Raw genomic sequence first — 72,089 nt, forward strand, 5'->3', positions numbered from 1 at the left:
CGATTTTTATGAAGTTTGATTCACCACTCAATAATATATGGCCGGGCCACCAAAAATGCTGGTGGGCCGTTAAAAAAAAGAAAAAAAAGTGTGACCCCTGTCGTGTAATATTGTTGAAACATTCTCCATGTCTAGGCGCTCCGATGTAGAAAGTTTTTGTCAATCGCTCAAACGGTTGCAGATAAAACAAATTTAAAAGTAAGGGCCGAAGGGGAAAAAAAATGGTGAGGGTCTCAGCCGACGTTCCACAACATTGTGAAGGGTGGTTGTGGTCACCTCTTACTAGTTTATGAAGCCACCTCGCTCTTGGCCACAAGTGACTGTGAAATTACGTCACAGGCATTACAGCCAATCATAGCATCTAATGACACGTGCTGGTGCCAAAATGAGGTGGAAAAACTTTTAACCAAAAGGTTTATTCAACAAAACAAGTTCCAGCCATGCATTTTGAATAATCTTAAACTGTATCGATTAAACGACTGGCGAATTATTAAATAAACTATCTCTCGCTCTCTCTCTCATATCGGATTTTGTATTAGTAACCCAATCCACTGGGATGCCCCATCTCACAGATGAGCAGGTGTAGAATGTCGTTCTGGTTCTTGTCCAGCAGTGGCCTGAAAAACCGAGAGTTTAGAGAGTTTAACCTTCAATCAAAACCATGGCGATAAAAATGGTTTCGGGTTCGTGTATAAAATCACGCTGTACTGTTGTTATTAATCACAAACATGGGCTGATACATGGCACGCACGCAACAAGTCAGCACGATCATCATTATCATAATGAAACGTGCTCCATACAGAGCGTCGGTGATGCTGAATCAGTTTCTATGGCTAGAATTACAATTGTGGACGGGTCACCGCTCTGACACAGGACGATAGGCCTGTAATTTGTTTGGTGTGCCGGCGATAGCTTCACCTACTCTTCGTGAAGGACACCGTGTGATCTTTAACATACTCAAACTAACACCGACAGACGGGACACCCAGTTTAACGTCCATCCGAGGGACGGCACACGCATTGACTGCCTGTGAAACACCGGGACGACAGTTTATGGTTGGGTCGGGATTCAAACCCAGGCTAAACACCTGAGAGGTGAGTCTGTGTACCTCTCCGACTCCGGTGTATTTTACGAAGAGTCAGTGAGTCGTCGCCGGCACACCAAAGAAATTACAAATTTCTGTTCCAGCTCACAAGCGGAAGGTAATGGTAAACCATCCAGTGTAATTTCCTCATGGTTCAGTACAAATTGATAGATCTTTGTAAAATGACAATGCCGAGCGGAATTTCGACCTCTCGGATTTATTCCTCCATTGCCGCCGACCCACAGGAGGAATTGGGTGCATTGGGGAAGTCCCCTCCAGTGGACATTGTTGGTTAATATGAAATAAACTTTTATGGAAAACCACGTGCTGGTGTCGACGTTACCATGTTCATGACGTCACTCATACAGGCAACAGCCATATATGATGTCGATGTTATTGGACGTGATTCCCAATCAGCTGGAAGCAGAATATGTTACATACATTATTGTGACCGCAATTAAATCAATCATGTAGGCAACGTTCATGATGTAATGGGGAATCTCCACCAAGTTGTGCTGCAAATCTGTCAAAATTGGGGAAATTTTAATATTGATTTGTCCAAAAAAAATTGATTTTGCTTTGCGGGTCCTCAAGAGACTTGTACCAATCGGCTTCCATTTTGATTGTGGTACGAAATGGAGAAAACTTTACAAAACATTAACAGTAACATCTATTTGGCTACTTGGGAGACTTGAAAGTATCTCGTATGTTTGGAATTCATTCCTGTGTTTTTCAGAGTTAACGGATTAGGAGACATTACGAGGACGAGTGAGAAACCAGAACTATGCTTTTTAAATCCCTTGAAATTGAGGCAGGACAGCGTAGGCCGCATCTTACCATAGCTCCTTCTGTAGTACACGCAGCGCTTCCACATCCTTTTCTTGGCAAGCCATCTATGCACACGCACACCACGTTGCAGGTTACGCCCTCCAGGCATTAAGCTGGCCGTCTTGTGTGCTGGCATCATGCACTTGTGGACAGAAATGATTCCGTCGAACCTTTCAAACAAGTCACCGACTGTGAGTGTTACCATGTGAGCCAAATTTAAATTCCTTTTCACCTGGGGATACAAAATTAAACCGCTGAATAACCACATATACATCACCGAAAGACAAACAAGAGGAGGAAAAAAAAAAAAAAAAGAATGAGTGGTTAAAAATCCGACCAGGTGTCCCCGAGATAGATCATCACGACATCTCTTTTGTTTGCTCCGGCACGCCGGTAATGATGCAACAAGCAGGCCGGATTTGGCCTCGAATGCCGGTCCAATAGTCTTCCCCAAAATTAATGGCAAAGTACTGTTCAGGTTGTATCATACCATGCCCTTCAAGACCCGGCGAGGTCATGTCCAATTATATTACATTTTAAATACTCGATGTTCCCTATGTCTCATAAGCCAGGTGCTTTTTCACCCGATTATACCTCGGAACCGGATATTATTTATAGCAGAAAGTAACAAGACCTACGGACCACTCTGAATACATCCAAGCAATTCCAACAGGCCTAAATATCGTTTAACCAAGCATTAAAAATTTGCATCCATCACATTTGGCTGAAAGGATGACCTAGAGGTACGCACGCACCTTGGCCTCTGAATTGTCTAGCCTGGAATTGAATGTCGGCCTAGCTTTAAACTACTATCCTGGTGTTTCGCACTGTGTCAGGGTGACAAACCCATCCAGGATTGTAGCTCCAGCCAAGAAACCTCATTGGCAGAACCGTCGCTCTGCAAAGAGCGTGGTACATAAATGAATGAATCCATCCTATTCGGTATTCACCATAACCGAAGAACTTTATTTACGACGGAATATGGCAATGTTAATGTTGAGAATGCGAAGTTCGTCCATTGCATTCACTAGCAAATTGCCCATGGCCGCAAGCGGTTCCAAACAGGGTGGAGATAGAGGAGGCAAGAATGCAAATGCCATCTTCCTGTCATCAAGCTGGCAAGCTAGGAGCAACAATTCACATTTATTGCCACATCTATTGCTCAGGACAGCCAGGAAGCACTATCTCTCCACTCTCAAACCTGTCTCCCTCCTCCAAATCCTGGTGGCGTCTGGTTAAATCTGTTTCTGATGTTTGGTCCCCCTCCATCCCCTCCGTCACCTCAAACGGCGACATAGCTGACCGCACGTGACAAATCCGAATGCCTCAACTCTGTGTTTGCCTCTAAATCCTGTGTCCCAAACCCATCTCTCTCTGTACCCACCGTACCCAGTCGTACCCAGCTGCTCCTGGACTCTGTGTCCTTCTCTCCTGACAAAGTGGAGAAGTTTCTGTCAAACCTCGACTCTGCTTCTGCAACTAGACCAGACAGCATCAGCCCATGGGTCGTAAAATCCTGCTCTGCCGCTCTTTCACTCCCTCTCTCTGTTCTCTTCACCCTCTCTTTTGCTCAAGGTCATCTGACATCAGCTTGGAAATCAGCCAACATCACCGCTTTACACAAAAAGATGCAAAAACAGATCCTTGCAACTACAGACCAATCAGCCTGCTCCCAATAATCAGCAAGGTCATCAATCATCGCTTCGGATATCAAATCATTCCTCTTCTCCAATGGCTTGATTTCTGATCATCAATTTGGATTTAGACAAGGTCACTCTACTCTGGACATGCTGCTTCTGCCATCTCAACAATGGATGGAGGTCTCAATGCCGAACAGGAAATCAGAGCGGTCTCCCTTGACATATCAAGTGCCTTCGATACGGTCTGGCACCTCGCCCTGCTCACCAAACTCTCCTCATATGGTATCCATGGAAACCTCCACGTATAGCTTGCAGACTTCCTCTCTGGTCATAGTCAACGTGTGGCCCTGAATGGAATTCTCTCTTCTCCCCTTCCTGTTCAGGCTGGAGTTCCTCAAGGCAGTGTTCAGGGTCCTGTGCTTTTTCTGGTCTTCATTAATGATCTTTCCGACTCTGGAAAATCCTCTATATCTCTTTGCTGATGACTCCACTCTCTGCCATTCCATATACCAACCCTCAGATCGGCAGGCAGCAGCCTCTTCACTCTCTGCAAACCTGGACAATATCACAAACTGGTCAAACAAGTGCAACATGTCTTTCAATCCTGACAAATCTCACACTCTCATGATGTCTCTCCGAAAAGACCGTCCGGACAACCCTCACATCTACTTCCTGCACAATCCTCTTGAAGAATTTCTGTCACTCAAGCTTTTGGGTCTCGCTATCTGCCATGATCTTTCCTGGGAAGCACATTTCCAAGCTGGCCTCCAAAGCCAGCCGCCGACTGGGCATCCTCCGTCGTGCGACGTCCTTTCTGGGCACTTCTGAGCTCCTCACCACATACAATGCTTTCATCCGCAGCTCAATGGAATATTGCTCTCCCCTCTGGGCTGGTGCTTCTGCCTCACACCTAGCTCGGCTTCACGCGGTTGAAACCAAAGCTTTCAGAATCATTGGAATCTCCCACGATGAAGCTGATTCTGAGGGCCTTTCTCTCTCACCGTAGGCAGCTAGGTGGTCTTTCTGTCTTCAACCGACTCCTCTCCGGCGTTGCTCCCCCTGTTCTGTCTGTGCTCTGTCCCCCAAATATTCCTGCAGTATGCACAATATCTGACATTAACCCTCTTCTGGTGAAACTGCCAAAATGAAGACTCTCTGCTCACCTTCACTCCTTCATTCCTCTTTTCTCCCACCTCTGGAACAAACTCCCACACTCTCTTCAATCCCACTCCTCCCTCCAGGTCTTTAAAACAGCTGTTCACCACCATCTCTTATCTTCCGCCATCCAAAACCTTGATCTTTTCTACCCATGTTAAAACATGCCAAATCCGCCTCTTTAAATCCCCAACTTCTTTCCTGAAATTCCTATAAGTGTTAATTTGTTTTCCACCGTGTACCCCTCCCTCCTCCCCCAGCCCTCCCCCTTCCACAGATCTACCGACGTCCCTGTTCTCTTCTGTTGTTGCGCTTGTGTACTTCCCTCTCTCCCCCTCTTGCCTCCCGCTCCCTTTATTGTATGTTTTATGTGTCTGTGCATGTTTTCACGTTCAATGTGTTAGCTCTTACACGAGCCTCGATTCTGTATATTTTTAAAAAATAAAATTAAAATCTGATGCAATGTAAATGTTTGGACATACGGAGAATGGCGGAGACATGCTCCATTTGAAACGTTTGGACATACTTTTCAGCTTTTTGATGCCAATGGTCAATAATAAAAATTGTAATAACGTCAAAGCCAGTGACCAATAGCAAATTAATAGTAGGATTATATAACAGCAAAGCAACAGGGTTTTTACCTCCACCACCTAAGGTGGGCGGAGGTTATGTTTTCACCCCTGTATGTTTGTCTGTCTCTGAACAGGATATCTCAAGCAGTTGTGGACCAATTTCGACGAAACGTGGTGGACAGGTTGGGTGTGTGACCCAACTGTTGGCTGGCGGAGATTCAATCCCAGGCTAGATAGTTCATAAGCAAGCGTGTGCGGACATCTAGGCCATCCTGCCACCTCTGCTGCTTCAGTATCTAAATAGAAAAAAATGCAACTGCTGCATGTTGTCCCAATAAGGTGTTTTGTCAAAACAGGCCATTTTACTCACCACCACAGACTGCAGAAGGATGAACAGTTCCTCAGGCAGGCACTGCGCTGTGGAAAACACGTGAATACGCCGCGTTATTACATCACTTGTGTTTCGACCCATTAAAATCAGCACCTCAAAGAGAATGTGTTCAGCACAAACGTCCATTTTAAATGATCACCTCCGCCACCTAAGGTGGACGGAAGTTATGTTTTCACCCATGTCTGTTTGTCTGTGAGCAGGATATCTCAAGGAGTTGTGGATGGCTTTGGATGAAACGTGGTGGACAGGTTGGGTGTGTGACGAGGACTAAATTATTCCATTTTGGTGAAGATCTGGAACTGGATATGAGAATTTATTTTTTATAATTTTTCTAAAGTGATTCGTCACCATTGAGAGATTAGGCCAAAAATAATATATTATGGGATATTTCAAAAAGTTATGGACGGTTTATGACAAAACTTTGTGTATGAGTTAGGGAGCTGATGAGAACAAGTTAAAGATTTTGGTTAAGGTCCACATCCAGATCCGGCCTATCAGTGGGATACAAAACATAAACCGTTCAACGTCTATGAATTGCTTTCAGTCAGCCGTTGCTTCTTCGCGTGCACAGCACCTATAACTGCCATTTTGAACTTCTCAACTGTCCTCCAGTGGATTATAGCAAAACTTACACAGCCTGGTGTTGGCTTAGCGGTTAGGGTGCTGGCTTGGGATCCTAGGATCCTGGGTTCGAATCCCGATCGATCGCTGAATTAACGCCAGGGGGGTTGACTCACTGACTCAGCCTGTCGGAGGTCGGAAAATTGAGTACCAGCATGCTGGGATGAATGATCAGTGATCACGGTGTGTACCCCGGTTTAGAATAGGTACACCGTATCCCTGCGCATCGTAAGAGGCGACCAAGGGTTGGCGTCAGGAAGGGCATCCGGCCATAAAAACATTGCCTCAAACAGGGAACCATGATTGTCATGGGGCCCGCAAGGCTAACCCCCGCCCTGGTGGGGAAAATGGCCTTAAAACGATCATTCATTCATATTCATATTACACAGCACCGGCAGGAAAAATATTAAAATTGCAACAAGTTTTTTTTTTTTTTAATCTTTCTTCTACCGACTTGCCGTAGATAATTTCCAAGAAGGAAAACGTACTCCACTGCATATGCTACTAACTCCAACTGAACAGAAGTAACAGCAACCAGGGGAAGTAGGTGAAGACTAAAGGGGAGGGCTTGAGCAATATGTAGACGTAGACTAAATGGGGCAGCCGCCAATCCCCCCCCCCCCCTCACCCCCTACCATTTCCTTGGGAAAGCTATAATAAGCAGCAAGCAATGGTTTCTATGTATCTTTCTGAGTATATCTAATTGCCGTGTATATGAGGAGGGACTAATGAGTCCGTCCGTGGGAAGTTGAAAAGTTGGCGTCTATGCCAGGATATGGATACTCTGGCCTATCATTACCTCCGCCACCAAAGGTGGATGGAGGTTATGTTTTCACCCCTGTCTGTCTCTGTTTGTTTGTGAACAAGATATCTCAAAAGGTTGTGGACGGATTTGGACGAAACTTGGTGGACAGTTTGTGTGTGTGACAAGGAAGAATCGATTCCATGTTGGTGAAGATCCAGATCTGGATCTGGCTGGTAGAATTTTTAAAGTTATTCTTCACCATTGGGAGATGGAGCCAAAAACGATACAAAGCAGGATATCTCAAAAAGTTGTGGACGGATGATTTTGATTAAATGTGATTTTCTGGTCTACTCTGGGATACAAAACGTAAACTGTTCACCTGGCGGAGGTATGCTCTCTACTGAGTGCCATTCTAGTTTGCACTGTTATGAACGTGTGATTGAATAATGAAAAGAATCAAAGTTCCTTTCACACACGTTTTCGATTATTTTAAATCTTAATACTCTTTATTTGGGTCTTAAACAGCAGGAAGATATGAAAAGGAAACTTTAAAACAACTGGAAGAATATTATCCGCTTATGCAGTTGCAATTTAAGAGTTTCTACTCACAGCGAGCGTGACCCGGGCTGTCGAGCGCGCTCCACGCGTAATTTTCCAGTGTTCGGGCATGTTCTGGAGCCAGGTGTTGAGGAGGAGGCTGGAGAAGTGAACCCAACAACCCAATCATCTCAAAAGCTAAGCACGTCCAGATAATTATATTCCAGCCCTGGTTTACTGTCTTCACGTGCTGGGGTACACAAATTAGATCAGGTGTTCAAGTGTCAAATGGAATAACTCGTGAATGCTTACCTGTACCAACATTAACAACAGCACTCGGGAAATTTCGTTGCTTGCGATGATGTCCTGAAAAGCACCTGCGTGAGGAGAAAAATGACGTTGCATTGGCTAAACTCATCGAATGATCAATACAGCCAAGTCAAGACACAAGTTCTCAGTAGTTAGTCAAAGTTTCTGTTTTTTAAGATTATTATTCTTTGATCCAATATGGCTGCGAGACCACGTGACCAATTACATCATGCGTTAACATTCACTAATTTAATAATTGCGTAGATCACACTCAATAAATTTAAAACTTATTGGACTAAGCGTTGTACTTGTCGAATTATGACGTCATTATTAAGGCACCAATGACATAATTAACACTTATTCCCCATGTGGAGTTCTTTACAATGAGCCATGTTTAATTTTTTTCCATGGAGCAGTTTTGGTGATATGGAGGTGCAACGTTTTTCCAAGATGGCGCCTGCACCACATGACCTATTACATCATAATTAGAATTTAAAAATGATACAGGAGGAGGCGCGCTCCTCTGGTGAAAATGTTGTGTCCATCGGACTAAAAGTTGCAGAGAAAAATCTAAATTTCATACTGATTGGATCAAGCGCTGTACTTGTAGAATTATGACGTCATAATGAAGGCACAGATGACATCATCATTGACATATATTATTCCCCATGGGGGTATTTCACAATGAACAATGTTTCAATTTTTTCCATCGAGCGGTTTCAGAGATAAAGGTTCAAGGTTTTTTCCAAGATGGCGTCCATTTAACATGACCTATGACATAATTATAACTAAAAATACAGGAGGAGGTGCTCCTATGGTGCAAAGTTTTGTGTCAATCGGACCAACGCTTGCTGAGAAAATGAATTTTTTTAATGCAGCCACACGCACACATGCAACCGATCGCTGCACCCCGTTTTCGCTTCACGAGCGTACGGGGTATTGCGAACGAGTGGGCAGTTTATTTCTGACTTATAAACAGGGGATGGAGGGCAGAAATCATTTGGTCTCTCAGCATCATCAGGACACTCGACTGCCACTCCAAAGTTCAAATACAGCTGAAGGCAGCGGCACTAAGAATTTGGATTGTAAGCTTCGGGAAAACGAGCCAGACTCAGGTTACAATTGTCATGAAAAGATTGTTGGCAATAAAAACCCAGCTGGCTCACAAATGGCTTCCAGGGGAGGGTTTAATGTGCCTGCTACACTTTATCTGGCCTATAGGTGTAAATGATCAGTTCACACTTCCTGGATGATTCTTGATGCCCTCAAGGCAACATGAGATGAGCCAAAAAATAATAATAAGAGCGAGAATTGCTTTGCAATACATGTCCTCTACCGGTGCCAATGGATGTTGTTTTAAATTTTAACCCAAGTTTAAAAAAAAAAGATAAAACTCCCTGAAAGGTGAACTTGTTCTGTAAATTATCATGATAAGGCCATGTACCAAGTTTCAGTTGAATATGTTAAAGGGTATGGGAAAAAGTCTGGAAACCACAGGTGGGACGGACAGAGAGACAGAGGGAGAGCAAACCTATCGTCCCCTCTGGGTAGGGGATTAATAAAATGACTGCCGCAAGTTGCCTGCGACGCCTCGGATTAAAACGACTGATCGAAACGTCAGGCATGAGCATTGCTAAGGAGATTGCTAAAGTTAGTGGTGCGTTCACTCTCCAATAAAAACTTCACTCTGTGCATTGGAAAGAAGAGGCCACCAACCGGTACAAAATAGTTTGATTGCAAATCGATTAGACAAAGGATGTTACAATTTTGTCATTAGTAAGAAATTATTTATTTATCTTTAAAAAAAAAAAACCGGGGGACAAACCCAAAAAAGGCATCACATATTTCACGCGTCCCACAATGTTGATTGCACACACAAAGTTTAATTTAAAAATGTTTTAAAATGTGTCCGTAATTGCATTTTTGGTGTTTGACCTTTTGCCACCGCCCCAGAGGGCGGGGCCAAAAACGACCTTTTTGCAACTTCTCTCTTTTTTTTTTCTTCTTTTTTTTTGTATACAAGATCGAGGCTCGTGTAAGAGCTAACATCATTCACAAAAAAAAAAAAACGACACACAAAACATGCAATAAAGGGAGCGGGAGACAAGATGGGGAGAGAGAGGGAAGCACACAAGTACAACAGCAGAGAACAGGGACAACGGAAGATCTGTGGGAGGGAGAGGGCTTGGGGGGGGGGGGGGGGGGGGAGGGAGGAGTTCCAGGAAAGTTCCAGGAAAGAAAGAAGTCGGTATTTGGAAGAAAAAAAAAGTGGATTTGGGATGAATTAACGGCGGTAGAAGAGATCAAGGTTTTGGATGGGGGAAGATGAGAGATGGTGGTGAACAGCTGTTTTAAAGACCTGAAGGGAGGAGTGGGATTGAAGAGAGTGAGGGAGTTTGTTCCAGAGGTGGGAGTAAAGAGGAATGAAGGAGTGAAGGTGAGCAAAGAGTCTTGATTTTGGCAAATTCACCAGAAGATGGTTACTGGCAGATCTTGTACGACCTATAGGAATATTTGCGGGAGAGAGCACAGATAGAGCTGGGGGAGCTAGGCCGGATAGGAGTCGGTAGAAGACAGAAAGACCACCAAGCTGCCTGCGGTGAGAGAGAAAGGCCCTCAGAATCAGCTTCATCGTGGGAGATTCCAATGATTCTGAAAGCTTTGGTTTCAACAGCGTGAAGACGAGCTAGGTGTGAGGCAGGAGCACCAGCCCAGAAGGGAGAGCAGTACTCCATTGAGCTGCGGATGAAAGCCTTGTATGTGGTGTGGAGCTTAGGTGATGCCAAGGAAGGACTTCGCACGATGGAGGATGCCCAGTCGGCAACTGGCTTTGGAGGCCAGCTTGGAAATGTGGTTTTCCCAGGAAAGATCATGGCAGATAAAAAAAAACACCTTTAGAGGCCATTTTTCCCCGCAAGCGGGGGTTTGCCTTTTTCGGGAACTGTGGTTGTTGTTGTTTTTCGGTCCCCTTTTTGAAGCAATGTTTTACGGCCGGATGCCCTTCCTGACGCCAACCCTTTTTGCCGCAGAGCACAGATAGTGAGATAGTGAGATAGTGAGATGAGTGAGATGAGTGAGATGAGATGAAAGTGAGATAGTGAGATAGTGAGATGGCAGATAGTGAGACCCAAAAGCTTGAGTGACAGAACTTCTTGGAGAGGATTGTTCAGAAAGTAGATGGGAGGGTTGTCCAGTCGGTCTTTTCGGAGAGACATACTAAGAATGTGAGATTTGTCAGGATTGAAAGGCATGTTCCACTTGTTTGACCAGTCTGTGATTTTGTCCAGGTCTGCAAAGAGTGACGAGGCTGCAGACTGCCGATCTGAGATATGAGGAATGGAGCGGCAGAGTGTGGAGTCATCAGCAAAGAGATAGAGAGGATTTTCAAGAGTCAGAGAGATCATTGATAAAGACCAGAAAAAGCACAGGGCCCAGAACACTGCCTTGAGGAACTCCAGCCTGAACGGGAGGGGGAGATGAGAGAAACCCATTCAGGGCCACACGTTGACTATGACCAGAGATAAAGTCCGCAAGCCATGCGTGGAGATTTCCATGGATACCAGAGGAGGAGAGTTTGGTGAGCAGAGCGTGGTGCCAGACCGTATCGAAGGCACATGATATGTCAAGGGAGACAGCTCTAATTTCCTGTTTGGCATTGAGGACCTCTATCCATTGTTGAGACAGCAGAAGCAGCATGTCCAGAGTAGAGTGACCTGGTCTGAAACCAAATTGATGATCAGAGATCAAGCCATTGGAGAAGAGGAAAGATTTGATATCCAAAGCAATGATGGATTCCATGACTTTGCTGATAATTGGGAGAAGGCTGATTGGTCTGTTGTTGCAAGGATCTGTTTTTGCACCTTTTTGTGTAAAGCGGTAATGTTGGCTAATTTTCAAGCTCATGGCAGATGACCTTGAGCAAAAGAGAGGGTGAAGAGAACAGAGAGAGGGGGAGATAGAGCGGCAGAGCAGGATTTTAGGACCCCTTTTTCGTCTTATTTCGTCTTATTATCTTATTTCTTCGTCTTATTTTGTCTTTCGTCTTATATTTCGTCTTATTATCATTCGTCTTATTATCATTCTTATTTCGTCTATCTTATATCTTATCTTATCTTATCTTATCTTATATCGTATATCTTATTTCGTCTTATTATCATTAAACAGCTGATGCCGTCTGGTCCAGTTGCAGAATCATCGTCGAGGATTGACAGAAACTTATCCACCTTGTCAGAAGAGAAGGACACAGAGTCCAGGAGCAGCTGGATACGACTGGGTACGGTGGGTACAGAGAGGGACGGGTTTGGGACACAATATTTTGAGGCAAACACAGAGTTGTGGCATTCAGCTTTTTCACGTGCGGAGTCAGCTGTGTAGCCGTTTGAGGTAAGGGAGGGAAGGGGAACAAACACCAGAAACAGATTTGACCAGACACCAGACGATTTGACCAGACGACTCTTGCACCTTTTCTTGCACCTTCGTGCAATGTGATGCTCATAACTACCAAGTTTGTGATTTTCCAATTAACTGTTCAGGAGGAGATGGCGGGATGGACAGACAGATGGAGCCGATTATAATATACCCATTTTTTTTCAAATTGGGAATAATTAGTGATCACGGGGCTGACAGGAGAGGTAGCACACCTGTCTCTGAGCTTTCTCGTCTAGGTTCAATTCCCAACCCAAGTTTGTATAAAGTGTCATCTTGGCAGGGTGGTACATCATTGAGTACGCATACTTCAGACTGGATGTTAAGTCAGCTGTCCTGTCTGGTAACATATGCCTGTGGATGCTAAACATCCCAAAGTACCTTTCAAAATGAGTGGGCCATCATGTGTTGATGGTAGCTAAATACCAAATTTCTGCCCTGGTTGAGGGCAACTTCAGCACCACTCCACATGGGAGAAGTGACCTGTCCTGGGTGAATTCTCCACTAAGGAAATGCTCACAACCGAAGGTCATGGACACTCACACTCCCAAAGGGTGTGTCGAGCAACAAGGGCAAATTGGTGGTGGCGGCATCCAGCTCACAGTGCAACCTCTACAAACGCCATGACGAGTATGAAGCAATTCGTACCAACAGGGGCGTTGTTGCCAGGGAGCCGTGGAGCCTTCTCCTCAGCCACCTGCTGCATGGTCGTGTACAGGGTCAAAGCACCTTCGTAATCATCTGCACAGCATTTGTCGGATAAATGTACATGACTCTCAACATGATGACAGGAAATTGATGAATGAAAATGGAAAGGGGGCAGTCGTCGTACGTGTGAGCAGACAGCATGATGCCGCCTGTCCCAGTGAGTGCAGGCTGGCAAAGGGCGTCTCGTATTGCAGTTCGGCAGCACGGCGGAAGAACACGCAAGCCTCCCCGTCCTTACCCATCAACTGGAAACAGCAAAAAAATGATTCAGCACATTCAATGTCTACTCCACACCCTTAATTTTCTCATCAGGCAAAATTATGCAGATATCAGGCAATTCAGGGCAAGTTGGTTTGACTGTTTTGCATTGAACTTAGCTTATGGAAGGCCTAAGGGTCATAACTCTTACCTTCAAGGATTGCGCAAGATCGAGACAGAGGCTCGCGGCCATGGTAGTCTGTCTTAGTTCCGTGTAAACCTGCACAAGTTACACAGAATGGAAAGTTTCATTTGGCCCTTCAACGTTTTAAATCTTGAATATCTCGCAACCACTGCGGACAAGACAAAGAGGCATCCAACTTGTTCATCAGCAGCTTTGCGCACTTCCTAACACTCCACAAGCAACGTGGATTTTAGAGATTCAATTCAGGGCCGAGCTCTTCCAGATCATCGGCACTGCCAAAGCAGTCTCTCTGCCGAGAATACACTGGATGCTTTGCCATTATTCTACCAAGTGGTAATCAGGGTAGGAAGTTGGTAAGGATATGACGCACAATGGGCCATGGCCTACTCTTAAGAAGTTACAGTGGGATCTTTAAAATTTGCAGGCGAATGCTGGCAGACAGGGCACCCAGCTTAGCATCCTTCCAAATGCTTATTACCCTGCACTCGTGAAGCAAAAAGCAGGGTTAGGCATTTGGTTACGTACATGTCTGCATTTTAAAAATTCATTTTCTCGCAACTGTTGGACCGATTGACACAAACTTTTACCATAGGAGCACCTCCGCCTGCAGAATTTTTTATCCATTACGGACGCCATCTTGGAAAAGCGTTACACATCTATATCTCCGAAACTGCTCAATGGAAAACATTGAAACAAGGCTCATTGTCAAGTACTCCCCATGGGGAATAAGATATGTTAATGATGATGTCATCGGTGCCTTCATTATGACATCATATTTCGACAAGTACAATGCTTGATCTGATCAGTCTGAAAAAAAAATTCTCTGCAACTGTTAGTCCGATGGGCACGAAATTTTGACCATAGGAGAGCCTTTTCCTGTAGAATATTTTAATGACTAGTGAGGTACCTGTGCTACACACGGGTGGGAGACCAGAATCAAACAAACAATGCAGAAACGGCGAATGCTAAGGCATGAAACCAATAAATTCCACATTACTGTAGCACCTTCAGTCACACATCAGACATGGACAGCAAGTTCGTGAAGGACTTCCATGAAAAACGTACCCGTTCGCAAACAAACGGGTACGTTTGTTTCATACCCAGTCAATGGCGAATATGCGCCATTGCGAATTTCACGTTTAGAAAGTAGAAACCGTCACGGCATTTCGTCATTCACTTGAACTCGATATCTCTTTTTTCATTCCAAACAGCATAACTCCAATCACAAATTAAATAGCATTAATATAAAAAATAAACTTTTAACAACATTCGTGACATAAACAAATATTTAAATCCTGATGTGAAGTTCCGTACGGTTGGGTGAATACAATTACGAATTCAAAATCGTAATTCTATTCACTCAATTCCAATCATCAATTGATACTTTAACAAAATACTGCTTTAAATGACGGTTGTATTGGGATATTATCAAACCAGCTCAATGCCATAATCTGTCCACTTCCGCATTCGCAGCAGGTTCGTAATTCATCAGGATTTTCCTCAATTCCGCAATGAAATGTTCATGAAATACTGTTCAGCCGTTTTTTATTTTCATGTCATGTTCTTTTGGTGAATTATCGTAGGATTTTACTGCAAAGGTTCCAGGAAATCGTTGCGATCGGTGCAGCCGTTTTTGCGGTACCCGGGACAATAACGTTATGCGGAAGTTCAAACCTGAAAATGCTGGAGACCAAAGCTGAAATTGGAAAAACAATAAAGCCTATTTTACTCCAGGGGGTCCGAGGATTACCCACCCAAAATATCATTGCGATCGGTTCAGCCGTTTTTGCGGTACCTGGGAACGGACGGACAGACGGACAGACAGACATTTGGTGAATTCTAGTACGATAATTATGACGTCACGTGGTACAGGCGACGTCTTGGAAAAAAATCGAAAAACATTGCACCTTTATATCTCCGAAACCACTCAATGGAAAAAATTGAAACATGGCTCATTGTAAAGAACTCCGAATGGGGAATAAGTGTTGTTAACGATGACGTCATTGTTGCCTTAATTATGATGACATAATTCGACAGGGACAATGCTTAGTCTGATCAGTTTGAAATTTATTGAGTGTGATATACACAACAATTATATCAGACAATGTAAATTAATGATGTCATCGCTCACCTGGCCTGGCAGCCATATTGGATCATAGAAAAAAACCCTTCAACAACAGAAGAGTTGACTCGCACCACGTTGACAGCGCAGGTTAAGTATTTTATGAATACCATCTAGTTGAAAGTATGCCTGATTATAGAGGTAGAAATGAAGCGAGTTGAATGCACTCTGTGCAACCATGTGACTTTTACCTTGATGGCACAGTTGAATGCATTGCAGGAAGACTGCAGGGCTTCCTGTAGACTAGGCAGGTGCAATGTCCAATTGTCCACCTCAGCACGCAGAAGTAGACGAGCTGCTTCCGTTAATGTCTCTGCTTCCCCAAGACCATTCATCACCGCCTGTTCACACCTGCCGCAGTCCAGAGTTTTTCTCAAATAATTGCAACGATACTCACAATTATATTTCTCTCAAATCATATTATCCAAGATAAAAATGGCCAATTGCAAAGAGTTATTATAGTCAATAATATCATCAAAGATCAAGCAGTTTTTTGAAACCCTTGGAATTCAATGCAACTGCACCCAACTCTGAGATGCACCCATTCATTCAACGATTCATTCTCCCAATTGAACTCCACATGAGTTTATAATGGGGCTTCATTCACAAAATACAACGCTTGATCTGCTTCGAATGATGAATTTCACCAAACTGCTCTCCTCAACCTAGCATGGGTTAAGGACTTCCCTTGCGACGTCTGCCTGAAGGCTGTGACAGTATAAGTCAAGTGGCTCGTCTATCACCACACATACACTGCCACACGTATTTAGCTCATTGGAGTTGAGCCTGGATACCAAGAGCCGAGACTGCAAGAAATCTACAAAGGATCAATGATATCTGCCATCTGCCATGATATCTGACAATGATCTACAAAGGATCACTATCTGCCATGATCTTTCTTGGGAAAACCACATTTCCAAGCTGGCCTCCAAAGCCAGTCGCCGACTGGGCATCCTCCGTCGTGCGAAGTCCTTCCTTGGCACACCTGAGCTCCTCACCACATACAAGGCTTTCATCCGCAGCTCAATGGAATACTGTTCCCCCCTCTGGGCTGGTGCTCCTGCCTCACACCTTGCTCGGCTTCACGCTGTTGAGGCCAAAGCTTTCAGAATCATTGGAATCTCCTGCGATGTAGTCAACGCCGAGGGCCTTTCACTCACTCACCGCAGGCAGGTTGGTGGTCTTTCTGTCTTCTACCGACTCCTCTCCGGCCTTGCTCCCCCAGCTCTCTCTGTGCTCTGTCCCCCCAATATTCCTTCAGGTCGCACAAGATCTGCCTGCAACCCTCTTATGGTTAAACTGCCAAAGTCTAGGCTCTCTGCTCACCTTCACTCTTTCATTCCCCTTTTCTCCCGCCTCTGGAACAAACTCCCCCACTCCCTTCAATCCCACTCCTCCCTCCAGGTCTTTAAAACAGCTGTTCACCACCATCTCTTATCTTCCCCCATCGAAAACCTTGATCTTTTCTACCCCCGGTAATTCACCCCAGAGTCCTTGCAGTGTTCATGTTTTAATCCTCTCCCACCTCCCCCCCAAGTCCTCCCGATGTCCCTGCTCTCAAATGTTGTGTTTGTGTCCTTCCCCCTCTTCCCCCTCTCTTTTGTGTCCTTCCCCCTCTCTCCCCATCTTGTCTGCCGCTCCCCTTGTTTTTTGTGTGTCGGTTTGTCTTTTTGTGTGATTAATGTTAGCTCTTTCACGAGCCTCGATCTTGTATACAAAAAAAATAAAAAATGATATGAACTGGGTGAAAAGTCAAATACAGTCGGACCCCGACACTCACGGTGGACACGTTCCTGGAAAATGCCACGAATGTCGGAAACCGCAAATGTGGGGGCATTGTTTCAATGGGAAAATAGGGAATAGGTTCCTGGCAGTTCCTGATTCATGGAAAATCCCACTATCGAGGAAAATCCCTCGAATGTCAAGGAAAATCGTGCTAATGTCGAGGAAAATCCTGCAAATTTCGAGGAAAATCCCACAAATGTCGAGGAAAATCCCACGAATGTCGAAGAAAATCACTCAAATGTCAAGAAAAATCATGCTAGTGTCGAGGAAAATCATGCTAGTATCAAGGAAAATCACACGAATGTTGAGGAAAATCATGCTAGTGTCGAGGAAAATCCCTCGAATGTCAAGGAAAATCCCACGAATGTCAAGGAAAATCCCACGAATGTCAAGGAAAATCCCACGAATGTTGAGGAAAATCCCTCGAATGTCGAGGAAAATCCCATGAATGCCAAGGAAAATCCTGCGAATGATGAGAAAAATCACGCGAATGTTGAGGAAAATCATGCTAATGTCGAGGAAAATACCACGAATATCAAGCAAAATCATGCGAATGTCGAGGAAAATCCTGCAAATGTTGAGGGAAAGCCCTTGAATGAAGGAAAATCCTCCCAATTATCAGCAAAGTCGTGGAATCCATCATTGCTTCGGATATCAAATCCGCTGCTTCTGCTGTCTCAACAATGGATGGAGGTCCTCAATGCCAAACAGGAAATCAGAGCCGTCTCCCTTGACATATCACGTGCCTTCGATACGGTCTGGCACCCAGCTCTGCTCACCAAACTCTCCTCCTATGGTATCCATGGAAATCTCCATGCATGGCTTGCAGACTTCCTCTCTGGTCGTAGACAACGTGTGGCCCTGAATGGATTTCTCTCATCTCCCCTTCCTGTTCAGGCTGGAGTTCCCCAAGGCAGTGTTCTGGGCTCTGTGCTTTTTCTGGTCTTTATCAATTATCTCTCCGACTCTCTGGAAAATCCTCTCTATCTCTTTGCTGATGACTCCACTCTCTGCCGCTCCATTCCTCTTCCCTCAGATCAGCAGTCTGCAGCCTCCTCACTCTCTGACGACCTGGACAAAATCACAGACTGGTCAAACAAGTGGAACATGTCTTTCAATCCTGACAAATCTCACACTCTTACTATGTCTCTCCGAAAAGATCGACTGGACAACCCTCCCATCTACTTTCTCAACAATCCTCTCCAAGAAGTTCTGTCGCTCAAGCTTTTGGGTCTCACTATCTGCCATGATCTTTCTTGGGAAAACCACATTTCCAAGCTGGCCTCCAAAGCCAGTCGCCGACTGGGCATCCTCCGTCGTGTGAAGTCCTTCCTCTGCACACCTGAGCTCCTCACCACATACAAGGCTTTCATCCGCAGCTCAATGGAATACTGTTCTCCCCTATGGGCCGGTGCTCCTGACTCACACCTAGCTCGGCTTCACGCTGTTGAAACCAAAGCTTTCAGAATCATTGGAATCTCCCGTGATGAAGCTATCTCCGACGGCCTTTCACTCACTCACCACAGACAGGTAGGTGGTCTTTCTGTCTTCTACCGACTCCTCTCCGGCCTTGCTCCCCCAGCTCTCTCTGTGCTTTGTCCCCCAAATATTCCTACAGGTCACACAAGATCTGCCAGCAACCCTCTGATGGTTAAACTGCCGAAATCTCGGCTCTCTGCTCACCTTCACTCTTTCATTCCTCTTTTCTCCCGCCTCTGGAACAAACTCCCACACTCCCTTCAATCCCACTCCTCCCTCCAGGTCTTTAAAACAGCTGTTCACCACCATCTCTTATCTTTCCCCATCCAAAACCTTGATCTTTTCTACCCCCACTAATTCACCCCAGATCCACCTTGTTTGAAATTCCAACTTCTTTCCTGGAAGTCCCGGCAGTGTCCATATGTTTTATACCTCTCCCACCCCCCCCCCCCTTCCCATGCCTCCCCCCCCCCAAAGCCCTCCCCCTCCCACAGATCTCTCGATGTCCCTGCTCTCAGATGTTGTGTTTGTGTTCCTCCCCTTCTCGCCCCATCTTGTCTACCGCTCCCCATGTTATATGTTTTATGTGTCGGTTTGTCTTTCTGTGTGATTAATGTTAGCTCTTTCACGAGCCTCGATCTTGTATACAAAAAAAAAAATCCCTCGAATGAAGGAAAATCCCATGAATGTCGAGGAAAATCATGCTAATTGTCGTGAAATTGTGCCTAAGTTTGAACCCAGGTGTGTGCGGCTTTTGTCCACTGCGCGGCAGTTATAAGAACTCAGACAGACAGCGCTACGATCATTCCTGTGACATTTATCGTGTGTAATGTTGTGCATACTTAGATGGTGCGTATGATTCCTTTGTTCCAGGCTTGCTTGTGCTAGTTGCAAATCCATTACTGATTCCTATGAATGCTGAATATAGATGTGTTGCTTGTTGGTTTTCTTAACAGGTATTGCTAGAGATCGATTCAGAATTAAACTCACAATCTGAGACAATGTTGTAACTCTGGTTTTTACAACAATTAATTCTGAATCTGAGAATGTGCACACCTCTGTGCACACTGCAGTCCCTCTGTGCACACCTTGCACTTGAATGTAGCTGCCACACTGGTTAATGACCCTCTCGAACCACTACATTTTTGATGAACCCACTCAGCGCACATTGTACATTGAATGGAGTTCACTCCGACACCCTTCCTGCACACAGCACACGGCCACTTCCCAGTTCATTCCATCTCACCACATGCTTTACCACTTGCCATCACCTTCGTTTTTCCGATATTCACCTTCAGACCTTTTGTCTCCATACATTCCTTCCACTTGTTCATCTTCTCCTTCAGTCCATCCATACTTTCTGCAATCAACACCAGATCATCTGCATACGACTCCCACGGTAAACCCTCCTTTACGTTCCAAGCCAGCACCTCCATCACAGCTACAAATAGTAGTGGACTTAGTACCGACCCCTGATGCACTCACACCTTCACCTCAAACTCACCACTGTTCCCGTCCTTCGTCCTTACAGCTGTGCGCGCTCTTTTGTACATTGCCATCACTACTCTGATCAACCATTCCTCCACTCCTAACTTCCTCAATGCCCATGTCACTACTTCACGTGGAACCTGATCGAATGCTTTCTCCAGATCAACAAACCCAAGAAACAACTTCTTCCTTTTCTCCATGTACTTCTCTTGCAACTGCCTCACAATAAAAAGCGCATCTGTCGTTCCTCTTCCTGGCATAAATCCAAACTGCATTTCGTCAATCTTCACTTTCTTCCTTATCCTCCTCTCCAACACCCTTTCCAATACCTTCATTCCATGCTCCAATAACTTTATCGCTCGGTACGAGCCACACTCTAGAGGGTCACCTTTCCCCTTGTATAGCGGGACGAGGGTACTCAGTTCCCAATCCACTGGAATGCGGCCTTCTTTCACCACAAGATTGCAGATCTCTGTCATTCTCTTCACACCCCAATTTCCCGCTGCCTTCAACATATTTCCCACAACTCACGTCGGCCCTCCCGCTTTTCTACTCTTCATTGCTTTTATCGCTTCCTCAACTTCCTTCTCAGTTATCTTCTCTGCCGATTCTAAAACTGGGTTACTCTCTATGTTGCCGTCCCATTCATTCTCTGTATTCAACAGCGTTTCCATATATCTTTTCCATCTTCCTTTAATTCCATCTGGGTCGACAACGATTTGTTCCACTTCATCCTTCAAGCAACTCACCCCCATCACATCACACCTCTCTTTCGCTATCTGCTTTTCAATCCTGAATACCGCTCTCTGACCCTCTTCCAAATCCAAGCGTTCTCCGAACATTTTCCTGCATGCCTCCTGCGCCTTTGCTACCTCTTTCTTTGCAGCCTTCTTGGCTGCCTTATAACTTTCATGCTCTGCCTTTTCTGCCCCCATACCCTTCGCCTTCTGCCACTCCTTGAACTTCTTCCTCTTCTCGTCAATCTTCTTTCCAACTTCATCATCCCACCACCATGTTTCCGAGTGCCTCGGTGGTCCTTTTGTCCATCCACATACCTCACCAACGGCTCCCAACAGACTACCTTTTGTTGACATCCAACCATTTTCAAGCTCAACCACATCATCCTCTACCCTACTCAGCCTCTCTTTTAATGCCTCCCTCACTGTCACCTCTTTCAACCTCCACACCTTCATACCTTCATTCTCAGTTGGTACTTCACCCGCCGAGCTCTCCTCGCACCTTTCACCCTGATGTCGCAGACAACCTAGTGGTGCTGTGAAACAGCCTCCTCCCCCGGGATCACCTTTGTGTCCCGGAGGTGCCCCCTATCTCGTCTACGCACCAGCAGATAGTCAAAACGGTTGTCTTCGACCCACCTGACGTGTATGTAACAAGCTTATTATCCTCTTTCTGGAACTGAGTATTACAAATCAACAAATCAGCTCCATCAGCAAACTCCAAAATCCTTTCACCTTCTCCATTTCTCACACCATATCCGTAACCCCCATGAACTCCCTCAAAGCCGTCCATTCTCCTTCCCACATGTCCATTTAGGTCTCCTCCTACCACAACAACTTCCTCATCTTTCACGTTTTCCATCAGCTTCTCTATCGCACACCAGAACTTGTCCTTCTCTGATCGGCATGGCCTCCACAATTTAACATGAGCAACCTGTTCTCATGTTGTATCCCAAATTTGGTAGCATTCTGACTGGTGGGTCTGGAGAATAAGATTTTTGAAGGAATTTACTAAGTAAGCCATTTTGAGCTACTTAAAATCACATGACCGAAACGAGCTTTGCAATACCTGTTAACAATCAGGAGCGGAACCTTGCTGCCAAATTTCAGCTGGATTGGCCCAGCGGTTGGGCCAGAGAACTCAAAATAGGAGACGGACGGACGTTGCACCTTGACAATACCTTATCTGGAATTCCAGAAAAGCTAATAAATCATGGTCCCAGTAGTTGCCTCACGGTGCAGTTCCAGATACAAATTACAGGCTTAAATTCCAGGAACAAATTACACTTTTCCACCGAGCCCAAATATTTTCGTCCTTCACCCAATGTATGCATGTACAAGCTCTTCCGTGACTGTTAGACACAAAGTTCACGCCAATGTCGAAAACCATACAGGTATAACTAAAGCAATGACCGATCAGGCTAGGACAACAGCTGTTCACCACCATCCTTCAATGGTATAAGAATACAAATAATATCTACCAAAGTACAAACTCGGAACAAAATTTGTGACAGTTTTCCAGCTTTGTTCGTTTCCAAAGGTGAACCAGTGCCCTTTTACAGAAGTAATATATTTCTGTAAATTAATAACTTTTCAAGATTATCGAAATCTCCCTCGATGAAGCTGAGTCTATGGACCTATCGGTTTTCATCGCAGACAGGTCGTTGGTCTCTCTGTCTTCTTTCTTGTCTTGTACCTACTGCTCTTTCTGTGCTTTGGCCCACCCAGGTTTCTGCATGGTGTACGCAGTCCACCATAAACTCCCTTCTGATGAAACTACCTAAAACTAGGATCACTGCTCACCTCCACTCATTCATTCCTCTTTTTCCCACCTGTGAAATCAACTTCCACATCCTCTTCAATCACATTTTTCCCTCCCAAGTCTTCAAAACAGCTGTTCACCACCATCCCAGATTTTTTACCCTCATTAACCATTCCCCCCCCCCCCCACCCCCACCCTTATGGCCTCCAAGCTCACCTCCTTCCAAATTTACAGTTTTCTCTTCCTGAAAGTTTGTCTCTGTATCCATCTTGTCCTCCCCTACCTTTCATTCCTCCCCACACCAATTATTTGTCCGTCTCCCTCTTTTTTGTCTTTCAGCCTTTCTCCACTCTTCTTTTTATTCTGTTGCGTCCTGATCCATCCAGTGTTAGAGCTCTCCCACGAGCCTTGACCCTCTGTATTAAAAAAAATAAAATACAAGACCCTCCATATTTCCTTACCGTCCCAATAATATTGGAAATACGGTGTATGTTTAAACTCGACATGCAGAACGAGCGATATGAAGGCTCCGACATCGTTTGGCTCACCGGGCCTGGGCGAGGCTGCAAAATCCTGCATATTGTAGGCAGTCTTGTTGTTTTAGCTCTTTGGATAGATGCCCTGAAAAAAAAAAACCACAAAATCACACAAAACACAAATGTGAATCTTCATTTCCGTGTGAAACTGCGATTCGACCTCACACGCACTGTACACTTCCCGCAAATTGATTAAACTAGGGCATGCCCGTACTATATCTATATCTAAAATTATATCCCCCCCTCTATTTACATGAAATGGTTTGGTTCATGAAATGTTTTGGTTCATTCGCAACGCCAAAGCGAACGGCGAACGCTTTACATGAAATGGTTTGGTTCATGAAATGTGTTGGTCCATTCGCAACGCCAAAGCGAACGGCGAACGGCTTGCGAGTACAGTGACAATCCCCCCCCCCCCCCCCCCTCTATTTAGATGAAATGGTTTTTATTAGTTTTAAAACATAGTTTAACGCCAACATAGCGCCAACATAGTTTGCAAACGTGAAATAAATGAATACGCTCTCAAATGTGCCATCCGAGGCAGAGTGTGTCCGCCACGTTCGGCACACGCGATAGCTCGCTGCTCTCTGATTGGTTGAATCGTTTTTTGGACATAGCTCGGTAAGTACTTGTCCGATTAATATGAAACCTTGAAAAGGCACATCCTCGGGTCCCCAGCAATATACCTGGCAAGTTTAAAGTATATCGGACCCGTGGTTGTCGAGAAACAGCGGTCACAGACAAACAAACGTACAAACGTACAAACAAACACACAGAGATTACTGGAATTATAGATAGATAACTTGCAGTTTGTCAACAATCTCTCTGATGCAAGCAAGGTCAGACCTATGAAAGCCAAAGACACTGCGTCTTCACCATATTGGTGCCGTACCTACATGCTGGAGCATCTTGCCTCATCAATGGAACCGGAAACCATCAGGCACTGGCTTCACAAACCAGCTGGTTAGGACCGCTAAGACATCATTAAAAAAAAAAAAAAAAAAAAAAAAACAAACCGCTAAGACATCATTGCCGCAGCGTAATCACATGCATGTGCACGTAATCATGTGCAGGAACTTCAACGTAGGAGAAAGCCATTAAAGGCCCATCAAGCATGTGCAATGGTTGCCAACCGATGGTTGTTTGTCAGCACTCCATCCTTATTAAATGCTGAGCATCAAGCAAGGAAGCAGCCCGTACCATTTTTGAAGTCTTGGTACGATTTGCCGGGGTTGCATTTGAACCTCTGACCTCCCAGACTCAGAGCAGACCCTCAAACTATTACGTCACCGAGTGCCCTGAGGTGCGAGGAGTACTTAGTTTGCCAACTGTGCATTAAGAAAAGGTGTACATGATGATACAAGGTTAGCATCTACAGCTCTCCAACAAATGTGCCATAATGAGTATGGCGGCCATGATGGTGTAATAAAAAGGAGTAGCAGTCACTCCTTTTCTTGGTTTGAAAAAGCTGCAAAACTGGTAACCAAAGAAAGTATGGCAGCACGGTGTGCTAAATCGGAATTGGTGATTCAGCGATAGAAAATGGCGATACAAGAAAAATATTGTCGTGTGGAGTGCTCTCAGTTAAGACCGAGAGTAAGCCACGGATGGAAACGAGTGTTAATGAAGGCGTTCACTTCAATTGATGGCGGATGATATGCGAGCAGAAAGAAGACTACTGACTGACCTGTACGGGCCCTGCGCAGGCGTCTTCACCCTGCAAATCAACTCAACCCAAGACGGATGTAAAATGTACAAAAATAATATTTATTGAACGGAACCCGAAACAATGGAAGGCGCCGATAAAAACTAAAACCTAGGTTGGGATCCCACACACCTCACTTCAACAACAGACAAAGGAAGAATTAATGAAAGGAACCGTTGTGTTCTGTGTGGTGCAGCTTATCTCTGTCTGCAGTGGAATCTCCCACGATGAAGCTAACTCCAAGGGCCTCTCACTCACTCACTGCAGGCAGGTTGGTGGTCTTTCCGTCTTCGACCGACTCCTCTCTGGCCTTGCCCCCCCCAGCTCTCTCTGGGCTCTGTCCCGCAAATATTCCTACAGGTCGCACAAGATCTGCCTGCAACCCTCTTATGGTTAAACTGCCAAAATCAAGACTCTCTGCTCACCTTCACTCCTTCATTCCTCTTTTCTCCCGCTTCTGGAACAAACTCCCTCACTCTCTTCAATCCCACTCCACCCTCCAGGTCTTTAAAACAGCTGTTCACCACCATCTCTTATCTTCCCCCATCCAAAACCTTGATCTTTTCTACCCCCACTAATTTCACCCCAATTCCACTTTTTTGAAATACCAACTTCTGTCCTGGAAGTCCTTGGTGTCCTTGTGTTTTATACTTCTCCCTCCCCCCCCCCCCCCCCCCTTTCCCACGCCTCCTCCACCCAAGCCCTCTCCCTTCCACACATCTCCCTGCTCTCAAATGTTGTGTTTGTGTGCTTCCCCTTCTCTCCCCATCTTGTCTTCCGCTCCCTCTTTTTATATATTTTGTTTGTCTGGTTGATTTGTTTGTGAAGTAAATGTTAGCTCTTTCACGAGCCTCGATTCAGTATACAAAAAAAAAAAAAAAAAAAGTGTCAGGGATCGTCTGGCTCGAGCACAGTCCGGACGTAGTTCCGGTGTTAGCGGGAGGAAGGCCGACAGGTCGTTGGCGCGAACCAGTCTTTGACACCCCCTTGCTCGCACACTGCAGCGGCAAGCCTTAGGTCCCCGCTTGCAATGTCCGGAACCAACGGAGAGAGAGTCGATGGCGGAGGAAAGCGTAAGGGGCAGCAGGAGAAGAAGGGAAGCGAGTCCAACGCGAGAAGCGGTCCAGCGCAGGAAGGCAGTCCAAAACGAGAGGGCAGAAGAAGAAGGGGACAAAATGTCAGCCAGCGAGTTGCTTTATCGCTCGTCGTCTGACGTCATCGGCCCTCCCAACCAATCAGCGAGTCGCTTCTTGCTCGCCCCTCACGTCCCCCAATCCGAAGGAAGTTTCTTGCCCCTCCCCTGGCCAATCACCAGTCCTCTCCCACTCCGCCAATCTGCGGCCCTCGTCCTGTGGTGTCTTCCTTCTACCAATCCCAGGGAAGCTTATTGCCCCTCCCTCGACCAATCACTAGCTCTTCCTTACCCTGCCAATCGGCGGCCTGCTTCTTACTCGCCCTGCCTCGATCTCCCCATCAACCCCTCGACCAATCCTTCACAAGGTGGGCGTGGCCTCAGCCTGCCTGAGCAATGAGTGTTGCCATGCAAGTTCGTGATGTAGCTGACTGCAGCTCCATCGGCAGTGCCCCGAACTGCCTTCGGGTGAGTCTTGTTGTCCCCCGTCGCACCGCGGAGCGAAAGGGGGACAATGGTTTTCCCCTCCGTCCGTGTGTCCGTGTGCGTGCGTGCGTGCGTGCGTGCATGCGTAAGCGAAGGACCGAATTCTAATTTGGTGTGTGGGTGCAATTAGGCATATGGAAGAACCCTATTGAAAATTAGGTCGCCATGTCCAAATCCAAGATGGCCACCGCCATGTATGTCTGACGCCATGTATGTCTGAACCTTGTGAGCAGAATATCTTGAAAAATAAGCGAAGTACCAACTTCTAACCTGGCGTGTGGGTGTATCTAGGCATAAGGAAGAACGCTATTGAAAATTGGGTTGCCATGTCAAAATCCAAGATGGCCACCACCATATATATGTCTGAACCTTGTGAGCGGAATATCTTGAAAAATAAGCGAAGTACAAACTTCTAACCTGGCGTGTGGGTGTATCTAGGCATAAGGAAGAACGCTATTGAAAATTGGGTCGCCATGTCAAAATCCAAGATGGCCGCCACCATATATATGTCTGAACCTTGTGAGCGGAATATCTTGAAAAATAAGCGAAGTACCAACTTCTAATCTAGTGTGTAGGTGTATTCAGGCATAAGGAAGAACGCTATTGAAAATTAGGTCGCCACGTCAAAATCCAAGATGGCCGCCACCATATATATGTCTGAACCTTGTGAGCGAAATATCTTGAAAAATAAACGAACTACTAACTTCTAATCTGGTGCGTGGGTTTATCTACGCATAAGGGAGAACGCTATTGAAAATTGGGTCACCACGTCAAAATCCAAGATGGCCGCCTTGCGTCTTCCACTTTGTCAACTCACATCACTTCAACGACGGGGGACCTGGGCGTAACGCTTGTTGTTCTTGCGGCGAAGGGGAATTTAAGTAGTGTTTGTGTGGTGTTACCAATGGGCCTAACTAATGTCTATGGTGCGTTGCCATACGGGACACATGGATGATCACAGGTTTGACACACCGGGGAATTAGCTTAATCCCTATTCTACTTATCACAAAGCCATCCTTGTATGACCACAAATAAACACTTAATCCAACATACGGGCTAGACAGGTCCTCTACTTATTTACATCGAGATGGTTCTTCTTCTTCACGACAACCGGAGCATGATACCAACACAGATCTACCTGAATCTATATATATATATATGTCACTACCCCACCGACATAACAATATATACCGCATAAGGCAAAACTGACAACATTTGGACGAGGTGACCCCATTATAGCTAGGAAAACTCAACCATGGCTGCAACTTTGATAAATGTTCCGTTCCGATCATATACTACAACTACTACTACTTTTCTTCTTCAACAGCCACCATTAAGGAAATATGACCTTTCATGAACCGGCTGCTTTGGCCTAACATTCGACTGGAGCTTTGGGCAGGAATTTGTAATTTGTTCAGGGTGTCGGCTCCAACTCTTCGCTGACATCTTTAAGGGCCACCAGCTAATGATAGCAGACGAGACGCCCAGCTTAATGTCCATCCGATGGACGGCACATTCTGTGATCAATAACCCTGCCAGTTTAGGGTCGGGTTGGGAATCAAAGCGAGAACATGCAGCTTAAAGATAAATGTTCTACTCTCTGCAGCATTCTGTCAGACTACCTCTCCATGTCAGACTACCTCTCCATGTCAGACTACCTCTCCATGTCAGACTACCTCTCCATGTCAGACTACCTCTCCATGTCAGACTACCTCTCCATGTCAGACTACCTCTCCATGTCAGACTACCTCTCCATGTCAGACTACCTCTCCATGTCAGACTACCTCTCCATGTCAGACTACCTCCCCATTCATAAATAACGTAAAAATACAGAAAGCAAAATATTCAGTGTCGGTTTTATTTATATTCACAAATGATATTCGCAATAACTCCAAGAATATGCTAAGCGCTGTTACCTCTGGCACCAAAGGTGGATGGATGGTGGTTATGTTTTCACCCCTGTCTGTCTGTCTGTTTGTCCATGAACAGGATATCTCAAAAAGCTGTGGACCGACTCGGACAAAATTTGGTGGATAAATTGGGTCGGTGATAAGGACGAAATGATTAGATTTTGGTGAAGATCCGGATCCAGATCCGACCTATCAGTGACTAGAAAAGGTAAAGTGTTCAGCCAGACAGAGGTATGCTCTCTCCCGAGTACAGTTTAGTTCATGGGATGTGTTTGTGGAGATCGTTTCTCTATTTTCACCTCGTCAAAATAACGATACAGAAGACGATTTATTAATTTACAGCCTTGGAAACTCACCAAATTGTTCACCTGCTTCTGCAAGGTTTGGTTTTCTGAGAAATCGTCTGCAAGGTAAGAATGACACCAACACATCAAAATGAATCCTCCATCATCGCACCACATCAAAATGAATCCTCCATCATCGCACCACATCAAAATGAATCCTCCATCATCGCACCACATCAAAATGAATCCTCCATCATCGCACCACATCAAAATGAATCCTCCATCATCGCACCACATCAACATGAATGTTCCATCATCACACCACATCAACATGAATCCTCCATCATCGCACCACATCAAAATGAATCCTCCATCATCGCACCACATCAAAATGAATCCTCCATCATCGCACCACATCAAAATGAATGCTCCATCATCACACCACATCAACATGAATCCTCCATCATCGCACCACATCAACATGAATCCTCCATCATCACACCACATCAAAATGAATCCTCCATCATCACACCACATCAAAATGAATCCTCCATCATAACACTACATCAAAATGAATGCTCCATCATCACACCACATCAACATGAATCCTCCATCATCGCACCACATCAACATGAATCCTCCATCATCACACCACATCAAAATGAATCCTCCATCATCGCACCACATCAAAATGAATCCTCCATCATCGCACCACATCAAAATGAATCCTCCATCATCACACCACATCAACATGAATCCTCCATCATCGCACCACATCAACATGAATCCTCCATCATCACACCACATCAAAATGAATCCTCCATCATCACACCACATCAAAATGAATCCTCCATCATCACACTACATCAACATGAATCCTCCATCATCGCACCACATCAAAATGAATCCTCCATCATCGCACCACATCAACATGAATCCTCCATCATCGCACCACATCAACATGAATCCTCCATCATCACACTACATCAAAATGAATCCTCCATCATCACACTACATCAAAATGAATCCTCCATCATCACACTACATCAAAATGAATCCTCCATCATCGCACCACATCAAAATGAATCCTCCATCATCGCACCACATCAAAATGAATCCTCCATCATCGCACCACATCAACATGAATCCTCCATCATCGCACCACATCAACATGAATCCTCCATCATCACACTACATCAAAATGAATCCTCCATCATCACACTACATCAAAATGAATCCTCCATCATCACACTACATCAAAATGAATCCTCCATCATCGCACCACATCAAAATGAATCCTCCATCATCACACCACATCAAAATGAATCCTCCATCATCACACCACATCAAAATGAATCCTCCATCAAGCAATGCTTATATAATTATAATAACCTGCCCTTGCTGGCCAGAACCACACTACAAATACACAGGAATGTTGACCAGAATAAAATCAGTTTTTGTGCTTCGACAATTCAACGCAACATCAGCAGCGATTCGAAACCCAAATAAATACTGTGCTGCAATGTTGTTATTGAGGAATTACATTAATTTATTAAATGGAGATTTATTTTGTGAAAATTTGCGAAGGCTTGGAGCTGTCTGGCTCTGGGTCTCATTCCTGATGGAATATCAACAAACCAACGAAACTCACATCTTGCCGGGGTGCTGCATTATGGAGCACGCCATTCTTTGGAAAAGGCGATAAGCCGGCTGTCCTTTGGTTCTAATCTGACAATGTGGAATGGATTTATAGAGCCCTCGCAGGGACTAAAGTATCCTTACGAGGATCTCCATCCATGTTGGAGAATCCAACTGCAGATTATAACAAATGAACATCCTGAGAACACCACAGAACAAGCCATTTGCAAACAAAGTCCGAGAATGGTTTTTGATGTGTCATAAATCGCAAAACATCCAGTAAGGATCTGTAAAGGAGCTTCAGTGTCAGTATTTAACATACTCCCCAAATTCTCCCGTGTGGGAAGTGTATACTGTTCCGAAATGACGGTGGATTTAAACATCACAAATCCAAGAAGTTAGGCCAAACGTCACCTCCGGAGTTTGCTGGAGATCCCGCGGTATCTCGCCCAAAACTCAGCGTCGTTTTCCATTGATTTTTGTGGTTACTTTGCCGAATTCGAATTGATTCACAAATGCATCTACAACGGAAAACCGGAAGCAATGCGTTGCTAACCGGAAGCAATACACCGCCTGAAAATCTGGGAACGTCTACACCGATCATTTTCTTTCTTTCGACTGTCGACGTCATCAGAGATGGTAAATTGTATATAAATAAATAATCTAAACTTGTGTGCTGATACCTGGATATTTATATTGCATACAACGGCTACACCAGCGCTGCATATTGAAGAAATGCGTCCAGTCATTCTTTTTTGAATGCAGGCTCTGGACAGATAAACGGACGGCCTGACTCAAAACATAATGCCCCAGCCGGGCTGAGGGCTCGAAAGTCAGAGCTTTTGCTTCACCGAAGCAATGCTTTTATAAGGTACTTGTTTCAAGGGAGGAAGTCGTTTTCCGGGTCACAAGATGGCTGCCGCCATTGTCATGCTGAGGTCACAAGATGGCCGCCGTTCGGCTTCAGTGTCGATCGACCAATCAGTGAGGGCTCTCTGTAAGCCCCCTCCCCCAAAATTACCTCACAACTAAAGGGGGTGTTCTAAAAAGCAACGTTTAAATGAATAAAACTAAGGGGAATATGTTTATTACATAATTGTATTTTTGGCGCAAAAATAAGTGTTTTTTGACATTTTTCAAACGTGTTCACTGTTCGCAAAGGTCTACAGAGCACTCGGAACCTCTTCGGATTTTCAGATCATTCCGTTTTTAGGTCAATCTCATCTCGATTATCGAAGACGTTAACTTATAACAGGTTATATACAGTAAAATAGCCCCGAGTGCGACGACGATAATCTTTTGAGGTTGTCGTTCTGACCTCTGCTGGTTTGGGGGGAACTTCCTCCTCCTCCCTCCGCCCCAACCCCCAGGACATGATCTCCCGGAGCCCCCATGATCCGAAATCGAAAAATCGAAGCCCAACTTCTGCTGCAGGCTTGTGTCTTGTATTCATGTGTCAAGTTTCAGAACAATCAGCCAGGTGACAAGGGAAGAGTAGCAAAAATAGCAAAAAGTTAACGGACGGGTGGACGGACATCCAGACATCATGAACCATTTTATAAGTTCAGCTCCTGTCTGTTTGTGTGTGTGTGGTTGGTTGTTATCTCAAAATACGTGTTTCAGAAGGTGGAACGAGTCCTCCCAGGTCTCGATGTATCCACCTTCGTGTCTGTGTGTGTGTGTGTGTGTGTGTGTGTGTGTGTGTGTGTGTGTGTGTGTGTGTGTGTGTGTGTGTGTGTGTGTGTGTGTGTGTGTGTGTCCAAGTCTACATATTTTGTCCGATAGATTGGCCGATCGATGCAAAACTTGAAACATAGAAGGGACTCCCAATGAAAAATATTTTATTGATAAATCTGATGTCATAGGTCACATGGTATGGCAGCCATATTGGATTAAAGGCAAAAGTTTGGAAATCTCCGCAACCGCTCAACAAAAAAAATCATCCAAAAAAAAAAACAATCAACCGCTCAAAATATCCCGATAATTAATCAATAACGGTGCAGATAATAACAATGTATGCGACATAATACATGGGGTGCATGCGTGATACGGGTATAATAGTGCACGGCGAGATGATGCGCTCTATGGTATGACTACGAGTGTCATTGTAGTTACTAATTGCATTTTTCACCGGGTCCCTTCATTAGTAGTTCGGTTACTTTGGAGAATTTCTGAAAAATTCAAAAAAATTCCGTTCAAAAATCTTCTCAAAAACCGACAACCGGATCCACACCAAACTGGCCATGTGGCATCGTGACCAATGCATGCCCTAACATTAAGGAGCCACAGGCTCCCTCCTCGAATCCCTCATATCCACTCAAACATAATTTCCTCTCAAACTACATGATCGATATGGATCAAATATGGTACGATACATCAGAACATTAAGATCTCATGGGATTGCGCTCCCCATCCGGATATGCCCCCTTTAAGAGGCTGAAAAGGGGGGGGGGAGGGGGGGGAGGGGGCGGGGTTCACCTCAAATTCAGGTAATTTAATTTAAAATCTTCTCAGAAACCCTGGCGAAATAGCCGTCAATTGAAGGGATCCTTCAAATCGATCTCTTTTCCAATCTGACAAATTGCCAAAATTTAGGAAATTGCACTTTCAATGATATTACTGACTTTTTAGCCGCGTCGCAGACGCTGCTAATAGAGTGCCCTCTGCTGTTGTTGTTGTTCTTCTTGTTCTTCTTCTTCTTCTTGTTCTTGTTCTTGCAGAGAAGACAAAACCTCAAAGCTCCACCCATTCTGGGACCCATAGCTCCACCCATTGTGGGAGAGGCTTCATATAAACAAATATCCACCATTTTATTAACTCGCATAGCTTTGAGGCCTGTTTTGTAGGCCCGTGGTGTCTTCCTCTCTCACACAGTTTTATTTCAAATAAAATTCGATATATCATTTCATTTTTCACAGTCGCTAACATAGTTTTAGACTCGGTTGAAAAAAAACGGGAAGAAAATCCGATGAAAGTTGCCCTTTATAGAACGAAATGAATTCTCAAAGGCCTGTAACTTCAAGTCCATTGAGATATATTTTGTTTAAATCGCGGCATGGTCAGTCATACACCGCCCAAAATAACAGACGGGAAAATGCCGAGATATATTAAAAATTCGTCGCCACACACGGGAAATTGCCGAGATATATTTTCACTTTGCACAAAAATAACATCAAGTAATCGAATCAATAGGAATGTCCTGTGCCTATAACATCGACGTTATAGGCACAGCTGCATCTAGGCATTGTGTAACATCGACGCGGCTTTTGTTTTAATTTAAACTTTTTGTACTTGTTTAAGTTAAAGTTCATGAAGGGTTTTTTATTTTTTGTTTATCTACTTATCAAGTCAAGGCTCAGAAACAGAGCAATATTCAGACTGAAATGGACAAATAAGCAATGGAGACGAACCAGGCTGCTATTTGTGAGCTGCTATTTACTCCCTCTTCTTTCTCAAATCTTGTTTTCCGCTTGCGGTTGGCCGCTCCTTGAACCACTCCTTATATTCTTGCTTTAGGCTGTTTTTTTCGGCTCGTATGTCGCCCTTTGAATTAATATAATAATACGACACACTTGTTGATTGCTCTCCGGAGAGAGATCTGCGAGGGTTTCCGCATGTAATAACGGCTTGCTTTCTCACCCCATGCACGTATTTGAAGAAATTTCTCTGTAACAGTCTGAAGGTGTTGCTGGTCCAGTCCGGTACGAGTGACCCCTACAAAGGTGCACCAGATTACCTCTCTTCTACGACATAATCGATTTTGATGAAACTTGCCCACAACCTTCATCACCCGTGATAGTAGCAATGTTTGTTCACTGCATAAAAAAATATAGGTCGAAGGTGGTCTGTGGGTGGTTTAACCCTACCCAAAATAGGTATTTGCTCGCTTATCTGAAACTACAAACACAATTTCAATGAAACTTCATCATAACCTTCATCGCCCATTGTGTACCAAAGTTTGTTCACAACATTTAAAAAAATATCAGGGCCTGAGAGGTCTGTGGGGGGTTTGAGTAACTGTTGTACCTGATTCAGTGAGCTGCAGGACCGGCGGTCCTAATTTTTAATATCTACAATACAAAGGAATCCGTTTGTCTGTCTGTGTGTCGCTACTTTTCTCTGAGATGACCAAACGGATCTACAATAAACCTTCAGAGGTTCATCAGTGAGTAACGGGGAGTGTTTTTGGCAACAAAAAAAAAAAATTTTTTAATTTTGGGGGAGGAGGGAGGGGTGCGGGGGGGTTTCACTCTCTAGTGCCTAAGTCTTTTTCGTTTTATGTCGGGGGGGGGGGGGTAGAGGAATATCTAGATCCAGGTAGGTCTGCATAGGTAGGTGCTCGACTTTCGTGATAGGGAATCTAGCTGTAATAAGTTCTATGTTTAGCCCGGATGGATGTCGGAATATGTTGTATTTTTGTCCCCACCACGAGGGGGCGCACATGCTAATTAGTACAGGGATTATGGGTAAAATTCCTTTGTTTGTCGTTCCCTCTGTGAGCAATCCAGTGTCCCTTATGGCAACGCACTCCCATAGACACTTAGATAGGCCCTTAGTGCACCACAGTAATTAAATCCCCTTCCTTACAATAAAACAAACTGGAAAGACAAGCAGGCAGCAGCTGCGTAGAACGCCACCATGAACATCGGAGCCAGGAAAGGAAGGTGGAAGGAGCGGCACACTGATTGGCCACCGACCGGTGACACCTTGGCCAATCAGTGCGAATGGCACGAACATTCTGCCAATCAGAGCGGAAGGCGCAAAAGACCAATAAGATGCGACACACGGATTGGTAGAGGGAGAGAGCTGACGTCACAGAACGAGTGACAAAACGACTGGCTCGCGGGCATTTTTGGACTCTCTCGGCGCTGGTCTCGGGAGAACTCTTGGCGCTCGGAACTCTTGGCTGGCTTCTTCTCTGGTTTTCCTTTGCGCTCGCTTCCCTGGGTTCTTCTTGGTTCTTGGTGCTTTTGGTGCTCTTGAGGCTTGGTGCTTGGAGCGAGGCTGGTGCCTGTGTGCGAGCGGGGCCTACCTGGCGGCGTGCGCTGGACTAGCGGAGCACGCGAACGAGGCGGACTGAGGCCTCCTTCCCACCAAGCACGGAGCCGCGTCCGGACGCGAACTTGGGGCCTGGATGACAGAGACAGATAAGACGCATTCACAAATACACAACGAACGTTTTATTTTATTGATTCCTCCTTTGTCCTGTTGTTAAGTCTGGTGTGGGGACGTCCCAACTTAGGATTTAGTTTCTTCCGTCGCATCCATTGTTCTCGGGCTCCGTATAATTAACCTGTTTATTTTTGTACATTTTACCCCGGATTCCCATTTGAGTTCATTTCCTCCAGGATCAGAGCTGCCGTCGGATCGCTACAGGTAAGGGCCCGCCGCTTCTTCCTCTTCCTTCTTCCTCCCGTGCTTGTATAGTAAACTCCGCCATTGATCGTCGCCTCGGAGTTAAAGCCGTTTGGTCATCCGCAAGCCCACGGTATTAACCGAGGGACTCGCGCAACAATAGCTACGTGATAGGTAATATTAAATGATTCCCGGCCCCATTCCTTAATGAGTGCAGGGAAGTGTTTTCGGCTCCCACAAACCAAAAAAAATTGATTTCTTCAAAATTCCAGCAGGATTAGAAGAAAATGTTGTTGTTTTTCTTTAGAAAATGATTAAGGGAGAGGGGTCTTTTCAAATGTGTAGCATTGCAAATTCCATTCCTCCAGTTAACACGTCATTTCGAAATCGACGAGAAATATTATACAAAATTGCAAATTTAACCCTTTGAGTACAGGATTTTTTTTGATAAAAATACTCCCGGTACGGGATTAATTTGGCATTTTTGGTACAGGAATGCAACCACGTACTGACGATCTATTTATAGGTATAGTCGATGACGTGTAGTAACGTCATCTGTACACAAAACTTTTTCGCGGATTGCGGCACTGGACGTCATCCGTACTCAAACGGTTAAATCATCAGATGCTTTCGCTATTCAGCATCAACAAATCACAAACAAAAGAAAGTTGAATATGAAGTTTATTGTTTGGACAATAGGGAGGGATAAAATAATCAACCCCAGACATTTGAAATAGTTTGCTTATTACCAACAAAAACAAAATGAGTTACTCAAAAGGGATAATTTTCATTTGATATAAAGATAAGAGACTTTAACGAATGAGCAATTAAAGCAGAAGCAATCTGCATTTATCTTAAAACAAAGAGATATGTGGTGGTGGCAAGCATAAGCAGTAGTAGTGAGGTACCTTCGTAACAAAAATGCCAAGGATTGTTACACGGCGGACAAAAGCACCATTTTTTCACCAAAGCTTTGCCAATGTGTTACAATCAAAAAGAGGATAAGCTACAAAAAAATCGGATGACAGGAAGTGTACTTTATGACATCATCATGATGTCACAATCTACTACCGAGCTGGTAGAGCAAGTAAATGTAGAAAATGAGGTTGTGAAGCATCGTGATGAGATTCCAAGTCATAAATTTGACATTTTGAGGGTCAGGGAATTGAAGAGTGATGTAATCAATGACATTTAAGCAACCATAAGCTGATTTGCTGTTGCAGTGACGTCACTATATTCTAATTTTGTTGAAAAAAAAACCAAAGAATCTTTGATTATTGACATAAGTGCTACAATGAAAGTATTTGTCGATATGACTTCTTGTTATTTTCCATATAACTAGATTGTGATCTTTAAACTCTTGCAACCGATCAAATTTAGGCCTACATGTCTTTCTTTGTTGAGTTCATGTTTACACATAATTTTAACACAGGGAAAATATACAGTTATGTGGGTGCAAGTTTTTTTTTCTTCTAATATTTTATGCGTATGAAACATAGGAACTATATAGTGATAACACAGACTATTTCATTGACTATCCCATCATTTCTTGAAGTCACTGTACAGAGGATGATAATTTTGAATCCTTTTCGGCATACTGCAATGTGTGAATTTAATACTCTGAAAATAAAGGAAATTGGGTATCTTAAGCAGAAGGGACGTTCCTAAGTAAATAATCTGTAAAAAGCTTCATCTATGGTCTTGCGCATTCATAATTATCAGAGGTTTCAGTAAAATGAACGGATTTCCTCTAAGAAATTTTTAAATATCATTCTACATCTCATGTAAAATATACCTTTGCAAGTTTACAAAATTCGACAAAACGTATTAATTTACAACATTGGAACATGTAATTGGTTTGAATATTCCACTTTTTATGCTTATGTGGACTGTTGCTATCTAATTTCAGGTCATCATGGATTGGACTGCTTGCATCATCTGCATGAAAACTACACCAGAAAGACTATGTTGTCCACAGAAAGGATTTAAGTGTAACGCCAGAGAAGTATGTGCTGCATTCCTGGCAAATGTCGAAGAGTTCAGGAAAATAAATGCATTGCCAGTTGATGTGGAATATGGAGCAGTAGGAACAGTCGGAAACTTTTGTGGAAAATAATGCCTCGTGGCATCATTCTTGTCTTCAAAAGTTCAACAACTCGCAACTCAAAAGGCAAGTAATGAAGAAAAGAAAACATGAGGCCGAGGCTCCCGAGATGCGACGGTCAAAGAGGCAGTCGGTGCTTGATGCCAAATGTGTGTGTGTGCATCTTCTGTGAAACAAGGAGTGCCCAAAATTACACAACTTCGAAACATTTGGTGCTGATCAGTCCCTCAGAAAGATGGCAACTGATATGCAGGATGAACAACTTTTATCCAAAACAAGCATTCTGAGTATTGCGCTGCAATACATGTCCCCTACCGGCAGTCTGTCGTCCAGAAAACTGTTGGGACAGCCTGCACGTATTGCACTGTGTGAATTATATAATTACCAACTCACGGTCTGAGGTAACTCGGCTAAAAATTATCCGATTTGCACCAAATAAAGTTTATGAATGGTTGCACAGACCCCTACTTCTCACTAAAAGGGGGAAAATAATGTAAATCGGAGATAAATAAGCCCGCAAGGTCGCTCCGTGGAGCAGCCTGCACGTATTGCACTATGTGTTAATTATATAATTACCAACTCACGGTCTGAGGTAACTCGGCTAAAAATTATCTGATTTGCACCAAATAAAGTTTATGAATGGTTGCACAGACCCCCTACTTCTCACTAAAAGGGGAAAAAGAATGTAAATCGGAGTTAAAATAAGCCCGCAAGGTCGCTCCGTGGAGCAGCCTGCACGTATTGCACTGTGTGTTAATTATATAATTACCACCTCACGGTCTGAGGTAACTCGGCTAAAAATTATCCAATTTGCACCAAATAAAGTTTATGAATGGTTGCACAGACCCCTACTTCTCACTAAAAGTGGAAACAGAATGTAAATTGGAGTTAAAACAAGGAATATTAACAGCTTTGACTTACCGCACTCCAAATTATAGTCCGGAAAACTGTTGGGGAAATTACCAAAGTTCAAAGTGCCATAACTTTGTCAAAAATGATCGAAACGTCGTGAAGTTCGAACTTGATTTGTAACTTATCATGAGGAAACCACGTACCAAGTTTGAAATCATTAGCATTATGAGTTTAGAAAGAAAGTCCGGAAAACTGTTCTTTGCGTGACGGGGGGACAGACGGGGGGACGGAGTGCAAACCTATAGTCCCCTCCGGTGTACACCGGGAGGGGACTAATAACAGGGGGTGATTTCATTGCCCTACAAGCCAAATACCACCTTAACTGTTTGACGCAATATAGAAACAGAAATCGGGCTCATCGCCGTAAAGGTGTTTCCTCAAACACGGAAAGAGAACGAGCAGATGCCAGAGCGTTTGTGGAGTTGGTGTCTTATGTTGAGTTTGCCATTGAGGATGGGACATACCTCTTCAAGTTATCTGGCCTTCAGGATCTGTATGAACGTCGTCTTCAAAATCTTGGGCAGGATGTCTCAATCAACAAGAGTCGTTTGAAAAGCAGACTTCTTGAACACTTTGCTGACACAGGTGTGCAAGAGCAGACAGATGGCAAGAACATTGTTCTTGTGTTTCCAGAGGGAATGCAACAAATGCTCAAAGATGGTTTGATCGAGCACGACTATGAATCAGAAGCTCTCCTTTTTGCAAAAGTCGCAAAAATATGCCGAGAGAAATATTCAGAGAAACGCACTTCGAGTTTTCTGGCAGTTTCCCCCCGAAGTGCCAGAAAATGCTTCCCAGCCTCACACTCCTTTCATCAATGATCCTGTATGGACCACACCTGAAGAGCGATGTTGATGACACTCAGGCCAGTCAAACAATGGCTCAGTTATACCTGCACAATTCGAAGAAAAGATGCAAGAAAGGGGCCACTCCCAAAAACTGCAGTCTCCAGAGCGAGAGCCTCCACTTCCTGTCTACATTGGATTGAATATTCACACACTGACGAGGAACAGAATAATTGTTGACCAACTTGCTAAACTGGGGTTGAGCATCTCCTACAACCGGGTCCTGCAGCTGGAGAATAAATTGGCATCTGCAATGTGTGACCGGTTCACCGCTGATCAAATTGTGTGCCCATCTATTCTCAGGAATGGACTCTTCACTGTCTGTGCACTGGATAACATTGACCATAATCCGTCGTCCACTACAGCCAAAGGATCTTTTCATGGAAGTGGTCTACCCTGCACAGAACTTTGCAGTTGCAACTGTCAGAAATAATTTGCTTGCATCGACAGCTCATCACTGACACTAAGCTATCACTGTCACTGTGTTTTTGTGAGGTAATAATGACATAAGACATCGTTATTTTTTTACATCTCAATGGAATCATTGATCACAACAGGGGAGAGGAGCGCGACTATGATGTATATACATATATTTAATTCAATGTTTAATTTTGAACCATCTATCCTTTTATTCAACTGGCAGATGATGTAATGATGACGTCATAAAACGTAATAGCTCAGTCTAAATAAAAAAAGTGCGGCTGCGTTAACTTCTGTGACCCAATAACCATAGCCTTATGAACTAAAGACTCTCCATATGTCAGCGTTGACTAACCAATCCAATTTGTGTGTAATATGAGCTTATTTTTAGTTGATGTCATAATGACATCATAAATCTTTTAAAGATAGTCTAAGAACAATATTGGCAACTGCATTGAATTCCTTCACCTCAGAAACATATATTTTAAGGTTAAAATACGCTCCACGGTTTACTCCTAATTAATTAAACGATTTTTAAAATATATAATTGTGTAATAATTAGCTGATGACGTCATAATGACGTCATATATTGCCCTTCCCATTATCCAATTTTTTGTAGCTCACTTTTTTTCTAAAAGGTATACCATGGAGATGCTTTGGTGAAAAAATGGTACTTTTGTCCACCGTGTAACGATATTTTCACGAAGGTACCTCACCATAGGGCATTGGTCAACCACAAACTTCTACAATCCTCTTTCCTTCATTATTTACCAAACCAGTAGGGATCAGGAGTAGTGACATGAAAGCCTGAGTAGGGATCAGGAATAGGGACATTAAAGCCTGAGTAGGGGTATTGACTATACACTGTGCTAACCGCATGTGCCGCAGCTGATACTAAGACACCGACAATAATTATTGCGATGAGCAAAATGAGAATGGAAATGACCGTGGCAGCGATGTTCAGAGCTCTGGCTGTCGATGCGTGCTCGGCGGCTCCGACCGGGTCATTCATTTGACGTCTGTCACGGGACTGATGGAACAAGATGGAGTGGAAAGAAAAAAACAATGCATCATGGAAACAAGACGAGCCTCGACTATAGTTCTTACATGAGCCTCGACTTAGTATACAAAAAAATACCAAAAAATAATAAAAAAAATAAAAAAGTTTTAAAAAAGTTTCAAACTTTCATGAAAAAACAAGCATTAAACGTTCTACTTATGATCATCCATCACAGCCTTCGTATAAATCTTCCAGCATCCGATCTTGTTTCAGGATCACATCTCACTTCAAGTGAGAGACTTTTATCAATAATAAAATCTATTCAGTAAATGTTTGATTGCACTATTTTGGAATTTGTGAAGAAATGTTAAGTCATGGAAGAGCCATTGACAGGCAGGTGAACGTGGACAAATGAGGTCGTGAAGTAGCGTTGTATAGATGTCGGAATGCAAAATGAACAAAATGGCTGATCGTTATGTGGAAGAATAAGAGAAACCACCAAAGCAAGTTTTTATTGACTGACAAGGCCAAATGAAACAAGCAAAAGCACAAAGTAAAAGGATGGTCAAACTGATATTTTTTAGTAGAAGTAGAACAGATTTCACAAATGGTGACCAAGAACCCAATAACCACACTGACAGAACTACAGAATTCCTTGGCTGAGAAGTGAGAAGCTGCTGGAAGGACAACAGTCTCTGCAGCTCTTCACAAATCTCGGCTTTATTGGAGAGTGGCCAGACGGAAGCCATTCCTGAGAAAAAGGCACATGACAGCACACCTGGAGTTTGCAAAAAGGTACGTGAAAGATTTTGAGAGCACGAGGCAAAATATTCTGTGGTCTGATGAGCCGAAAATTGAACTCTTTGCCCTGAATGCAAAGTGCTACATCTGGCGGAAACTGAGCACAGCTCATCACCCATCTAACGCCATCCCGATAATGAAGCATGGTGGTGGCAGCATCATGCTATGAGGATGCTTTTCAACGGCAGGGACTGAGAGAATCCTTGAGCAGAACCCGCTTGAGCAGGAAGACCTTAGACTGCGGTGAAGATTTACGTTACAACAGGACAATGACTCCGAGCATGCAGCACAGGACAACTTTGAGGAATACTAAAGTTACTCCACATGATGATAAAATGTCCCCAAGTGATGGAGAACACATGCTCGCCAAGCTGCTTAAATACTCAAGCAAGCACTCCAACAAAAAGTTGATGAGGAACGGCTGGCTTGGAAAGCGATAGAAATTTGATTGCTTTTGTTGCTTTAAATCGCAAAAATGTTCGGTGGATGATGTTCAGTAGTTCGGTAAAAATGTCCGACACACCAATCCCCACTTCTTTAATACCGGTAGTTTGAAATAGACGCAATCTGGGTCGGTCATGAGGAGCGAATTTTAAAAACAGATGGTTCAAATATTCGGGTTTCCTATAAGTATCGCAGGTTCCAGTACTGGAGAGTAACACCCTCTCCTATGGAGGTATGAATTCAGTTAAAAATTCAGTTTTATTACTCCCGCGATGGAGTAATGCATTCGATCGTGTCCGTCCGTGTGTGTGTGTGTGTGTGTGTGTTCGTATGTTCGTGTGTTCGTGTGTTTGTGAACAAGATATCTGGAAAAGTTCTGAACGGATTTGGATGAAAGTTGGTGGGATGATTGCCCTTGGGATAAGGAAGAATTGATTAGTTTTTGGTGAAGCTCAGGATATTATTCTGGCTCCAGGAATTTTTTGGGGAAATTTTTTTGGGAAAGAATTTTTCTGTTTTACTGCATTAAAGCTTTTATTCTTATTCCTAAATGATGTTTTTCTCCTCTAATTCCGAGATATATCAAAATAAATTCTCTGACAGTTAGGGCTTACTTTCTTTTTCATTTATTATTTTGGGGAGAGGGGATGTTAAACAAAACGTATTATTCCAACTAAACCCACGGCGGGAGTATGCGCTCTACAGAGTGGCGTTCTAATTTTTATCTGTATCAAAGACATATTGTTTTTGTCAAGCTTTCCTGTTCTTCGACGCCTGCCATGAAGATAGGGTACAGGTTAATGAGGTTAAGGGTGTCATGTGATCTATCCTTCCTGTATGAATCAGTGATGGCCAGTACAGGGAAAAATACATCGTTATTGCAGGAGTTCTACCTATCAATCTTACCCTGATGGAATACACCGTGGCCACATAACCAAGGCAGAATCCATTGAGAAAGACAAAGTTGAAGAGAGACCATGCAAGGTAGTCTGTGGGAGTCTTCATGCCAGGGGTCGGTGCAGAATTTTGTGAAATATTCACAGAGGTGTTCACAAAGCCAGTTTGTGGTCCCTGGGGGTGCACGAAGGCTTGTGGGGCGTTGGTGTATGGTCCCTGGGGGTGCACGAAGGCTTGTGGGTCGTTGGTGTATGGTCCCTGGGGGTGCACGAAGGCTTGTGGGTCGTTGGTGTATGGTCCCTGTGGTTGCATTTTCATTTCTGAATGGAAAGAGGCGAGAGATTTAAAAATTATCAAACATGCAACCTTTTAAAAAGTAACAGATAAACCCCATGGTTTGTCTTACACTAGCAAAGTACCCACCCTACGGCAATCTTGGTCCAAGCGTGTAACACATTCCTCTGACACATACATTTATTGGGCGGTGTATAGGCAACTGACAGCTGCCTCAATTGCATCCAAAAAAAATATCTAATCTTGGTTCCGTTCATGAAGCAAAACCATGCCGTCTGCTAACAATTCAAAACACGTCACTGGACTGGGAAACATGGGGAGTGGAATACTGTGTTGTAAATGTTGGGCACTTGTAATACCCTCTCCCACCTGGAGGTGGCGCGACACGACACACATTTGGAGTACCGTATTAGGATAGATAATTGAGGAGTATGAGGATAGAAGAACGATGAGGATGATATCACCTGGAAAGAGACGGTGTGGCAGACCGAAAAGGAGATTGAGTGATTGTGTAGAGGCGGACATGAGGTAGAAAGGTGTAAATACAGAGGAGGTATAGGAGTGACCCAAATGGTGGAGCACGGCGAGTGTTCGCGATACCGCTTGGAGTGCACCAATAACACTGTTTAAGAAAATTAAGGCGACTTTATAGGTTTTTTCACTTGTCGAATTGAAAAATAAGAAACTGAGTAAATGAAACTCGTTTTTTCTCATCCTTATTTTCTGTCCGTGGCTGCTCACCCATGATGTCATGAAGTGAAGATTGTATTTATTTAATACTAAATTAAGTCACCTGACAGGCAAATCCTGTTCAAATATCAAGTCAATTGGATGACTATTGATGATTTTAGAAATCAGACAAAGTTGTTGACCTTTGGACGATGTTGACCCTTTGACCTCAAAATCAATAGCCTTGTTGCTATTTCTTGAAGTTTTGTGAAGATCGGTTTAAAATTGTGACTTGTAGGTGATTGACAAACAGACAAACAAAGCATTGAAAGAGCAGAGGGGGTTTCAAAGTATAAACTTCCGCCAGGCTGAACAGTTTACGTTTTGTATCCCACTGATGGGCCGGATCTGGATTCAGACCTGAACCAAAATCTAATCGGCTTGTTCTTGTCACTATACCAACTCATCCACCAGGTTTTGTCATATTCTGTCCACAACTTCTTGAAATATCATGTGACATATCGTTTTTGGCCCTATCTTTCAATGCTGAAGAATCACTTGAATTTTTTTTTTCTCCTATCTGGATCCATATTCAGATCTTCACCAAAATCGAATCGATTCGTCCGTGTCACGTACACAACCTGTTCACCAAGTTTCGTCCAAATCCGTCCAGAGCTTTTTGAGATATCCTGCTATATTACATCGGTTTCAGCGCTGTGGTTGCAATGGTGAAGAATTACTTTAAAATTGTCAGATTCAGATCCGGATCTTCACCAAAATTTAATCACTTCTTCCGGGTCACATGCTCAACCTCTCCACCAAATTTAGTCCAAATCCGTCCAGAGCTTTTTGAGATATCCTGTTCCCAGCCCCCAATAATGCAGCATGATCTTTTCTACCCTCGTAAATCCACCCCAAATCCACCTCCTTCAAAAACCGTTAACTTCCCTGAAATCCGCAGTAGTGTCCATCTTGTTTATCCAGTGTACCAACCCCAGCCCACTCCCTTCCACAGATCTCCTGATGTCCCTGTTCTCTACTGTTGTTGTGCTTCCCTCTCTTTTCCCTTCTTGTCTCCCACTGCCTTTATGATATGTTCCATGCGTTAGATGGAGTCGTCACTGTTTGGAGGACGGTGCAACACACTGAAATAAGAGGTGGGAGCAGAGGAAAAGTCGTTACCAAAGGTACTCCTGGGGATTGGGAGGTGTAATATCAGTACACAGCCAGTGAGAAATTGAGTTGTTGATGTAAAGTGCATCTCTGTCGCCTGGGTGGGGTTCAATCCTATCAAATGGGAGGAGATAATAGTTGTTGGAGAGACAATAAGGAGTCAGGGATGTGCTGTGGGAGGAAGAATTATGTTAAACAGATGGTCCATGAAGGAGTCTGTTAAACTTTGTGGCCTGGATTGAGAGATCTGTCAAGTTGGAGAGGAGGCTTCGGATGTCTGGGTCCACGCAGTGAGGGATAGGGGAAGAGGTTCTTTCCTGGGAAAACCACATTTCCAAACTGGCCTTCAAAGCCAGTCGCCGACGAGGCATCCTCCGTCGTGCGAAGTCCTTCCTTGGCACACCTGAGCTCCTCACCACATACAAGGCTTTCCTCCGCAGCTCAATGGAATACTGCTCTCCCCTCTGGGCCGGTGCTCCTGCCTCACATCCAGCTCGGTTTCACGCTGTTGAAACCAAAGCTTTCAGAATCATTGGAATCTCCACGATGAAGTTGATTCTGAGGGTCTTTCACTCACTCACCGCAAGCAGTTTGGTGGTCTTACTGTCTTCTACCGACTCCTCTCCGGCCTTGCTCCCCCAGCTCTCTCTGTGCTCTGTCCCCCAAATATTCCTGCAGGTCGCACAAGATCTGCCAGCAACCCTCTTATCGTGAAACTGCCAAAATCAAGGCTCTCTGCTCACCTTCACTCTTTCATTCCTCTTTTCTCCCGCCTCTGGAACAAACTCCCCCACTCCCTTCAATCCCACTCCTCCCTCCAGGTCTTGTAAACAGCTGTTCACCACCATCTCTTATCTTCCCCTATCCAAAACCATGATCTTTTCTACCCCCGTTAATTCACCCAAGATCCACTTTTTTGAAATACCGACTTCTTTCCTGGAAGTCCTAGCTGTGTCCACTTGTTTTTTTTATCTCTCCAATAGCATCAATTTTCACCTGAAAAACTGTCAATTTTCATTAGATTGACTTGAAATTTAAATAACGTTTGCAAAGTGCCTCACTGAATTGGGAAACCACCTACTTTTAAGGTCAAAGGTCAACTCAAGGTCAAACTTCCAAATCATCAATTTTAATCTGAAAAATCCTCAATTTTCATCTGATTGATTTGAAATTTTAAGAGAATTTGCATTTCGGGTCAATGAATCCAACCACCAATTATTCTTGAGGTCATCATAGGCCAACAACTTATTTTAGGGATTTTGCGAGTATCATGCTATGCACGACAAATTTCTTGTTTTTTTTGTCCAGGCGATATCTCAGCCATCTTATCTCATTAGCATATCTCATTAGTGAGCTCATTAGTGAGCATGTGCTTTGGCAAAAATGCTTTTTATTTTTTGATTAATCGATTAATTGATTAATTACTTAATTATTATCGATTTATTAAGTGCTTTATTTCATTTTAACAAGCCAATTCGATTTTGGTTCAGGTCCGAATCCAGATTCAGCCTATTAGTGGGATAGAAACAATAAACTGTTCAGCATGGCAAAGGTATGTGTTCTACCAAGTGCCATTCTAGTTAATTTACTGATTTGTTGATTAATCGATTAATTATTTAATTATTCAAATGATCACCTAACTTTTTTTTTTTTTTAGTTACAGATTTGGATGAAACAGTGGTGGTTTAGGTATTGTATTTGTTTTAATTATTTTATGATTATTATTCATTTATTTTCATTATTAATCACTAATTAATTTTCTTGAACTTGAACATTATTATTATCCACATTAAAATCAACCAACAGTTTGATTACAATGTCATTCAAAAAAAAAGTAAAAAATGATTGGATAATAGGAACCAGAAAATAGCATAAGATGCTAATCAGATATGGTCCCTTAACATTTAAACATTTCATTTAAAATTATTAATTTAAACATTTAAATTTAATGTTTAAATATTTTAAATTTAAATAAATTTAAAAAATTTAATATTTAAAATTTTAACATGGCTGGTTTGATTTATTAACATAGTTAATCTCACATTAAATACTCTGTAAGAGTTTTACGGACGCAGTGTTGCGAGTTATTCTTTCTCATATGTAACGGCAATTCATCCCAAAAATTAGTACCTGTGTATGATATTTAAAAATTCCCAAAAGATGTGCGACATTTTAGTAAATACGATATATATATATATATATATACACATAGCAAGATATCTCAAAATTTGTGGACGGATTTGGACGAAACCTGGTGGACAGGTTTTTGGGTTTGACAAGGACGAACTGATTCAATTTTGGTGAAGATCCCAATACGATAGTCTTTTAAAAACATTTTAAAGTGATTATTCACCACTGAAAGGGCGAAAACGATATATATAGCAAGATATCTCAAAAAGTTATGTACGGATTCAAACAAGACTTGGTGGACGTGTTGGGTGTGTGACAAGGACGAATTGATTCGATCTTGGTGAAGATCCCGATGTGAGAATTATTTTAATTTTTTTGAATGATTCCTCACCATTCAGAGTGATATGACCAAAACCGATATATCGCACGATATTGAAACAAAGTTGAAGATGGTTTATGACAAAAGTAGGTGGATGAGTTGGTTAGGCATGAATAAGTCGCCGATTAGATTCTGGGTCAGGTGCATCCGATGCTTAACCCCCTTCCATGTCCATAGAATACAGTTCAACATCGGAGAATGTTACTGGGTGAGAACAGCACAGAAGGTCCAGAACTCGGGTGACACTTCGTTAAGCTGGATATTACGTGCTGGTTACAATACACATCTGTGATGTTGCAATATGACCAAGAGTTGTACTTTTAACGCTTTGATGTATTTGATGTAAAAACATGCATGTTACTGTACATATAAACTTGCGTGGCGTGGTGTGTCTATCCCAGATGGAAATCTTAGAAGGTATGTCCAGATGGAAAGGCTGCGTTGCTCAAAACAACAGCCACACCCTGAGCACGGCCAGCTGCTCCCTGCTTTGCCTACCTTTTATAGCAACACACCTGCTTGGTTTTGTTTGAAGCGCGTTGCACAGCTCATCGACTCCAGACATTGACGAATCGGGGCATTTGGGGCATTGCAGGTATTACTGAACACCTTCAAATGAGCTTTCCACTCTTAAAAATTGCCAAGGTAGCAAATATTTTCAAACAACATTTGCTCGTTTTTAAAACTCTTACAGAATGGGAAACAAACCCCTGCAGGTATCAGCAGGTACACCTGGCAAACTCAGACAATAATTCTAGAATATATTCATAAAAAACCAAAATGGTTTCTGGAAAGACATTTGTGACAATTCATTCCGTTTCCCAGGTAAGAATATCAACTGAACACATTATAAAGTTCTTGCTTGTAATTGAATATTTACAAACGATATTTGTAAGCTTTCTACACCTACAACTGTAATAAACAGGTGTGCGCATCTCACTCACTAAACGAATTTCAAACTCGTTCGTATTTTTTTTTTTTTTTTTCACGTTCACGAATTCACAAACTCGTTCACGAATTCACAATGATGTCAACATCGAGCATTTCATTGTCTTTCATTCCATCAAAAAGAAGTTTAAATTCGGAAAATCGTTACTCTTGGAATTTCAGATAAAGACTAATTAAATAATTAAATAGCAGAACAAAGGAAGAGAACAAACACAGGTGAAAACATACTTTCGGATGAAACAAGAAGGAAACTTTTTTCTTCCTTAAAATCTGCGATGTGATGACTCTTGCACTCCTCACTCTCCCCAAACGTGTGTGGATCGTAATATAGTGTGTAAATCGTGTGTGTTCCGCCCACACTCATAACATGTTCCTCGTCACTTCTGATCATAACCACCGATTCATCCGGCCCCTCCCTTTCAATACCTGTGTGAAAAAGGAACATACTGTAACGATTTTGAGAAGTGTGTAACGAATTTGAGAAGTGTAACAATTTTGGAGGAAGTGTAACGAATGTGAAAACGTTACAATGTGAACGTTACAAAAGTATGGTAACACCCTGGTAATCTAAATAATGGTCGCAGCCGTCCTCCTAGTTAATTCCATGAAACTTACACGCAGGTCACGATATATCTTTTAAATAGTGTATTTCCTTATTCCATGTAGGCTAAATATGTGTTTCCCACTAGATTGACTTTGCATTGTATCAAACAAAATAAGCGTAGGCCCTTCCAATTTCCCCAAACATCTCCGCTCTCCAAAGTTCCTTTCAAAAGGGGAGTTGTTTTCAATCCCGCAGGCCGCCATTGCCCATGTGCTTTGAGTCGGAGAAGAAAGGCGTGTCTCCACCTCGTCATAAGAGGGAAGGAGTGAACCAGCCCTAACAGCCAATCAGCACCGCGGTGAGCGACCCGGTAGGCGTGCCCTCGGAGCCGGCGGCTTGATTTCGCCCGAGGTGATAAAAGCGACTGTAAGGGACTGCTTTACTAGAGGCCTTGGGAGATGACCTGGGAGATGAGCAAAGAGGCTGCACCAAGAGGAGCGGTGAGATGCGAAACGCTCCAAGCCAAAGAGGAGAGGTACTCGGCAAGGAAACCAGCTTTGGAGAGACGCGCTGAAAGGAGGGAGACGGCTCCACCACAAGAAGAGGAGCAGGTGTGCCGAACCAGCGCGTGACGTCTACCGCAGCGGATACGCGATGGAGGGTTTTCCCGCCAAAACCGCGAGGAATTGCGAGCTGCTGCCTCCCGACTTTGCCTCCCTCTCAAGCAATCCACCTCAAGCCCTACCTGCCTGCATTATCCCCTGTGTAAGTGTGAACGTCCTGTCCTGCTCGTTGTCTTGGGGTTAAGTAAAAATGAATAGTGTAAGTTAACAATTCGCTGTGTTACTGCTTCTTCCATCCATTGCTTGTGTGTGTATAATAAATCTGTTCTTCCTCCGTATTCTTCTTCTTTTTCATTCTCTTTCGGTCGCTTTAGAGGTTTCCCGATTGAATATCTGTGGGGCGATCTGGTCAACGTCGGGTGAAATCGGGTTCTAATCGGGGAGTAACTGTTCGGACGCGGTTAAATACACCACCGCTCGGTCAAACTAACATCTAAAGCCGCGTCTGTAACAATTGGTGTCGAGGAGTTGGATTCGGACCTGGGACTAAATTTGTTAGGCCCAAATTTTGGAACACCAATTGTACTATTAGAGTAACAATTGGTGTCGAGGAGGGAGATCGGACCCGAAATCGGACCCGAAGCGCGCTTAACGCGCTCAAAATTACAAGCTGCCGAAATTTATTTTGTTTTATAAAGCAAAACCCGAATTTTGAGATCGCGCCATGGACAATCAAGGCGATCGGATGTCGGTGGGAGAGATAGACAGGGTGGAATCGACCCAGGACCTCGGGGAAATGTATGTGGAGGAAAGGGAGGAGGAGAAAAATAGCAATGTGGTTGCGGAGGTTTCAGATGCACAAAATGGCGCTCTCGCGCACGTGGTTACAGCGGCACCAAATTTAGCCACGCCCATGGTCGCGGCAGCCGAGCCAGAGATGCCAGAGTACATGCGAGTCTTTATGATTCAAATGATGGCAAAAATGGATGCTCAGGGTGAGCGGTTGGGAAACCAAATTGTGGGAATGAGGGCTGATAGTGAGCGAATGGGAAACCAAATGGGGGTAATGAGGGACGAAGCGAGGGGTACCGGTGAGAAGTTAGACAAAAATTTTGAGGGGTTAGACAACGGGATAAAAGAGGTAAAGAATGGGTTAACGGGGGTGGAAAACAGAATGGCTGCCCAGGAGAATCAGTTAGAGGGGGTGAAAAATGGGTTAATGGGGTTAGAAAATAGGATGGAGGACAAATTGCGGGAAATAGGGGAACAATCTGCCAGGGAAATCAAACAAATGGGAGAGCAGATAGAGGAGGTGAAAATCGGGGTAGAAACCAAACTGGATGCTCAGAGGGATGAATTGGGACAGATGAGGGTGGCATCTACAAAAGTGATGGAGGAAATACGACGAGGGGTAAGTGAGGAGGTTTCGGGGCTACGCGAGGAGGTAAAGCGAGGTGAGAAGCGTATGGAGAAAGAGGTGAGAAATAATACGGTTAAGTTACAAGGGGGAATAGAAGATCTGACGGAGGAGGTGGAACAGCTGACGGAGGGACAAACGAAGTTAGTGGAGCAGGTTCAAAGGAACACTGCAGTACTCGGAGGGTTAAAGGCGACACAAAAAGAAATTAAAAATGACTTGATAGCGACACAGAGGCAATGTCAGATGGTACGTGAGGAACTGACAATGAGGGTGGACGAGGTGACAGAGATAATGGAGACAAAGGACCGGCAGGTGAGGATGCACATAGAGACGGTCACGGTAGCCCTAGAGGACGAACTTGAGGAGACGCACCGAGAAATAAAAGAGGTTAAACAAAAATTAGAGGAAGTGGAAGAAGAGGTGAGTGAAATTAAGAAGGGACGGACAGAAACTAAGAGAGAAATCCAGGAGGAGGTAATGGAATATGTACAAGGTCTGTGTTCAAATCATGATGAGGTGCTCACTAACCAAATAAAAAGTTTGCAGGTGGCAGAGGAGGTGCGACGACGAAGTACGGAGGTGAGTGGCAATGTATATGATGTGAGGAAAGCTTCAGTCGGCTTGGGGGTTGCTTTGGATCCGGGTGTTCGTGAAAGGCCGTTGGTGAAGTGTGCGACAGGTCTGGTGTGCGAAAAAAGAGGTGTGCGAGAATGTCCGACCATGGGGTGTGTGAGGAAAAAGTGCACGCCAAGGAGTGAGTGTGCCGTCAAGAGTGAGTTGGTCGAAGCGCGTGTGCGAGGGGGTACATGGAAGCGCGGTGTGGTGAGTGTTACGGAGGAAGTAACGAAAAAGTGTGCGCGAGAGGATGCGCGAGAGAGGTGTGTAACGGACGGGTGCATGAGGAAAGAGTGCGCTGTCGAGAGGAAGGGTGAGTGCGTTGTCAAGAGTGGAGGTGAGAGTAGTGAGAGTGAAACGGAGCGTGAGTTGGTTGTGACAGGTGAGCGAGGATGTACACCTGGAATGGAAGGATGCACACCTGGAATGGTAGAGCGTGTGTGGGGATGCACACTTGAGTTGGTCGTGAGGCACGCGGTTGGGTGTGCGGGTGAGAGCACACCTGTGATTGTCACAAAGGAGGTGACCGAGAAAGGGGCGCGAAGAGGTGTGTTGGTGAGGTGTGCGAGCGACGAATGTGTGCCAAGGTGTTCGGTGGTCAGGTGTGTGACCAAGTCGGTGAGCGGAATGAGTGTACCGAGGTGTGTTAGAGAAGGTACGACCAAGAGCAGGGAGACGGCTGCATGTATGAGCAAGAAAGGGGTAGCGTATGCATGTAAGCGTCCAGGTGAAGCGTCGACGGTAACCGGTTTAGCGGTTAGGGCGACTTATAGCCGAATCGGGCCCTCGGTGCGCGTCGGGCAGCTTCGCGTGCCGCGAGGACCAGCGGGGATCCGAACCACGGCGGTTTCGAAAGAACCGCCGTACGCGATCCACGCTGTGCCTCGCTTGGAACGGCCGCGTCCGGGCTCCACTAGGCGGAGCGGGCAGCTGGATAGGAAGGGTCGTTATGGCGACCACGTTTTGTTGAGACGTGCCGGCAGGTCGAGATCGGGACATTGGATGGCTCCACGCCGAGGTGGTGCGTGGGATCTCGGCCCGGGTAAGCCCCCGCCCCTGCCCCGAATGCGGGACGCATCCAGCCGCCGGCACAAAAGAATCCGCGTTCATTGCCTGGCTGTACGAAGCCGGGCTGTAGACGTGAATTGGCGCACCGAGAGGATGTGATAAGTAGACGGATGATGATGGTAGTGATTTGAAACGAAATTTGTAATAGTGGGTAGAATTGGCAGTAAATGGAAAATTTTTGAATGGGTTGGAATCTGGACGAACAAAATTGATAGTGAGAGACCCCCGATGTGGTGGGATGGCAAATCCACCATCCCTCACAGTGGGGCAAATGCGCAATAGCTTATGGGGTGTATGGCAGTGAAAACTAGCCCGGGTGGGTTAGGATATTGATAGGGATCTAGCGAAGATGACATTAGGTGACGTTAAGATTAGTTAGTGACTGATACCTGTGGTGGGGACGCAGGTAGATTAGTGTGGATGATAATGACGTGGGAGCGCAATAGTTTAAAGGGACGACTGGGAAGCGCAAGTTTCAGAGGGGAGTAGTTAGCTGAGATGATGCCGTGTGTGTGAGGATTGAACAGGTGAGAATTGAACAGGTGTGATTGCACAGGTGTGCAACTGAACAGGTGTGTGGAGCAGTGTATGAGGGAGTAGTGGTGATTGCGTGTTGTGTTGACCAAATGGTACAGGAAGAAAGGAGGGTGCAGGTGGCACCAGGTGTGAGGGCACAGGTGTGCAACAACAGGTGTATGTGGCTGTGTGGAATAAATGGTAGTGTGGAATATCTGGAGTATTGGAATGGATGGTCGTGGAGTGAGAATGGTGGAAATTGTGGAGTGGAGTGGATGGTGCGAAGGTGTGAATGGGGGAAGAGTGGACCCCCATCACGGATACCCGGGGCGGGTAGTGTAAGTGTTAGGTAGAGGGTACAGGTAAATTGTGGTTGGATATTGGCATCTGTGGTGCGGATGCAGAATGGTATGTGGATGGGTGCATTAGTGTTGTGGAAATGGCTGGGCGTGTAGCCTGTTAGTGTGTGTAGTTGGTTTGGGCACTCCACCACTGTGAGGATGTCGGCCAGGTGAGGCCGCAGGTGGGCTCTGGGAGCCGGTAGTAGTTGTTGTGGATGGGGCCCGAGGATCCGGAGGACGGACCCGGGTAGCCCAGTGCCAGAGGGCACCGAGTGGGGTGACAGAGCCAGGAGGGGCCTGCCCCAGTTAGATAGGTTAGGGTGAGGAGCTAGGTAAGCTCGGGTGGCAACTACAGTGGTGGAGGTGTGCAGGTGGGTAGACCTGTTGGGAGAGCTAGACGGCGCAGCCCAGAAATCGTGCGAGAGCACCGGGAGATGAATCGGGGGAGTGAGACCTGTCAGGGAATAAATATTCATATTGACAATATTGCTAGAATATATATATATCAATGTAATCTTGTTTAAAGTGGATATGTTTTACTTTACGAATGAGTAAAGTGCATAGAACTAACAGGTGGGCAAGAGAGTTAATTTAAGGAAACAGAATGTGTAATGCACTGGGACTGCCATCTGTGTCTATCAATTTAGCCTGTGTTCCATAGATGGAACACAGGCTGCAAATTCTTCCTCAGCAGGTCAGAGCATTTGACCTCTTGAACAGAAATAAGTACAAGCTGGCCAAGAGAGAGCCAAATAAGGTTTTGGATAAGGTACACCCTGCATGCTCTGTAACATCAAAGGGTTTTGGGGCTTTAAAACCAGGAGAAAGTTGCGAGCAGAGAGCAGAGTGGACGGGGAACAACTGAAGACTGGTCAGCAACTGAACGAGCTTCAAAAGACCTACAGACCGAGCTTCAACCAAGACCTACCAAACGAGCTTCAACAAAGACAAACAAAGACTCATTAAAGATCTCGGCTTAGTATACAACAATTCTCAAGTATACAACAAATTCTGAAAAGTGAATAAAACATTGATTTTGCTAAACCGAGTCTCTTGAAGTTTAGTAACATAACACCAGAAATTGTTAATAATTCTCCAAGAAGTGGTGGCCCGTAGGGACTCAACTGCCCAGGTAAACAAGGTAAGCTTTTGTTTGTTATCTGTGTAGTCTGATGTTAATCTGCGCAAATAGTTCAGTGTTTGAGTTTTGTGTGTTTGTTGATGTGTGGAAGGAAAAACACGAGGCCTTTAACAGGTTTCAGAAATCATGACGATTTTTTTTCTCTTTTTCTTCCAAAATTTATGTATACGCATTTTTCAGGGATGGTGCCATGGACCGTCACAAAGATCCACTAAAGCCTTTTGTCTTTAGAAAAGGTGCTGTGCTTTCATGAAGGACCACTGATATGGTATATACTGTAATTATTGTACGATTTTTTTAATTTCAGAAGTCATGACGAAAAATTTTTTTTTTAAATAATAATAAATTTTTTTTTTTTTTTCTCTGTAATTTGAAATTTTTTTTCGGTACATTCTACGAGTGCAAAGAGCCACTAACGTATCCCGGGACGTTAGCGAAAAAGGGTGCTGCATTCGTCCAGTCATGAAAATATTTTGTGTATTCATTTGATTTTATATCCCTGGTGTTGGGCTAGCGGCTAGGGTGCCGGCTTAGGATCCTAGGATCCTGGGTTCGAATCTCGGTCGATCGCCGAATTAATGCCAGGGGGGTTGATTCAGCCTGTCATCCTTCCGAGGTCGGCTAATTGAGTACCAGTTCACTGGTAATTCCCTGTTTGTCGTTGAAGGCGGCAAAAAGGGTTGGCGTCAGGAAGGGCATCCGGCCGTAAAACATTGCTTCAAAAAGGGGACCAAAAAAAAACAACAACTACCACGGTCCCCGAAAAGGCCAACCCCCGCCTTGCGGGGAAAAATGGCCTCTAAACGGTGGGGTTTTTTTTATTCATTTGATTTTATGCGTTATTTCAGTTCAATGGTCTGTGTTACATATCTCCCCATTCCTTTTGTATGATGATTCAAATTTGCTGGGTTCCTACGGTTGAGACTTATATAATATTTTTCCTGTGGTGAGCCTCGTTTTTGATGTGGTCACGAGGGACGAGTCGATATGCTCTCGCACGAGTTGAACAGCGTTTTTCAAGCGATTTTTTAATGCGATTAAAAGCGATTTTTAAAAGCGATTTTACAGTAAAAAAGCGATTTTATACAGCATCTGTACAGTAAGCCAAATAATGGTAAAATCGACTGGCTCGATTTTAAGTCATAAAAAATTCCATTGTGGCACAAATATGGGTTTTTGTACCTTCATAAGAGTTAATTCGAAGCGGTTTGGACGCACGTCTGCATTTTATGCACATTTATGTGTGTGATTGGCCAAATGTGCTCTTATGAACACAAGCAATTGTAATCTTATGAATTATGATGTTCTGACAGGGATGACTTGATGAAGTGCACCATCAATTCATTTTTCCCATGTAGGACAGTAATGTAATTTTTAATTTATAATGTAATGTTTGTAATGCAACGTAATTTAAAAAAAATAAAGTTTTCCGTGTCATCTCCAAGTAAGACTTGCACACACTGATGCCAGTAATTGTATCCTGCCAGTGGAATGCGTGCAGGCAGGTTGCCCATGGCAACCGTTTGGTGTTGTGTTCTGGGCCCTAGCCCACACTTCTTCCATATGGGATCAGAAACGATTTTTTAAAATGTAATTTATTGATATAAGATACTATGACATTTGGCAAGGCAATTAAATGGAGGGAAACCAATGATGAAATATATTGTGATCTGTTTATACATGAATGAATTTACATGTACATGAATTTGTTGACCCCAACCCAATCCTAACCCTAACTTCATTCTACCATTATCCACCCCCTCCAAATCATGTTATATTACTGATTGTATGAGGCATGTATAGGATTGTTGATCCCATATCCCAGTGGATCCCATGTTGATTTAGCATATCACCTCATTATGTGGCTTTATGTGTTTTTGTGTGTGTGGGTATGTGTTTTTCATTCTCATTTTTTAAATTTCTCCCTCTCCCTAAAAAATATGGCCCCATAGTGTTAAAGTGATGAGTGCCATGATACGACACAGTTGGAATGGTTAAAATAATACACAGATGAGTGTATGATTTGCACTGAAGGTCGAGAGGGACAATAGTATCCATCATATAACCTTTCACAGCCTTGTAAGGGAGAATAAGTGCAGCTAATCATACACAGTTATTTTTAGAAAAATACAATGAGTGTCGTATTTCGCATAGTATTAATACCCCTAAGGGTGCCCCGCCCCACCCCTCCCCCAGCCTCATTCCTCCCTTGGCATTCTGCCACTTCTCCTCCTCCCTTCCCCACCCTTTCCTCCCCTCTTTCCTCCTCCTTTCCTCCTCTTTTGGTTCACTTTTACCTGTTTCCCTTTTCATAGTTCTCATTGTTTTTTTCATTGTTGATGAGATTCATGTTTGTCATATTTTGATTATTGATGTTCATTCTCAAATTTTGTTAATGATAACTGTTTCGTTGTTGATTATACCACGTGGATGTATTGATACAGGTAATGCTTGTCTTCTGCAATGGATGATTATGGTATGATTATGATTATGAGTTGTCATTCATTGGTACACATTTCAGGAATCTTACACCATTTTAATTGTCAAGAACTTTGAGTGTCTTTCAAAGTGAGACATGGTGGGTGACACATGACATGACATGTGACATCACATGACGTGTGACATGTGACACGTGTGACATGTGACACGTGTGACATGTGCGACATTGCCCAATGAACTGGTTCATATCTGTCTGATCAATTTGGTTGATTGTCTCACAAATGAAGGGTTGAGTTGCCTTCAGTGGTTGTTAAACTTTAATTTGTGATATGATGACCACACAGGATTGAAAAAATATGTCAGATATGATCCAGAGGCAGAACGGTGATTTGTCAACTGACGGCAGATATGGGTCAAACGGTGACCATGGACCGACGATCATATTTCCCCGTCAGTAGACGGAACTGTTTTGGCAACATTGGGAAAAGGTTTAGGTATAGAGTAATGTTGATCCCATATCATAGTTCAGTATCAGACATGGGTTTCAATTCGGTATCTGACTGATAAATGTGAATTTGGATATTATCATTTATATTATTTTATTATATATTATTATTAGAATTTTATTGATGAATATTGATAAATTGATTGAAATTGCATAATTGAATTGATTCTGATTCTGATCCGATTGATCTGATTGATTTTGATCTGATTAATTTAATCTGATCTGATTTTATTTAAATTTAATTTAAACAAGTCAATTGATGGATGAATAAAAAGTGCGGTCTCAAGAAAGAAGCTTTGAGACATTTGCGAAACATCAATGTGCAGACAACCTTGGACGATGAACGAGGTGGTGAGTCTAGTGGTTATTTGTTATATTATGTGGTTATTTTTGTTTGACCCCCCCTTAACAGGACTTACTGATCCAGACTCATCTGCAACACTGATCAGTGAGATTGGGGTGTGGAAAAAGCCACAGGGCAGGGGGACTCTCTGGAAATCACCTGAAGTCATCAAGTGGACAGGTGGAGAGATACTTCCTGGAAGACCACAGAGTAGAGCTTATCGGAATAAGCTAGACAACAACGCATTCAACGCTACTTTGTATAAAGTGGAACAAACGTCTGCGATTTTTGCAGTACACACAGTTGATAGTGGATACAGGTGTAGTCCGATGTGTAGTCCTTGTAGCTATTTGATATATTGAGTGAGTATAAAGAGGTACTCACACACAGGCAAAATGGGAAGTGGATTCTGCAAGATTAAACAAGGTCAATTGGATTTGAAGAAAGACGTGAAACAGATACAACATAGGTTGTGTAAGGTTGCAAATCAGATGCCTCTTCGAGTCAGCAATGGAGAGCAATCCCAACCCAAATTGTATCCAGAAGCCAGATCATACGAGACAAATGAACTGGAAGACGAAACTCCTCCACCTTATCGGAGAAATATTGTATATCAGCCACAGGTAGTGCCTGTACCTGTACCTGCCGAAAGACCAGAACAGAGTGCAGCGATTGGTTCTAGTCAACAGAGGACAGGTGAAAGACGTGACCCATTTGAGGTAACTACCCAAGAGGGTGCAATTGGGGCACAGGAACCGACTCAACGTGGGCAAACGATGCAACCAGCTGCTATACCTTTATCATGCTCTCCATTTCACCATACAAGGAGTAAGGGTCGTGTGATAAATGCCAATCAATCTAACGATCAATGTGATTGGCTAATGAATGATCAAAAGTTGACTCTCTCACAAGGAGGGTTTGAGCAATGTGGTGTTATGAATTTTCCTCAGCGGCAATTTCCAGGGGCAAATCAGCAACAACCAGATCTGATGTATAGACCATGGCAGGTACATCAATTGAAGGCATTGCAGAGTAGTATGCCATCAATCAAAACAGATCCACTTCAATTTGCGGAGGAACTGCGGTTAATTGTGGAAACTCAGTTGCCCACTGCAAGAGACATGGAAATACTTTTAAAATGGTTAATTCCTAATACCACCACTTTGAGGAACTTAATGCGTGAGGCCAACTGGGTAAATACGGAAGATGGACAGGTAGACATGCCCACGGAGGCTAGAACGGCACAGATCAATAAATTGATAGAGGCCATAAAAAAATTGCCACCAGTGACGGATTGGAACAAAGTGGTTACATGCAAGCAGAAAACAGGCGAAGATGCTAGCGATTATTTGGACAGATTGCGAGATGTTTTCCGACTATATTCAGGCATAGACCGGGCACAAATTGACAATGCCTTAAAACCCCTTTTTATCAATGGTCTATTGCCCAAATTGAAGAGTGAAGTGGAAAGACAATGTATTGCTTGGGAAGGCAAGCCAATGCAAGAAATATTGAATTACGCCTTGCATCATCAGCGGATTCAAGCCAGGAATAGTGCTGTAAATGCCGAGAAATTGATGCAACTACAGACTCAAGCCCTGATAACTACGAATCAACGCAATAGGTTTTCTGGGCAACAACGCAACAATGCAGTAGGAGATAACCAGGGAGTGAGGTGGCAACTCAGGGATCTGGAGAGGCAGCCCAGCGATACAAGTGAACAAACAGGTGGACAAACCAGCCAATGACAGACATCGATGTTTTAATTGTGGAAATATTGGACACTGGAAACGATGTTGTCCATATTCAAATAGGAAGACGAGTTCATAGGACGAACCAAGATCAAGGGTACCAGTGCTTACCGGTACCTCAGATAACGATTAGGCCTTCATTGCTGCAGATCCCAAATGCCAACAGACCAACATGAATAATTGTTCCTGCTTCTTGTCTCAAAAAATTTTTTCGGAGCAAGAATGAATTTTACTTTTGCTTATTAGCGAATTAATAATTAATTGATTAAATGCCAAAATTGAATTTTAATTGGATTGAATTGAATTGATTGAATTGGATTTTTTTTGGAACATGAATTAAAAGATCCAGAATTAGAGTTCATTCTGGAAGCCTCATATTTGCCAATTATAAATGTCGTTTTAGGGAGTATTTTGGGCGAAACAATTTTTACAACAAAACAATTACCAAAGTGTGGAACATTGCTTTGCAAAATTTTTTGGAAACCAAGTGACGAGCATCACATGATCAGCAGGTGGGCATTTTGGACTATTTTTTGCATGCTCATAGGTCAGTGGTCGACTGACATGTAAATAGAGGTGTTGTAAAATTTGTACAATTTGTAAATTTGTACAATTTGGATAAATTATTGTAGGACCAAAAAGGGTAATTTCAATGTGACATTATAGGGGTTTTCTAAAAAAAAAAAAAAACTTTTTGTCTATTTGTGTATTAGCGTTTCTAAAATTAAAGGATAAATTTTACGAAATTGAAATGCAATTGACACCCATCTTGATCTGTTAATGATGGTTCAAATGCAAACAAATATACATAATGCTTGGGTTTGTGTATGTTTGTGTGTCAATGTTTGTGTTTTTTTTGGTTTTGTGTGTCAATCTTACAAGAATATCCAGAAAATTCGTAAAATAAAATAGGAATATAATTTGATTATGTACATTATCTCTTTTGTCAAGGGCGATGGACTATACGGATTTGATGTGCTAGGTTATGAGCAGCCATTAATTAATAGTAAAATTGTGAGTAATTTTGGGATTCCATTTTTGATAGAATTTATATGAGAATAACAGCTATTTATGGATAGGAGCTTCATAAACAAAATGAGTACAAAATTAGCCAAATTTGGAAGTGGTCTTACACTGACTTTCCAGAGTACTCTGCTCTTGGATTTTTACATATATAAACTTGACCTTTATCAGCATATAAATTGTGCTGTATGTATGGATGTGTCTTAGGCATAGACGATATGGGCAGATAGTAAAGACAATTTTGTTGAATTGAACTATTGTGAGTTTTAAAACGAAATGCATTGTGAATCTTAAAACCAAGGGGCAGACGTGAATGCGCTGTTATGTGTTTTACACTCAGATGGGTTTTTGTTTGTTATGTTTTTACACTTAGAACACGATGTTACGTGTACCTGCAACATATTTTGTTAATCTGCCACACCTATATTGGCATACTGGTGTCAGTAGTATTCACTAAGTTGCATAGAAAATGGAGGAACAACTTTTAAGGGGGTATACAACCACGTATTTGGATATTTTCTACAAAAGTAGGGGTTTCAATAAGTGGGAGCTGTACACATGGGATTTATCAAATTAAGTTATGCAGTTTAAACAAAGTTACTGGTAAACAGAAGGGAAATGGATAGTAAATAAATTCTTCAATGCTGGGTAAATTTAATGAGATATTACAAACGACTTATAAGAGCTAGTGTTCTTCCTTATAGCAGTGGGAAAAGAGTGAATTAGAACCAAATGAATTTATAAATGAATGTGATAGGGATAATATCCTCAATTTGTGTTACTTATTTGATTGTGGGTAAATAAATTATTTTATCGTAATGGATTGATAACAGCAGCCTGCAATGTCCTGAGAGTGTGCATCCATGTAATTAGAAATCCCAGATTTGTTTTTACAAACAACATTTGGTAGAGGTCTTATGTCGACGAGCACTTATTTGGTAGATAAAAAAGGTACTGCATGTTGGCAGCCACTTTTGCGGCCATTTAGGCCAAACACATTGAGAGAAAATTGTCGTCCAATACGTAATTTACACATGGCTATTTGTAAAAGGGACGTTGTTGCGATGGGAAACATTTCTGAAGGTTTATTAAAATGTTATAATATGACATGTGTCAAGGCACACTATTGGATGGGAAAATTAGATCTGGTTATAGAATGAATTTGCTGACCCTTTGAAGTTAATTCTTTGAATTGATTGTTTTACTAGTATTTTGAGTTCAACTTGGAAATAGTATGGTAGAGCTTTGTTAAAACCTATGGTTGTGGTATTTTGGAACGAATTCACAGATCATAGGAAGTTGATAACAATAGAAACAAATATGGACCCCGGGAGATAGGGGCATCAGAATAAGGCAAATAATCAGATTTATGTTACATATTAAGGGATTTTTCTTTAGTCACATTTTAAGAAGTTTGTTAGTTTGGTATATAATGTTGAATGTCATTGACATAAATGAGGGCATAATAACTTGTTGTGCACTATGTCTGTTTTACACGATCGATGAACTCATATAACCACAAGTAACACTGTTAAAGAAAAACAAAAAGCGGGGAGGACTATGCTAATAACACATTAGGCATAGTTTGCTTGTTTGCAAGAATTGTTGGGAATTAGATATTCCTGTTTGTGATTTAAATCATATATAATCATTATTAATGCATTTATTTTCTTTGAGTTGAGTTACAACACCTGCATGTGTTTAATTTTTCATGTTACAATGTACCCCATCTGATTCAATCTGTGTGGAGAGCAGATATAAATGTGGCTAAGTAAAGGAAAGACAAGACCACATCCCAAATGGAGTGATAACGACATCTGGGAAGAAGTTTGAAAAAGGAAAATTTGTGAAAATGAAGTTAATCTTGGCATACACCCTCTTTCTCAAAGAATGATGAAGAAATGCTCCTTTGGAAGATGGATGTTTACCTTCACCAAGGGAAAATTATGTGACCATTTGTCTGGGTCACACTGCAACATATGGAAAAAGGCGATCACTTACTTGTGTTCAAATACCTCGAACATTCATCACATCAGCAATTGCAGGACGACGATATTTTACCTGCAACGTTTACGGGATACGGTGACGTGTGTCATTACTTCACCAACTTCCGGGGAGCCAGCCTGGAGCTGCAAGCGAACGACTGCGTTTTCCTTCACAACAGCTGTGCACGATTCTGCTGTGTGCTCCTGGTATGGACCATGGACAACTGAGTACCATGGTCCCAACATCATCATTGCGGATGCATCCGGCATCCCTGCTCCACATCTTGTTGACAAATCAACATCACATCAACACTTGCTCCATGCTCACGATGTGTGAGGAGGCAAGTCGACTACAACTGGATGGAGGCCTTGTTCAAATCTACTATGGCTCACAGCAAGAGTGGCAAGGATGCTGCATGGAGAGCAGGGTCAGTCTTTGACTCTGCCCAGCTATCACAACAGCGGAAAATCCTATGCAAATAGTGAAGGTGTGATGAAGACAACAGGAGGAAAAATGTTTTATGCTGAAATTCCAAACACAAGTGATCCACCCCTTTTTTCAAACAAAGAAAGTCAATATCTGATTAAAGGCAAATATTTTGCCAAATGTTGCAGATGCTTTATTATTTTGATGAACTGAAATTATTGCGTTTTGGTGAAGGTGAAATGTTTTGTGATCTTTATGCAAATGAGTTGAATTGAATTATCAACATAGAAAGAGTCAATGAACAAGGAAATGTATTGTGATCAAAATTCTTCCAGAATGACGGTGTATGCCTTAGGAAATTGAATTACCAGATTAGTGTTATGAATATTTAAATGTGGTAATGTTTAGATTAATGGTTAATATAAACATAAATGAAAAACTGGGGATTGTCAGGGAATAAATATTCATATTGACAATATTGCTAGAATATATATATATCAATGTAATCTTGTTTAAAGTGGATATGTTTTACTTTACGAATGAGTAAAGTGCATAGAACTAACAGGTGGGCAAGAGAGTTAATTTAAGGAAACAGAATGTGTAATGCACTGGGACTGCCATCTGTGTCTATCAATTTAGCCTGTGTTCCATAGATGGAACACAGGCTGCAAATTCTTCCTCAGCAGGTCAGAGCATTTGACCTCTTGAACAGAAATAAGTACAAGCTGGCCAAGAGAGAGCCAAATAAGGTTTTGGATAAGGTACACCCTGCATGCTCTGTAACATCAAAGGGTTTTGGGGCTTTAAAACCAGGAGAAAGTTGCGAGCAGAGAGCAGAGTGGACGGGGAACAACTGAAGACTGGTCAGCAACTGAACGAGCTTCAAAAGACCTACAGACCGAGCTTCAACCAAGACCTACCAAACGAGCTTCAACAAAGACAAACAAAGACTCATTAAAGATCTCGGCTTAGTATACAACAATTCTCAAGTATACAACAAATTCTGAAAAGTGAATAAAACATTGATTTTGCTAAACCGAGTCTCTTGAAGTTTAGTAACATAACACCAGAAATTGTTAATAATTCTCCAAGAGACCCCAAATTGAGAAGCACCACAGTTTGGGCAATGGGAATTGGTTATTAGAACCCATAGTGTAAGTTGGCCAATGGATTGGCAGGGAAAGACCCCGGGTAGTGTAAAGTGTGTTAAAGTCATTTAGAAAATAGTTAGGATGAAGGATCTCCTCACACCATCTGCATCCACTCACCTGAGGTGACAGGTACTCCACACCATGCCATGTTTTGATTATTTGTTATGATGCAAATGTTTGGATTGTGAGACGCATCATGACGTGGGTGTGACATTGTGCGTAATTCCATCTCTCCCTCCTTATGAGGATTGATGATGAATTGGTGATGGCAAATTTTGAAGTAGAGGGATTGTGGTGACGAATTTGGTATAGGGGAAATATGGGGAAGACGTGACAGTAGTGACGAATTGGTAATGTGTAGATTTTGTACATATGGGGTAAGGGCAAGGGCAAGGGTAGGGTAGGTGACAGGGGGGTGACGTACGGTAGGGACGAGCTTTCTCACTTCGCCCTCCGTACGCATTTCGCCTTGCATTGCCTTATTGACGTGTACCCTTGTGACCTTACCCCTCGCTCAATTGTCTTTTTTTGTCTCCCACATGACCTGTGCGCCATTGGGTGCCGAGGGGAGCGTGCGTGAGGTGGCCATTGTGCGCCCGAGATTCCCAGAACCAGCATGCATTGCGTTGATGTACCACTTTATGGACCGCTGTTCTGCGGCCAAATACCACTTGATGGACCCCAGGTTCTGGGGCAGGGCACCTCTGTTGGAGACCGGCCATAGTGGCCAGGGAATCTTGCTTGCGGACCTCGGTAAGGTGGCACCTATGCCAAACAGGTGGACCACCCTTAGTTGGCCCCTGAGGCCCTAAATAAAAAACGAACACAAGTTGTGCTTTTTTATATTTCCAAGTAGGCCGCATGAAGCCAGAAGACGTCGGGAAGAACATCGGCCCAGCAGAGAAAGAGAAGACCACCACCAGTTGTTTTGTTGTGTTTATTAAGAACCATGGTGACTGTGCACCGAGTGGTGCTTTTGGTGCTTTGTGGTGCTTGTGGTGCTTTTGGGTGCTTTGGTGGTATTGGTACTGGTGCATCGATGCAATGCGTGCTGTCTCCTCCCTCCCAACAGGAATTTCTTTTTCTTGTTCCCTAAGAAAAAAAAAAAAACACACAGGTCCTGGGTTGCGTTGTAAATAAGAAATCACGTCATTGTAAATAATGCTCCCCACCGTAAATGTATAGTTTGAGAATAATTCCGTAATTCGGTTAGCTGTGGGCTTGAGTCTGTTAAACAGGGTGCAATGCAATAGGGGGACATACTTATTTGTGTTTTAAAATTGTCACACTCAGGGTCAGGTTAATTGTAGAGGGAATTACACCTACGTGTCACACTAAGTTAAAGTTTAGTAGGCCCGAGAACGGGGCTGAAGAAAGGAGGGTGCAGTGTAACGCTTTTGAGAAGTGTGTAACGAATTTGAGAAGTGTAACAATTTTGGAGGAAGTGTAACGAATGTGAAAACGTTACAATGTGAACGTTACAAAAGTATGGTAACACCCTGGTAATCTAAATAATGGTCGCAGCCGTCCTCCTAGTTAATTCCATGAAACTTACACGCAGGTCACGATATATCTTTTAAATAGTGTATTTCCTTATTCCATGTAGGCTAAATATGTGTTTCCCACTAGATTGACTTTGCATTGTATCAAACAAAATAAGCGTAGGCCCTTCCAATTTCCCCAAACATCTCCGCTCTCCAAAGTTCCTTTCAAAAGGGGAGTTGTTTTCAATCCCGCAGGCCGCCATTGCCCATGTGCTTTGAGTCGGAGAAGAAAGGCGTGTCTCCACCTCGTCATAAGAGGGAAGGAGTGAACCAGCCCTAACAGCCAATCAGCACCGCGGTGAGCGACCCGGTAGGCGTGCCCTCGGAGCCGGCGGCTTGATTTTGCCCGAGGTGATAAAAGCGACTGTAAGGGACTGCTTTACTAGAGGCCTTGGGAGATGACCTGGGAGATGAGCAAAGAGGCTGCACCAAGAGGAGCGGTGAGATGCGAAACGCTCCAAGCCAAAGAGGAGAGGTACTCGGCAAGGAAACCAGCTTTGGAGAGACGCGCTGAAAGGAGGGAGATGGCTCCACCACAAGAAGAGGAGCAGGTGTGCCGAACCAGCGCGTGACGTCTACCGCAGCGGATACGCGACGGAGGGTTTTCCCGCCAAAACCGCGAGGAATTGCGAGCTGCTGCCTCCCGACTTTGCCTCCCTCTCAAGCAATCCACCTCAAGCCCTACCTGCCTGCATTATCCCCTGTGTAAGTGTGAACGTCCTGTCCTGCTCGTTGTCTTGGGGTTAAGTAAAAATGAATAGTGTAAGTTAACAATTCGCTGTGTTACTGCTTCTTCCATCCATTGCTTGTGTGTGTATAATAAATCTGTTCTTCCTCCGTATTCTTCTTCTTTTTCATTCTCTTTCGGTCGCTTTAGAGGTTTCCCGATTGAATATCTGTGGGGCGATCTGGTCAACGTCGGGTGAAATCGGGTTCTAATCGGGGAGTAACTGTTCGGACGCGGTTAAATACACCACCGCTCGGTCAAACTAACATCTAAAGCCGCGTCTGTAACAATACATACACCGGAACGACATCCCTTAAGCTTTAAGGCCTTTTGAAGGTATAATTTAACAACTACCTATTTTAAGTTGAGAAATAAAGGGCTGATGTGAAGAAGAAACACAGACAAAGAGTGATTTGCATGGGGTGACTCAAGGTGGGGCCTCTTGGCCCAAGATCCAGGTTTTGAAATCCACACATATTTTTGTAGCCAAAGGCGAAGGTGGGTAATTTGTGAATTTTCAGCAAATCAGAGAAGTTTTACTGAACTACCCGGCGATGACGTCATATGTTTGTTAATACATTCTTCAACCATCAGTCGGTCTTTAAGTAACCTGAAATTATTTTGTTTGTGATTCTGTGTTATATTTTGGACATGAGCATACCGAGGGGAATCGATACAGGGGTGCTTACCAATGGGTGCTGCACAGCTCTGTTTACTGGAACTGTATACAATGCCTTCAGAAAGTATTCACACCCCTTGACTTTTTCACAGTTTGTTGTGTTACAGTCCGACTTTAAAATGGATAAATTGAGATTTTTTGTGACCAATCTTTGTGACCAAGCTCTCGCGAGGGAGATCTCGCGAGATCTTGATCGGGGCGGTCACGGATTTTCGAAGCTGTTCCACGATCTTCACGCACGCTCGAAGCTAAGTCATTGTCACATTTGTGTTCTTGTCTAAACTGTTTATCTTACGTGTGTGTACCTTTTAAGTGTCCCTCGGGAGTTTTATCGGGGTTAATCTTTCATACCTGTAAAAAATGTCCAACGTGTCTTTCATACCTGTAAAAAATGTCCAACACAGCATGTCCAATCTCCACAAAATACCCCATAATGTCAAAGTAAAAACATGTTTTTAGAACTTTTTACAAATTAATTGAAAATGAAATACAGAAATATCTAATTCACATAAGTATTCAGCCCACTGAGTCAATACTTTGTCGAAGCGCCTTTGGCAGCGATCACATCTCTGAGTCTTCTTGGGTAAGTCTGTACCAGCTTTGCACATCTAGATTTGGGGAGTTTCTCCCATTATTCTTGGCAGATTTGCTCAAGCTCTGTCAAGTTGGATGGGGAGCGTCGGTGAACAGCATCTTCAAGTCTTTCCACGGATTCTCCATGGGATTCAAGTCTGGACTTTGGCTGGGCCACTCAAGGACTTTCACGTTCTTGTTCTGAAGCCATTCCAGTGTTGCTTTGGCTGTATGCTTGGGGTCATTGCCCTGTTGGAATGTAAATCTTTGTCGCAGTCTGAGGTCTTTTGCACTCTGAAGCAGGTTCTCCTCAAGGATTTGCTTGTATTTGGCTCCATTTATTGTTCCCTCTATCCTTACAAGTCTCCCAGTCCCTGCTGCTGAAAAGCATCTCCATATCATGATGCTGCCACCACCATGCTTCACGGTAGGGATGGTGTTGGATGGGTGATGAGCTGAGCTCGGATTCCACCAGATGTAGCAGTTTTCATTGAGGCCAAAGAGTTCAATTTTCGTCTCATCAGACCACAGAATATTTTCCCTCATTGTCTGAGTCTTTCACGTGCGTTTTTGCAAATACCAGGCATGCTGTCCTCTGCGTTATTCTCAGGAGTGGCTTCCTTGAAGCCTAGATTTGTGAAGTGCTGCAGAGACTGTTGTCCGTCTGACAGGTTCTCCCATCTCAGCCAAGGAACTCTGTAGTTCTCTCAGAGTGGTCATTGGGTTCTCCGTCACCTCCCTGACCAAGGTCCTTCTTGCCCGGTTGCTCAGGTTGGTCAGGCGGCCAGCATTAGGAAGAGTCTGGGTAGTTCTATATTCTTTCCATTTCCTAGTCATGAAGTTGACTGTGCTCTTGGGAACTTTAAACACTCTAGAAATTGTTTTATACCCTTCCCCAGATCTATGCCTCCTCCCAATTATATCTGAGTTCTACAGAGAGTTCCATGGACTTCATGGTAGAGTTTCTGCTCTGACGTGCGCTGTCAACTGTGGGACCTTATATAGAAAGGTGTTTCTTTCTAAATAATGTCCAGTCAATTTAATTGGCCACAGTTGGACTCCAATGAAGTTACAGAGACATCTCAAGGGTGATCAAAAGAAATTGGATGCACCTGAGCTCAATTTGGAGACATAGCAAAGGGGTTGAATACTTATTGACTTGAGACATTTCAGCTATTCATTTTTAATTACTTTGTAAAAATTTCTACGAAAAAAATTCCACTTTGACATTATGGGGCATTAGGTCTCGATCAGTGGCACCAATCTCAATTTAATCCATTTTAAATTCAGGTTCTAACACAACAAAATGTGAAAATGTCAAGGGGTGTGAATACTTTCTGAAGGCATACCGAGGGGAATCAAATACAGGTATGTATAAAAAGTTTTTTTTTTTTTAACTCAAACGGATGTGGAGATAGAAATGAAAAAAATATACGAATATAGTAGGGATGGTAGCATTAAAACAGGTAAGGCCCATCCCAAAATGTATTTTATCATATTTATTGTTATTTTCCTTTGATGTACTCACTTGGACTTCTTCTCCACAAAGTTGATTCCATCTGAATGTTGGACATTCTCAAAGTTTCCCTCTCATGACATCCTCATGTCTCGCTTGGGAATGTAGTTGGAGGTGTTCAAACTGTGACTGAGTGACAAAAGAATGTGGCTGTGCATCTTGCCTATCGACATATTTATTTTGCACGACGTGTGCTTTGACAAAGGTCAGGAGGAAGGTTTAAAAACTCGTTCCGTGGGTTATTCAATAGCCAATGCTTATTGTTAAATACAAAAAAATATGGCACATTGTTCATGTTGTTTCTCCAATCATGCGTACACCGACACCGGTTCTGCAACCAGGTGACAAATCATGCGGTAAAGACCACACCTGTGTTCCAATTGTTCCACTAAAAATTTCAAGTGCTTCATGGTCTTGTTTGGTGAAAATTTTTGTGCCATTTAGTTTTTACGATCTGGAAGCGCAAAGTAAAATATAGAAAAGGGGGGGAAATGAGGCCTTTTGTTCTTGCCTTGGTTGAAAGAGCTCAAAATAATAATAAAATAACATTTCTTAACAGTAAATACAACACTCGGTGCATATTGGTACTTTAGTTCATTTTACACAATGAAAGTACCGATCCTCGGTGCATGCATATTGGTACTTTAGTTCATTTTACACAATGAAAATACCGATCCTCGGTTCATATTGGTACTTTAGTTCATTTTACACAATGAAAGTACCGATCCTCGGTTCATATTGGTACTTTAGTTCATTTTACACAATGAAAGTACCGATCCTCGGTTCATATTGGTACTTTAGTTCATTTTACACAATGAAAGTACCGATCCTCGGTTCATATTGGTACTTTAGTTCATTTTACACGATGAAAGTACCGATCCTTGGTTCTCATTTGTACCTTGGTTCATTTTAAACAATGAAAGTACCGATCCTCGGTTCATGTTTGTACCTTGGTTCATTTTACACGATGAAAGTACCGATCCTCGGTTCATGTTTGTACCTTGGTTCATTTTAAACAATGAAAGTACCGATCCTTGGTTCATGTTTGTACCTTGGTTCATTTTACACAATGAAAATACCGATCCTTGGTTCATATTGGTACTTTAGTTCATTTTACACAATGAAAGTACCGATCCTTGTTCTCATTTGTACCTTGGTTCATTTTACACAATGAAAGTACCGATCCTCGGTTCATATTGGTACTTTAGTTCATTTTACACGATGAAAGTACCGATCCTTGGTTCTCATTTGTACCTTGGTTCATTTTAAACAATGAAAATACCGATCCTTGGTTCATATTTGTACCTTGGTTCATTTTAAACAATGAAAGTACCGATCCTCGGTTCATATTTGTACCTTGGTTCATTTTACACAATGAAAATACCGATCCTCGGTTCTCATTTGTACCTTGGTTCATTTTAAACAATGAAAATACCGATCCTTGGTTCATATTTGTACCTTGGTTCATTTTACACGATGAAAGTACCGATCCTTGGTTCATGTGGGTACCTTGGTTCATTTTACACAATTAAAGTACTTTCTGATCCTGGGTTCATATGGGTACTGTGACGGATTCGTCACTTCCGTTGTTGTGGTTCGCATCCACTGTAAACATTTTTGGTTGCATGTACTATTATTGTTATCTTGTTCTTGTTCTTCCGATCTTGTTCTTCCGCTCTTTCCCTCCCTCTCTCTGTTCTCTTCACACTCTCTTTTGCTCAAGGTCATCTGCCAACTGCTTGGAAATCTGCCAACATCACCGCTTTGCACAAAAAAGGTGCAAAAACAGATCCCAGCAACTACAGACCAATCAGCCTTCTCTCAATTATCAGTAAAGTCATGGAATCCATCATTGCTTCAGATATGAAATCTTTCCTCTTCTCCAATGGCTTGATCTCTGATCATCAATTTGGTTTCAGACCTGGTCACTCTACTCTGGACATGCTGCTACTGCTTTCTCAGCAATGGATGGAGGTCCTCAATGCCAAACAGGAAATTAGAGCTGTCTCCCTTGACATATCACGTGCCTTCGATACGGTCTGGCACCACGCTCTGCTCACCAAACTCTCCTCTGTTGGTATCCATGGAAATCTCCACGCATGGCTGGCGGACTTCCTCTCTAGTCGTAGTCAACGTGTGGCCCTGAATGGGTTTCTCTCATCTTCTCTTCCTGTTCAGGCTGGAGTTCCCCAAGGCAGTGTTCTGGGCCCTGTGCTTTTTCTGGTCTTCATCAATGATCTCTCCGACTCTCTTGAAAATCCTCTCTATCTCTTTGCTGATGACTCTACTCTCTGTCGCTCCATTCTTCATCCCTCAGATCGGCAGTCTGCAGCCTCCTCACTCTCTGCAGACCTGGATAAAATCA

The 72,089-nt window shown here is 43.4% G+C and overlaps 1 protein-coding gene and 1 long non-coding RNA gene across 2 annotated transcripts; both read right to left on the reverse strand.

The window, feature by feature from the left end:
- Nucleotides 1-397: 397 nt before the first annotated feature.
- Nucleotides 398-31,050, reverse strand: LOC137427726 (40-kDa huntingtin-associated protein-like). The gene is made up of 12 exons (XM_078777850.1): nt 30,897-31,050; nt 28,917-28,963; nt 23,340-23,412; nt 15,732-15,891; nt 13,425-13,493; nt 13,140-13,260; nt 12,956-13,048; nt 7,886-7,950; nt 7,646-7,733; nt 5,650-5,696; nt 1,922-1,977; nt 398-617 (listed from the first exon to the last, which is right to left on the reverse strand). The coding sequence occupies exons 1-12, from the start codon at nt 30,953-30,955 to the stop codon at nt 536-538; spliced, it is 960 nt and encodes a 319-aa protein (XP_078633976.1). The 5' UTR covers nt 30,956-31,050; the 3' UTR covers nt 398-535.
- Nucleotides 31,051-36,507: 5,457 nt separating this feature from the next.
- Nucleotides 36,508-49,167, reverse strand: LOC137427733 (uncharacterized). The gene is made up of 3 exons (XR_013623456.1): nt 49,082-49,167; nt 43,270-43,580; nt 36,508-41,148 (listed from the first exon to the last, which is right to left on the reverse strand). It is a non-coding gene; the product is annotated as an uncharacterized LOC137427733 (long non-coding RNA).
- Between the last annotated feature and the right edge of the window lie 22,922 nt (nt 49,168-72,089).

Source organism: Myxine glutinosa, chromosome 5 (genome assembly GCF_964187855.1).
Source record: "Myxine glutinosa chromosome 5, kmMyxGlut1.1, whole genome shotgun sequence".
Lineage (NCBI taxonomy): Eukaryota > Metazoa > Chordata > Myxini > Myxiniformes > Myxinidae > Myxine > Myxine glutinosa.

What these genes read in the sequence shown, in the direction of transcription:
- LOC137427726 (XM_078777850.1), bottom strand. Translation starts at nt 30,955, where the DNA reads ATGGAAAACGACGCTGAGTTTTGGGCGAGATACCGCGGGATCTCCAGC. An exon ending in CAGCCCGGGTCACGCTCGCT is followed by an intron (nt 5,697 to 7,645) that starts GTGAGTAGAAAC and finishes TGTTTTCCACAG; the next exon opens with CGCAGTGCCTGCCTGAGGAA. An exon ending in GTACTACAGAAGGAGCTATG is followed by an intron (nt 618 to 1,921) that starts GTAAGATGCGGC and finishes TCGGTTTTTCAG; the next exon opens with GCCACTGCTGGACAAGAACC.